General features: G+C 37.2%; 6 protein-coding genes and 2 pseudogenes across 10 annotated transcripts in view; 5 read left to right on the plus strand and 3 right to left on the minus strand.

Annotated features, from left to right (window-relative positions):
• Nucleotides 1-5,295: 5,295 nt before the first annotated feature.
• LOC149001874 (serine carboxypeptidase-like 26) lies at nt 5,296-7,979 on the plus strand. Its single transcript, XM_089138600.1, has 8 exons — nt 5,296-5,677; nt 5,952-6,053; nt 6,168-6,439; nt 6,753-7,016; nt 7,098-7,273; nt 7,357-7,452; nt 7,601-7,703; nt 7,776-7,979. The coding sequence occupies exons 1-8, from the start codon at nt 5,296-5,298 to the stop codon at nt 7,977-7,979; spliced, it is 1,599 nt and encodes a 532-aa protein (XP_088994726.1).
• Nucleotides 7,980-11,915: 3,936 nt separating this feature from the next.
• On the plus strand, nt 11,916-14,896 carry LOC149001875 (serine carboxypeptidase-like 26). Its single transcript, XM_089138602.1, has 8 exons — nt 11,916-12,300; nt 12,861-12,962; nt 13,066-13,340; nt 13,706-13,984; nt 14,069-14,238; nt 14,333-14,428; nt 14,519-14,621; nt 14,699-14,896. The coding sequence occupies exons 1-8, from the start codon at nt 11,916-11,918 to the stop codon at nt 14,894-14,896; spliced, it is 1,608 nt and encodes a 535-aa protein (XP_088994728.1).
• Nucleotides 14,897-16,550: 1,654 nt separating this feature from the next.
• Nucleotides 16,551-17,934, plus strand: LOC149001876 (protein MIZU-KUSSEI 1-like). The gene has a single exon (XM_089137703.1). The coding sequence runs from the start codon at nt 16,761-16,763 to the stop codon at nt 17,574-17,576; it is 816 nt and encodes a 271-aa protein (XP_088993829.1). The 5' UTR covers nt 16,551-16,760; the 3' UTR covers nt 17,577-17,934.
• An 8,266-nt stretch (nt 17,935-26,200) lies between these two features.
• LOC149001877 (uncharacterized) lies at nt 26,201-29,000 on the minus strand. The gene is made up of 5 exons (XM_089138514.1): nt 28,782-29,000; nt 28,363-28,692; nt 27,329-28,261; nt 26,946-27,179; nt 26,201-26,852 (listed from the first exon to the last, which is right to left on the minus strand). Exons 1-5 carry the CDS (start codon nt 28,797-28,799, stop codon nt 26,670-26,672), a joined length of 1,698 nt encoding a protein of 565 aa, XP_088994640.1. The 5' UTR covers nt 28,800-29,000; the 3' UTR covers nt 26,201-26,669.
• Nucleotides 29,001-38,845: 9,845 nt separating this feature from the next.
• On the minus strand, nt 38,846-42,772 carry LOC149001878 (uncharacterized). Its single transcript, XM_089138956.1, has 3 exons — nt 42,633-42,772; nt 42,493-42,545; nt 38,846-39,408 (listed from the first exon to the last, which is right to left on the minus strand). The coding sequence occupies exons 1-3, from the start codon at nt 42,721-42,723 to the stop codon at nt 39,283-39,285; spliced, it is 270 nt and encodes an 89-aa protein (XP_088995082.1). The 5' UTR covers nt 42,724-42,772; the 3' UTR covers nt 38,846-39,282.
• A 2,150-nt stretch (nt 42,773-44,922) lies between these two features.
• On the minus strand, nt 44,923-50,559 carry LOC149001879 (protein KTI12 homolog pseudogene; annotated as a pseudogene). Of its 3 annotated transcripts, XR_016170352.1 has the most exons (4): nt 50,227-50,559; nt 49,721-49,779; nt 49,109-49,331; nt 44,923-46,552 (listed from the first exon to the last, which is right to left on the minus strand). The product of XR_016170352.1 is annotated as a protein KTI12 homolog pseudogene, transcript variant X1 (transcript). The 3 variants fall into 3 exon arrangements; XR_016170353.1 differs by lacking the exons at nt 49,721-49,779; nt 50,227-50,559 and having other exon boundaries at nt 49,109-49,677; XR_016170354.1 differs by lacking the exons at nt 49,109-49,331; nt 49,721-49,779; nt 50,227-50,559 and adding an exon at nt 47,316-48,117.
• Nucleotides 50,560-63,444: 12,885 nt separating this feature from the next.
• On the plus strand, nt 63,445-66,762 carry LOC149001880 (ABC transporter G family member 15-like; annotated as a pseudogene). The gene is made up of 9 exons (XR_016170207.1): nt 63,445-63,817; nt 64,115-64,194; nt 64,302-64,763; nt 64,850-64,981; nt 65,092-65,223; nt 65,326-65,610; nt 65,696-65,968; nt 66,062-66,169; nt 66,246-66,762. The product of XR_016170207.1 is annotated as an ABC transporter G family member 15-like (transcript).
• A 2,389-nt stretch (nt 66,763-69,151) lies between these two features.
• LOC149001881 (ABC transporter G family member 15-like) overlaps nt 69,152-71,025 on the plus strand; it is a 3,449-nt gene continuing 1,575 nt past the window's right edge. The window contains exons 1-5 of the mRNA XM_089138030.1: nt 69,152-69,551; nt 69,926-70,005; nt 70,113-70,574; nt 70,662-70,790; nt 70,892-71,023. Of these exons, the coding sequence (XP_088994156.1) occupies nt 69,290-69,551; nt 69,926-70,005; nt 70,113-70,574; nt 70,662-70,790; nt 70,892-71,023 (1,065 nt within the window). The 5' untranslated portion in view covers nt 69,152-69,289. The remainder of the gene's footprint in view (nt 69,552-69,925; nt 70,006-70,112; nt 70,575-70,661; nt 70,791-70,891; nt 71,024-71,025) is intronic.

The raw sequence follows: 71,025 nt of genomic DNA on the forward strand, positions 1-71,025 counted from the left end.
TGAATTCTTTGATGTTCTCTAACGGCTTGGAGTGAACTAACACATTTTTAGTCGAAGGAATCATTAAATAGGGGAACACCAAAATTCCCAAACTGCCCTTTTTCACTCGCAGGCAGTGTATGGGTCGTCCGGATAGGGTCACCCCGGGAGACCCATACCCCAACTGACCATGACCCCTGGAATTTCTCCAAGAGCAGTTTCGAGGGTGGTTCTTCCCTTGGCTCCACTCCAACACTTTATCCACACATAAGGGAGGTTTTAACCAATCTCTGGACCTTCCAAATGTGTTGCCAATCAAATCTTGATCCACCTTCCATATCCGTCAACGTTCGAGTGAGATCTTCTTTCGTACTTCAACCTAGCTTTATCATCATCATCATCCACATCCATTGGTTCAAGTTTCAATTCAATGTTCTCTATCTAGATGGCCCACAATTGCCTTCTACCCACGCTCTGGGTTCTCGGACCTACAATACGGATTTCCGGGTTAGGATCATAGGGGATTTCACAATTTGGATCCAATTCTAAGAAATTGAAGGTAAGAATTCATTCCTAACCTCCAACCTCTACTTTCTTCTTACTGAGGATGAAAGAGATCATTGTCGAGTGATGAATTCAATCAAGGAAACCCTATTATTGATTGAATCAAGTGACATGAATGATTCTCCAATCATTTTAGTTGTTGAATTTTCATCATAGGAAGGTCTCCAAAGAAAAGCTAGATTCATGGTCCATTAAATATGAGTTGGTACTTTTATCTAGGGTTGTTGGGAATGTTGAGGCATGTTTTTGGAAAGGTTTTGGGACCTTTAAATAACCTAAAACTTGTCGGAAGCAAAAGAGCGAGACGACGCAGTTCATAGCAAGGTGTTGTTCGCACACCCATGGAGGTCACCCTGCGGGAGACCCCTATATTGTCCCCCACCCCCACTGACTCAGTGGTGGTCACCTAAGGAGGTTGCCCAGCACTTGACCCTATTGTCTCTGTTTTTGGTCTATTTTGATTGATCTCCGTTGTTAATTTAACTTAAACCATGTTATATTTGGGGTATTTTGAGGTGTTCTAAACTATTCCTTGCATTCTTTTATAAGGCTAGTGTCAATGATCAGGTGAGGGATTCAACCTCATGTGAACATGTATTTGAATCATAATTTCTTAAGTTATATCCATGATACCTATTTTACTATTATTAACATATTTTTCTTGAGCTTATATGAATGGGTAGATTATGGATTACATGGAGTTTTATTGAATCATAGTGATGCTAAGAATTGGGTATTGGGTTATTTGTTGTTAATATGGATTTTAACCTGGGGTTGTGGTATAGACCATTGCCTTTGGAACCTTAGAATAGACATGTAGAACTTGTTGCATATGTTCGATGTCTAGTTGCATTTGGTTAGGAATACCTCCCCTAACATATCGGCATGGGAATTGAGGCTGAGTGACCTTTGGTAGTGGTATTGGGTAGGTATGTGCCCAAGACTAGTGAGACTCCATGAGGGGACACAGTCATATTGTGGGGGTCATTCATTGGTAGGTTGCATATAATAGGAATAGGGCTCGTGGTCCTCCAATACCAATAAGTCTTTGTGAGGGGACATGAGAGTATATACCCTATAATATGTGGATAACCAATATATTATGGGTGCATATCCGATAATCGGTATCCATCCTATGAGGACATAACATTCCCTAGAGTTGAAAGGACATTGAACCAAGAGTGTGAGATGCATGTGGGAAGGTATCTGGACCTTGAGTAATACGTTGGCGTAGATGACTTTTGCATTGGGCTTGGTATTTCCCTTAACATGCACTAGTACTCATACCAATGGTCATGGTGAGAAAGTGTGTCCCTAAACCCGAGCCATGATCGTTGACTGGACTGTTATCTCTATACCTCGTTCGTGACTCTCAAGATTGGTGAGACTACGTCAAAGATTTGTGTGAGATTACCCAAAGGAGGCAGGTGTGTATTTTAATGCATGTCTACCTAGTTAAATACCAACATGGTTAGAATCCTAGGAACACTCTTGCATTGCATTGCACTTGTTCTAAACTTTAATTAGTTAAGTATGTGAACATATGCTATTAATGATCTCGTTGAGTTCTAGAGAACTCACCCCTTGTGGAAATATTGTTTTAGATTGTGTTGTAGGATACCATGAACCCACGTTATAGGAGTAGGAGACGTCAAAGGATTCTCTCAAGCTACCGAATTACCGGGATATCATGTACACGGTGACTCATGTGCATGTCTAGAGTGTTCATACAGCATTCAACCCTTCACTTAGAAAAATCGTTACCTTTAGAGACACTGAAATATTTAACTTTTTCATTTATCATTTAGTTAAATACTCTAGGAAGACAGTTTTATTCTTGATTACCTATCTAGTTTTGAGATTCTTGGGATTCCTCCCTTGTGGCAATGCTTTTGTCATTAATTGAATTCGATATTTATGCTTTATTCATTGATTATGTTATTATGTGGATTAGTTATGATTGTACGGTACACCTAATCTTGTGACTATGGATCACTCTTACGGGTATTCGAATGGATCCGATACGAACCGGATGGGATGTGACAATAACCCAGTGCTAACCTAGATGGTTTCTCAAGAACCCTAAACAATAGCCCATATCAATAGTGCAATAAATAAAGTGGAAGCCATAATGATAGTGGATTGAGTAGCAAGATTAAGAATAAACGGTGTAGTACTCCACCAAACCTTTGATAACTTCAACCTAGAACAACGCAACACAAGGAAATCTACAAACAAATTGTCCGCTCTATGGAAGTGGAGAAACTAAACCGACTCAAAGCCATTGGCAAGCTGCATCACATGCTCCAAAATTAGAGAAATCACCAATATATTTGCACTTGAAATCCATTCACCCAAGAGACAAGTGATAGGCAATCAAAGTATACTGTAATTCGGTTAAGCTTTAGAGATAACACAAAGTGGAGCACATCACAACAAGCTTCCACTTCCATAGATGAAACTAAAAAAGAAGACCCAAATTTGCACCTGGAAGCCTCAAAGCCTCCGTCAGGCTCCCATATCACCACAGCCCAACCACCCAGCCTTGTGGACTCTTTCCACATCCTGTCTATATAACAACAAAATGGTGTGGCTGTGGTGGATGCATGCATGACATCCAGAAACTCAGGTGGAGGATCAGGATCCCTCACCAAACTTGAGTTAAAGAAAACATTCTTTGCCAGTGTATGATTCGTAGTAGCTATGGTGACTATCAAATTCAGTGTGTCATGCATAAAGATGGAACCATTCCTTGTTTTCCATATTTGTCAGACAACACCAGTCCATAAACAATAAATATTGCACCAGTCCGCCCCTCTAAAGTGATCCTTGATAAAATGAAGCCAATCCTTGAAATAGTTGATATGGAAAAGCATAGTATTTAACCTTAATGGAAGATAACTCAGAAGTAATAGTAGCATGGGAGCACCTGAACAGTACATACACACTACCATTTCTGTGTCTTTATTGCATATGGGACAGCCAACACCAACTGGAATATGCCTCTCAGGTAGATTACTCGTCACAACTATGGCACCACTATAGCATTTCCATACAAAATGCTGGAGTTTGGAGCACTGGGCAAGCTCCACATAAGCCTCCAAATTGGATCAGGAGTTGAAGGAGATGGCAGAGATGCAACTATATCAGAGTGACCAACATGATAGGCAGATTGTACCTCGAAATCGCCGTGCTTCGTGATTCAAGTTAATGCCTTGACGGCTAGTCTACACGCGAGAATTTAAAGTTAATTTTTCTCCTGTTATGTTTTTGGTAGCAAGTATTAAGTTAGATCTGGATTAACGCTTCCCCCATTAGTTCCTCCTCTTTCTTTTTTTTTTTTTTTTTTTTTTTTCAACTAGCACGAATAACACTTGGGTATCATACTAATTTTTTAAGAAAAACAGTGATTAAAACCAATTTTCTAATGTTAATTCTCTTTTCTTTTTTTAATTCCTCTGCTTTATTCACTTGATGAATGGTTAAAAATTACTTATACACGTATGGAATCAAAAAATTAATCATGAAACTGAATTAGATATTCAATTTTCATCTGTCATACTCTTTTTTTGTTTTCTTTTTAAGTTTTTTATTGGTATACACCTTAAGTGGGGTGAAACTCTATTCCCCCCCCTTAAGTGAGAAATATTTGTTAGTAAACAAGTGGGCTCCTACACATTTAGGCACCACCTAACAACTATTCTTCCAAGCCCTTAATAGCATGCATTTGATGCCTACATGCCACACTATCACATCCGCCACTTCACCTATCATGCCTCTTTCTACATGGACAACTATATCATGAGAGCACACGCTGCTAACTAGGACACATTAATGACACTTACCCTTAGTAGGTTTGGTATAAATATATCTATTCAATGTTAAATTACAATACACACTTCTAAATCTTATACCCCTCATTATCCAAGCATTTTCTTGGATTTCTTAAAACCTACTACATGGTAGTGTTGCTTCCCTATCTGGCTTTTGCGTCAGATGCAGACCACCAATCTCAAAGATCAATCTGCTCTAACATTCCTTGTTTTCTAGTAGCCGGTTCGTTCCTAGTCCAACTAATTGGTTGGGATCGGCAACTAATTCTCCCCAACTAAGATGTTGCTAGGCTAGTGCCATTGATGTGGTGGTGCTTGTGGTGCCCAGCATTGCATGGATCATCACCTAGTCTTCATTAAATCTCAATCGCTCAAAACATGGTTTGGTTCATTTCAAAGAAAAACATATTTTTAATTTTTCACTTAAATTGGTTATACGTACACATGGTGCTTTGAGCAGCTAAGATTTAATGAAAACTAGGTGATGATCTTCCAACAGTGGCACCACAGGTACCACCATGTTAGCGGCACTAGCCTAGTAAAATCCCGAACAGTTCATTTCTAACCAAACAGATATATTGGTGATAGGAGGCATTCCCCAGCTTCTCCAAAGCTCCAAAGAAACTGGTATTTTTCCTGTTATCAATTAAAGATCTCATGCCATAGAGGATTCTTCTTTTACTCCTCAACAGATTCAACCCATGGATGCCTGTAGCGGCTGTATAAACCAGAGACTGTTTTGACCAGACGTCAACTTATTCACTAAAAATAGACCTAGTCCACCAGAAGAGAGCGGTTTCATCTCTGAACCGAAGGTTTTGAAAGTCCTGTTGGTCCTTGCCAGTATAAAAAGGGACAGAGGACATCTTGTTCAACTGAGGTCGACGGGTTAAGAAGAAGAAGAAGAAGAAAGATAAAGATGGAAACTGCAAGATCCCTTCTTCTTCTTTTTCTATATGTGTCCCTCTACATTGGCGTTCTTGTTTCAACCATTAATGGCCTTCGACAAAGCGATTCTCTTAGAGCTTTCATAAAGATGAGGGACCCACTGTATGGGGTCACAGGTCCCCTCGATCTCACTAAGGAGCTACCCGATTTCAATCCAATTCTCATATCTCAACTGGGATGCAAAGAGAATGACAAGATACTAAGGCTACCTGGACAACCCAAAGATGTCAATTTCGGCCAATTTGGTGGATACATCACAGTCAACACTACTGTTGGTAGAGCTCTCTACTACTACTTCGTCGAAGCCGAAACAGATCCGGGTTCGAAGCCTCTTATTCTTTGGTTCAATGGAGGTACATTTCTTGAACACCAATGGTGATTTTGAATGAGATATCATGCATTTTACTAGCTTTTGAAAACAAGACAAAGATACTTAGATTTGATTATAACTCTGGATTATATAAAGATAATTAAATATCCTAATTATATGAAACCTTGATATCATGGAAGTAGGTTCTCTATAATGAATGAAGGCCGCCACAAAAAAATATATATATTTCTCCTTCTTGTTTTCTTTGTTCTTCCTTGTGTGAGAGGAGTTTGAATAGAGTTGTAATTCAACTACAGGTCCTGGTTGTTCTTCTCTTGGATATGGAGCTTTTGAGGAAATTGGTCCCTTTTTAGTTCGTAAAGAGAATCTCATTGAGAATCCATATTCATGGAACAAATGTGAGTTTACCATCTCTCTTCATTTTTTTTTAGAGTTCCATCTTCGTTAACATATTAATGAAACAATAAAGATTCTCCTAATCATCCATCTCATGAGGATTATCATCTTTTCAGTGGGGAACCTCTTGTTCATTGAATCACCAGCAGGTGTTGGCTTCTCTTACTCTACCTGGACAGAGGATTATTTTACAACTGGAGATAGCAGAACTACACAAGATGCATATACATTCTTGATTAATTGGTTAGAAAGGTTTCCAGAATACAAGAACAGAGATGTTTATATAACTGGAGAAAGCTATGCTGGTCACTATGTGCCTGAGCTTGCTTATACTATTCTTCGACAAAACAGCAAAGGCAGCAGAATCATTAATCTCAAGGGCATTGCTGTATGTGATTCTCTCTCTTTCTCTTTCAATTTATGTTACTCTAGGAGGAGTCCGAATCACCTCCCCATCAAGCAAGAGGTATGTCATCTCCCTCACCTTTCTCCACCACACAATAGGAGTAGCGCTCACATGAGATCCATTGGGGTCTAATACTTAGAGATGAGCCCAACTTCTATTGTGTGGTATAGAAAAATGAGGGGAGCACCTGCCACCTCTATTCCAACGGATAGAGGATCCAAACTCCTCCAAAAGAGAGGTTTCAAAGTACCTACAAATCTCTACATCAGCTTATTCACTTTTTGGGTGATCACAGATTGGAAACCCTAGTCTCACTGATAGTGAAGATGTAAACTACATTGGTGGTCAAGGATTTTTTGAGTATCTATGGAAGAAGAATCTCATCTCCGACGCGGCCTGGAATACAATCTCGACATCCTGTGATTTTAATGTTCCGCCCGAAAGGAGGAGTCACAGATGTGAAGTAGATGAAGTTGTGAATTACATTAGAACCCGCTCCAACATGGATTTGTATAACATTTATGCTCAGCAGTGCCAAGACCATAAACCCTTGCCCTCAGTAAGTACTTCAGAACCTGAAATTGAGTGACTTGTATTGTTGATTTTGAGTTGATCATGATCTTTCAAATTTTGTTTTCAGGGTCAGATTGAATCATCAAGTGATCCATGTATCCATGACCATGTTGAAAACTATTTAAATCGCCCGGAAGTTATGATGGCTTTACATGCCAAAGTCACCGGATTTGATGATGGTTACATGGAAGACCAGCCACCTTATAGAATAGTTGGTACATGGGATAGATGGCAAGGCTGCAGGTAACCAATATATTTTCATTTTATTTGGTGATCATCTTCAGCTTCAATTTAAACAACTCCACTAAGTATAATCAAAATTGCAGGGATATTTTGATAGATAAATGGCAAGACAGTCTCCCTTCCATATTACCAATCTTAGAGTACTTGAAATCGCATGGAATCCAAATTCTGATTTATAGGTAATCAAGAAGAAGATCTATCTCTACTTCATCTCATTGTTCTAAATTTACAATTCATTAATTGCTGTGTATGGAAGTTCTTAAGATTCATTACAAGATATCCAACCGTGGCTAACTATGGCTAATGTATGTTTGTGATGAAACCCAGTGGTGATTTGGATTCTGCTATTCCACATACTGCCACCAGAAATTCAATAAACAAGATGAAGCTCGCGGTGCAGAAAAAATGGCATCTTTGGGGCACCAATGAGGTAATGATATTCGTATACAAAGGATTTACGACATTATAATATAAAAATTTTAATTTGTTATGTGGATTACAGATTAGTGGATCTGTAATTACATACGAAGGCAATGTGACATTTGCTACTGTGAGAGGAGCTGGTCATGAAGTTACAATGAACCAGCCGAGAAGAGGACTTGATCTCATTCGAGCTTTTGTTGAAGAACGCGTACAACAACTTCCGAGGGCCGTTACCATGATGAACTTAGCACAAGAAGGGATTAACGAAGAAGATATTAATTGATTAACAATTAAGAGGACTGAGGAAGACAGATAATATGAACATATTCAGAAGAAAATAAAAATGCATGTACCAAGTGATCACTGACTCATTGACTCTCTCTTTGGATTTTGAAAGAGGGTAGGACCTATTTAGTCCAGTCAATATAGCTAGGTAGCCATCTTGGCATTCATTTAGATTTTACAACTCTCCTAGGGGAGGCTAATTTATGTATTATCTAGTAATTAAGAGATAAAGATATATCAACTTGTTGATTTATTTTAGAAATGTTGTAAAGTCTAAAGGAAGTCTTCAATATTGTTATGATAATTGTTCAGTACATTTAAATGTAAAACAAATTAACCCAAGATTTATAAATTTATGATTCTTTGTAAATCTTCTATACATAAGACGTATACCATCTCAAACAATAAACAACAAAGAGAGCCCATGCCACTCTAAACCTTTGAGTTGTCTTCTTCTCACTTGTTCTTCATCCTCTCTTCGATCTTCTTCTCAAATCCTAAACTAAACAAATTCCAAGAGTAGCACCATAGAGAGAAAGGTATTTGTGAAAATGCACAATAGAGTGGGAGGCAGCCCAAGGCTTCAACAGTGTGCACGGCTCCTTGGTGTTCGTGTTTATACAATGGAGCCCTTGACTTCTCATTTGGGTCAAGTTCTTAAGTCCTATCAGGCTATCATGTTACAAAACAAGAAGAGGAAAAGTGAAAATTGATTTAAGGGACAACTACCAATCCCCCTTGTATTAGTTTAATTACTACCTTTTCTCGTACATTTTAAAATTACTAATCCTACCTTCAATTTTTCCTGAAATTACTGGTGTCCTATACCATTAAGCTCCGTCAATTAATTAATTGTTGATGTGATGCATTTTAGTTTTTTAAAACCTAAAAGATAACCCTAAGGTTTGGTATTACTTAAACTTAACAATCTCTTTCCTTTTCTTTTTCTTTCCTTTTTTTTTTTTTTTTTTTTTTTTCTATGTAGAATTTAATAATCTTTTAATACCATTAAAATAAGAATGGCAGTAGTAATTTCACAAAGAGTAGATTTTTTTTTTCTTTGTTTTCTTTTTGGGAAAAGTAGAGTTCGATTAGTGATGAATAAGCTCAAGAGGTGGAAGGGGACATTAGTAATTATCCCTTTGTTTAATTATTTAAATATTCCATAAAAAATAATCAATAAATTATCTATTTGCAAATCCCTTATAGTTTTTTCTGTAATTAAATAACAAAACACTCCACTTTCAAATGATTGTTATATGGAACCTTGGACGTGATGGCTGGGGCACTCCATTGGCCAACTACAATTCATGGTACTCCCACAGACCATTAAGATAGGTTACATTAGTAATTATCCCCAATGACTCATATCCCCTACTATTACCTAATTCTGTTTAGGTTTTTTATCAAACATCTTACAACTTACAAGAGAATCACAATGAAATGAAACTTTTTAAGAAACAAGGACCCGCTTCTCAATATGATTCACTACAGAGATGATTTGAAGAAGGCAAAAGAGAGAGGACACCAAAGTGGACTAACTACTTAAAGAATTAACCAATACCAGCAAAATCATCTCCATGGCTGATGAATATCCAAAAACCTTCGACTCCATATTTTCTCTACCCAACCTATGATGCATGTGGGGTACCTCAAGGCCCTGGACTCAAAATGAGCTGAAATTCTTTTTTAATAGTATTTTTACAATTTTACTATTTTCATTTTATCTCTGTTTTCGGATTACTTGGAACCCTATAAAACTGTGTTTTGTGCCTCTTTTGCAAGTAGCTGAATATTATTGTTCTTGTCAAGCATTTTTGAGAGAGTAGTTCTCTTTACCAATTCAATTTTTTATTTAACCTCATTTTGTTGTTGTTGTTTGGCATCAGTCTGCCCCCTCCACCTGTACAACTACAGTCACACAGTCTATCCATGTCAGGCAAGAACAATGTGAGTCCCTACACTCATATGAGTGTGGTTATATGAGTGAAGGGGCCAGAGAAAATCTCCACTAAAAACCTTGAAGTCATCTTAAGTTGAGTTCGAGTCAATCTAAGCATTTTAATAAAAATAAAAATAAAAATAAAAATAAAAATAAAAGAAAAATCAATCCAATTATCAAAGGCATTTGGCATACAAAACCTCCATAAACTGCACTTTTAAGCACGAATGAACTTCTCCAAGCTTCTTGGCATCTCAATGGTTTAGGACCCCCCCCTTGCCGGTTCGGGGGGGGTGATGAGAAAGAACTGCAAGCACCAAGTTTAGCCCTCGTTTAATGAGAATGCAGCAACTATTCTTACCCCAAACGGATTTAAAATTAGAAAGTTACAGCCAAGAAATTAACAAGTCCAGGGAGTAAACTGCAAATTTTTTGATTCATTTTTTAATATAGTGAATATTTGAAGTCCTACTTGCACCTCCCCACGTCGCCCCCACGTATTTAAGTAGTCGGTTAAAATTCTTACCCGAAACGGATTTAAAATTAGACAGTTACAGCCAAGGAAAACAAGTCCAGGGAGTAAATTGCAAATTTTTTGATTCATTTTTTAATAATATAGTGAACATTTGAAGTCCTACTTATTGCATCCTCTTGACCCTTCCACAACTTTTGTTAATTATTACAATGCCCATCCGCATTTTTAAGTTTTCTTGTAAACTCTTTTCTTCATATTTCTCTATAACATAAGCCTCCTGATAAATAAAATACCTCTAAAAGCTAACCTTAAAGAAAAACTTCAGCTTTATGGCAGGCATGGAAACCTTGCCTTGCCTAAGCAACAATCCAGCCAGCTCTTGTGCCCCATCTGCCCTATGTATAGGGCCTCTTGGGGCCTATTGCACCCTATGTGCAACTTCCTATGCTCTTGCTGCCAAATCTGCCCATGGTTGGTGGCATAGCTACTCCTTCAAAAGTTAATGTAGTGTTAGTATTTTGCATATCACTCAATAGATGTCATTTCCATGCCATGTCATGATATTACCTTCATATCACCTCATCAAATCTAGAGAAAATTACAAAAATATCCCTTGATGATGAAAATACAACTATGTAGATGTCATCTGATGCACTTCCCACTCATCTTAAGCACTTTGTCAACAATAACAATCGGTTTCGCCAAAGTTCAGTAGGACATGCAGTTAATAACTGCCCCCTTGGTTCCACATTGGAACCAATTAAGAAAGCCCAAGTGTGTAAACTGAACTGAATACTTGTATAAACATTTCAATCACACAAATAAATTATCATCTTATGAAAAACAATTTATCACAAATCTTTCTATAGAATACTAATCCAAAATTTTTTATTTGAACATACACCAACATTATAACTAATATATCCTGCACTTCATAGTGGATATATAATATCTACAACTGACGTAAATAATTAAATAAATTAGATTATGGGGCAAGACACTTATTTTTTGGTGAAATTCTTTGTCAATACATGAAAATGTATATGTTAACATTTGCATCATGTTCCCACTATGACTAGGACTGTACAATCAAAGTCACAGTCGTGACTATCATTCTAAGTAAATCTTATGAACACACTTCGTTCGAAAGTTTATACCATTTTTGAACAAACAGTTCGAAAGTTTATATCGTATGTAAATAATTAACTTAAAATTTAAATCAAAATTTTTGTAAATGGTTTGGCTCAAACCGAATCTTATGAACAGATCAATCCAACTTTCTCCCAGTTGTAAATTTGAATTCAACTTACAAGAAAAGAAAGAAGAAATCAAAATTTTGATTTCTAAAAATAGGCCTAGCCACCTTCAGTCTTGACCATCTTATGCATAACAGATCCGTCTTATTCTCAACCAAAGATTTTGCCACTGCCGTTCGTCCATGCAATTATAAAAGGCGAGAGAGGTCCTTGATCAACTCAGGTCGTGGGGAAGAGAAAAGGAGAGTTAGAAGGATAAAAATGAAGACTACCGGAATTTCTGTTGTTCCTCTTTTTCTGTCTGTGTCACTGTTCCTTTTTGGCTTTCTTGTATCGACCAGCAATGGCAGTCGACAAGGCAATGCTTTTCAAGTTTTGGCGAAGTACAAGGCCACTGAGGACGTGAACACAACCCACGACCTCACTCAGTTTCTACCCGGTTTCAATCCTGAGCTCATCTCTCAAGAGGGATCCAAAGAGAGCGACAAGATCTTGAAGTTGGCCGGGCAACCTAAAGCTGTGAGCTTTAACCAATATGGTGGATATATCACTGTCAACAAAACAGCCGGAAGAGCCCTTTACTACTACTTTGCCGAAGCCAAAACCATGAACAAGGAAAAGCCTCTCATCATCTGGTTTAATGGAGGTATATTAATTTCTCGTTAGAAAATCCATGGGTTTTCTCAAAACCCTAATCTGAATCGATACAGAATATTAGAATAGAGAACTAAAAGATAGAGTGATTGAAGGACCTCATTATGAGAGTCCAGATCACCTCCCTTCAGGAGGAGAGAGGTATGTCATCTCCTAACGCTTTTTCATCATACATAGGATCCATTGGACACTCGTCTCTAATTCATTTTATTAGTACTCAGAGGTAAGCTCCACCCTTATTATATGGTGGAGAAGCATCAAGAGAGCACATACCTCTCCCCAAACGAGTAGAGGATCCAGACTTACATCATAATTATTTATAAAAGTAGTCCCAAACCCTAATCCACATCTACAATGAAGTGGTCTAGTCAATGAACTGAATGGTCATGCATTGGCTCAATGTATTAAGACCCTGTAAGCTATTAACCCCACTAAATAGTAATCTAACCCACATATTCTCTAAGATAAACCTAACAATTTCTTTCTTATTAATGAAGATTCTGAACACAAAATCCTGCATTTTGCTTTTACAAATTGTTTGTCTCTGTGTAGGTCCTGGTTGTTCTTCAATTGGATATGGAGCATTTGAAGAAATAGGTCCATTTCTTGTAAAGAATGAAAATCTCATTCAGAATCCATACTCATGGAACAAATGTGAGCTTACCATCTCTCTATTATTTTGAATGTAGTTCATCTTCATTATTGTAAAAATCAAACAATTAAGGGTTCCTAATCATTAATTTTGGTTGTGATCCAGTGGCAAACATCTTATTCATTGATTCACCAGCAGGAGTTGGATTCTCTTACTCTAACACAACATCAGATTACACTTCAACTGGAGACAGTAGAACTGCACAAGATGCTTATACATTCTTGATTAATTGGTTAGAAAGATTCCCAGAATACAAGAACTCAAGTGTTTATTTAGCTGGAGAAAGCTATGCTGGCCATTATGTGCCTCAGCTTGCTTATACCATTCTTCAACAAAACAACAACAACAATCATACAATCATCAATCTCCAGGGCATCTCTGTATGTACTCTTGTGTCCAAACCCTTTTAGTTATGTCAAATTCGGATCCTCACCGTCCAAGTCTCTCATCCATTCGGTCCATCGTCAGATGGACTACATGTGGATGAGGAGGATGGTAACCGTCGGATGCAAAGACTGAAATGGAATCAATCCATTTAGAAGAGGAATCCCACCTTTTGAAAATGGACTGATTCCATTCATCATTTGGAATCAATAGTTGCCATTCTCTCCATCCATGCATTGTCCATCTGATGGTCAGACAGACTAGATGGAGGAGAGGCTTGGACGGAGAGGATCTGGATTCTAGTTAAGTCTCCATGTCGAGTTATTTGCTTTCGAACTAACTTTGAAGTTGTTGCTGACAGATCGGAAACCCTGTTATCCATGATCTTGATGATCGCGGCATTGGAAGTCCATTTGGAACAATTGGAATGTATGAATTCTTGTGGAAGAACCTTCTCATCTCTGATGAAGCCTGGAATATAATCCAGAAAACCTGTGATTTCAGTGTTCCACCCCAAAACAGGACTGATGAATGTAACACCTATTTGCTTGTAAGTTACCTAAGAGTCGATGCCAACACAGATTTTTACAATATCTATGCTCCCAAGTGCTATCAAGACAAGAATATAACCGTGACCTCCGTAAGTAATTTAAGGTTCTTCTATGATTTGTTTTCCTAAGTGAATGGCTAATCTGAGTTGATGATCTTTCATTTCTGTTATCAGGGTCCAATTGGAGCAGAAGATCCATGTATCCACGATCGAATTAGAGACTATTTGAATCGCCCAGAAGTTGTAATAGCTTTGAATGCAAAAATAACCAGATTTGAAGGTTTCCAAAGCGCTGAAGATCGTGGTGCAACAGTTGATAGTTGGGATGACTGGGGAGGCTGCAGGTACCTTCATATACTTTCATTTTATTTGGCGATCATCAGCTTCAACTTAAAAAACTCAACCAAGGAAACTGAGAGCTGAAAAAAAAATTTACAGGGAAGTTTTCAGTCGAACTTGGCAAGACAGTACTTCTAGCATCTTACCAATCTTGAAGCACCTGAAATTGTATGGAATCCCAATTCTGATTTATAGGTAAGAAGATCAAGCTTCCTCTACAGCATCTCATTGTTTTAAGTAAAACCCTAATTTCTTACCATGGCTATGGTATATGTTTAAATGCAGTGGAGATTTGGATTCTGTTGTTGCATATACCGCCACCAGAAATTCAATAAGGAGGTTGGGAATACCTGTGCGAAAAAAATGGTATCTCTGGGGAACCAAAGAGGTAAGAAGGAAATTGGAGTTTAAGTTGATGTTCTTCATCTACTCAATCTTTTTTCTAATTTGTAATGTTGATTACAGGCTGATGGATCTGTAGTTATGTATGACGGCATAACATTGGCTACTGTACGAGGAGCTGGTCATGAGGTTCCGATGAACCAACCACGAAGAATGTTTAAACTAATTCAGACTTTTCTTGGAAGGCAAATACTTCCAAGACCCAAAATTAACGAGGATATCTCATATCTTAGAATCAGGAACACAGATGATGTTGATTAATTAATGTTTAGTGGTAATAGAAGAAGAAAAATATGACAAAACAAACGCATGTACCAAATGAAATTGTCTCTCTTTTGATTTTTCTTCTTAAAAGAGGGTATCACTTGTTTAGTCTAACCGAGAAACGTAGCCATCTTGACATTGTTTTAGAATTTACAACTCTTCCTGAGGAGGTTAATCTATGTATTAATTTGAATTTTCATAGGTTAACAAGTCTATTATTCACTGGTATTTGTTGTTTTTCTTTTTCCTTTTGGTAAAAATAACTTTTATTCACAAGCACAAGTGCATGACCGATACAAGATAGGGCCTTCGAGTCAACATGATTCAGAGCCACTGAGATGACAAAGGCCACTCAATCCGAGAGCTTGGAATCCATTGGTGTTGCCTTCTGTGTACACTTCCTTACCTGCCAATAAACTTCGCTAGGTCTTATCAACTCGAATTTGTTATTTCTTCTTTAATATGAGAGTCAAACTCATGATTTTTTCACTAAGAGGTTTTGATCATTACTAACTGACAACCTTGTGACGGTGGTAATCTAAGTCATTTCAAGATTTAATTTTTTCTTATTATCAATGGATGGATAGAAAGAGGAATTACATTTTTTCCATCACCATCATGATGCCACAACCACGTCTCCTGCGTCTGTAAATTAATCCACCACTTATCATTTTTTGAATAGATTTTGATATGACATCTGTATACTTACTACATGAAGTTAATCTGAATTGTGGGTCAGAGAATTTTTTTTTTTTTTTTCCTTTTAGTTTGACATTATCTAGAGTAGCGTACGTCTACTTGACTACATCCTTAAGGTAGCTTTAATATAACCTAAAGAGTTTTTTTATGACACCCCCTTATGTGGGTCCCAAATTTATGACTATCCCCTTAAATGTTCTAAATCCCCCCCCCCCTTACTTAAATTCAAATATTGCAGCTTACCCCTCTTAACGGTCAAGCCTGTTAATTTTGAGTTGTAAATTGTCCAATATACCCTAATTACTTTGTTAAGACAAAATTACCTTTTCACTCACTTAAATTACTCAACCCTAAGTGGGTGAAGTGATTCTCCCTTCACCCATCTTTTTCCCACTTTTTTTTTCCCAACTTTCCTACAAAGTCCCACCAAATATGTAGGGTTTTAAAATGGCATGGGGGTGGGAAAGCTGGGCTGCCACATCAACAGACAAATTTCCCACTTTCCCACCCCAAGCAACCAAACAATCTACCATTTTGGGATTTAAAGGAAAAGTGAAAATTTTACACTTTTTTCAAGAATTTTCCCACACATTTTTTCCCATCCCACCTTTATTCCAACAAACAAACGCAGCCTAAAGGAATCAGATTCTTTTGATTGGAACAAAATCTTAAAAATGCTTGCCAAATAGGTTTCATTCAAGCCAGACTTGTACTAAAGCTGTAAAATGTATGTTATGCATGCAAGTCTTTCCACCCTCCAATTGAACCAGATATATGCCAACTCCTGGTTCAATGCTGGTCCGGTCGAATAGTAGTGGTCCAAATTCCACATCAAAAGGAGCCTAGTGGGAGATGCCTTTGATGATACCAGGCATTTTCGCACAACCCAGTGCATATAAATTGTCGAAAAGGATTCATTAACATATATGATATACTACCACCTTAGCCTCACTTTTCATTGGCAATCTCCCAACACCATCATCACCTCTGTCTCCCGCTTTCTCTCTATCTGTTTCGAAGTGGTTATAGTAAATACCATTACAACTACAACTTCTCTTATTCCAGCTCTCACTGTTCCTTCTTCTCCATCTCCACGAAAAGGAAAACACCTACCTCCAGAACCTAACCCTCTCTCTCTCTCTCTGTTGATCTGTCACAAACGATGAAACCAGAGGAAGTGATACTACAGAGGAACAGCAGCAGCTGTAGAAGCAGCAGAAAGATCCTACCAGCAAACTATGTCAGATCAACACCACTCACACCTAACACCGTCGACGGCGCATCAGAAGGGCCGGTTCTCCAGAAATACGGCGGCGCTGCCGTATCACTTACTCGCCCAAACAAACCCAGAAACGTTGCAGTAGCAATCCGTTCGCTCCTCGGCCTTATCTCACTCCCTTCCATATTCCCAGGCACTGTCACGTGTCGGTGGCTGAACATCCCATCCCGTTTCTCTCCGACACCGTCACTCGGCCGTAAAGTCACCGGAACACTGTTCGGAAACAAGAAAGGCCACGTCAGCTTCGTGGTTCAAGAGGATCCCCGGTCTGAACCGGTTATACTACTCGAACTAGCGATGTCCACGTCAGCCCTAGTGAAGGAAATGTCATCGGGACTTGTCAGGATTGCGCTCGAATGCGAGAAGGCTTCGAACGGTGGAAGGTCGTCGTCGACGACGTCGGTGAAGCTGTTTCAAGAGCCCATGTGGACCATGTACTGCAACGGTAGGAAATGCGGCTACGCTACCTCTCGCACGTGTGGAGAGTCAGATTGGCACGTGCTGAGTACGGTGCAGACTGTGTCGATTGGTGCAGGTGTGATTCCGGTAGAGAAGAGCAGGATTTTGGAAGGCGAGCTTATGTACATGAGAGCCAAGTTCGAACGAGTTGTGGGTAGTCGTGACTCGGAAGCCTTTTATATGATGAACCCGGATGGAACCGGTGGACCTGAACTCAGCATCTTCCTTCTCAGAATCTGATATCGAGGAGTGTAACACCATCATATAATATCGTCTTCTCTGCTGTAGCAGCTCTTCCGATTCCACCACCTCTCTTCAAACCAAAACGAGTCGGAATCCGGCATGAACATAGTGATCAGTACGTGACTCAGTAATTTGTGAGTTGTAAGTTGTATTCCGATCTGCTATGAATAGTGACTGTCACCAATTATCATTATTATTATAAGGCATAGAATCACAAAGATTTTCTCTGTTTTCCCTCTTAATTAACCACCAAGATTTACACCCGTGAGACTAAACACGGGTGACCATTGCACACGAGGCTTGCACTCGTGTATAACATAGAGAATTGAAACGAACGCACACACGAACCAGCAAATTGACGAGGGTGGAAAATGAGTAAGAGGATTCCTGTTGCCAAGCACGCGTGCATGGATCCCACGCTAACCAATATTTTTTTGTAAAATCACCAAACAGTCCAACAATGAAGGTGAAAAAGGCCATTCATGCGGGGGTGTTTTAGGTAATTCATACGAACTGTATCAATCGATTCAATCCAAACACTGGTTATGACCACGCGTGAAATCTAAAACCCGCATGCTTTGGGGTTTGCACCAAGTGTGGGAATGGAGAGTTTCTCCCACGGCGGGAGACAAAAGCATAGGAAAGTCATGAATCATAATCGATAGCTTTGATTTTTCTCTATTATTCTAAAGCTATCTTTGTTGATGTGAACATGAAAAGTTCACGATGGCTTAGCGTGCGGTGCGGTTCATATGATTTCACAGTGACGAATAAGGAGAAGATTTCAATGGTGGTTGGGAATCCAAAGAAGAATTTCGCGATATCCAATGATGGGATCTGTTTCTTTAGATTAATAATGTTTGGATATAGGGATTCTGTATAATTTTCTACTTGTATATTTGTTTTTGGAGTATACGCCCATACGTGCATGGGGGTTGCAAAATCTCCTGCATGTGCCTTCCTTTGCATCATCTACGGTGAAGAAGGAACTTCTTCAACCAAAAAAAAAAAAAAGAGAATCTAAATTCCACTAAAACCATGTTTATATTGCAATGGCAAGGTGAGAAGAAAAAAATTTTGAAGAAATGGCGGGAGCGAAAGAGGATAATTTCATAGGTCATTTTCTACAAGGTCCTTTACATGAGGACCTCATCTAGGGTTTCTTTCTTGTTTCCACCCATATAGGGCCCATGTTTTGGGGGAAAATGGTCACTTTCTTGGGTAGTCCATTCCATCTTCATTTAGATTCTATCTTCACTTTAATCATAGATCATAATAAGTCTTTTCACAAATTGTACACTTGTAGAGAACCCTAATTACTGATTAGACATAGAAACAATTTCAAGGTATTCACGGGTAGAACAGAAGAAATTTCACTATGTAATGGAAGAAGATTATCAAAAATGTCAACATTGTATTTGTCTCACTAGTTGCTAATATCCAATCCGAAATGATACAGCCAGATACTCTCCGTCCTACACTTGACTATCAACCAGACAGGATAATTTCATAGGTCATTTTGTACGAGGTCCTTTACATGTGCACCTCACTCATCTAGGATTCCTTTCTTGTTTCCACCCTTATAGGGCCCATGTTTTGAAAAAAGATGGACACTTTCTTTGGTAGTCCATTCCATCTTCTTCTAGATTCTATCTTCACTTCAATCATAGTTTATTAATAAATTTTTCAAAAATTGTACACTTGTAGAGAACCCTAATTACCGATTAGACATAGAAACAGTTTCAAGGTATTCACAAGTGGAACTGAAGAAATTTCACTATGTAATGAAAGAAGATTATCAAAATATTCAATATCGTATTTGTCTCACTAGTAGCAAATATCACTATGTAATCCGAAATGATACAGCCAGATACTCTCCGTCTTGCACTACCTTTCATCTTGTTTGTTTGACCGTCAAATGGGTGACACACGGACTGGTTAAATTGCAAGCGTTGGATGGAGAGTTATCACATCTTTTGAAAACAGACTAATTCTTTTTCAAACATTTTTAAATGGACTGATTCAGTTTTAGCCTTTTCATCCAATAGTTGAAATCTCACATATCCACGCGTCGCCTATTTGCCGATTAAGAGGAACATAACAAAAGGCAATGTGAAATGGAGCGAAACCAAATTCCACTAAAACCATGTTTATGATGCATTGGAGAGGAGACCCCAAAAAATGGAGAGATGGGGGACCAAAAGAAAATAAATGTCATAGCTCATTTTCTACAAGGTCCTTGCATGCGCCCCCATATAGGGCTCTTTTCTTGTTTCCACCCACATAGGGCCCATGTTGTGGAAAAAATGGACACTTTCTTCAATAGCCCATTTCATCTTTTTTAGATTCTATCTTCACTTTAATCATAGTTCATAATAAATCATTCCACAAATTTGATTGAAAACAAATACATTTGATCCTTTCTCTCCTCTGGTTAACTCCTAGCAGCTTTATTTATTTATTAGTTATTGAGTTTTTTTTTTTTAATTACTTCCAGCATCATCATTTGATGTTTTGAAGATAACCCTAAGCAATATCTTATTCAATATTTGATGAGATTCTAGACAATACTATAGCTGTTCAACACCTTTGAAGTGACTTCCGAGTGAGACCAACAATAGAAGAAGATAGGGTTTTCTTATAATGGCTCCATATTCAACTTTCCACTAACCTTGTAATCGTATGAGTGGACATCTTTGCAAATCATAATAGTTTCCGGGGCCTAGAATATTAACACAAATGGTACTTCGAGGGAATTGATGGGAAGGAAGATCAAAATTATACACAGAAATGGGCTTTTGAAAGTGATTTTGGAAATCATTTTGGACCCGTTTCATATCCCACTCAAAAACAATTTTGGGTATTTCTTGCTTTTAAAAAAATAGAAAAATATTCTATAAAAAATGGCTTCATAAAAGTGTTTTGCTTCAAGTGATTTTTGAAATATAATTGAAACTTATGAAAATCTCTTCTTGAAGAAATAGTTTTGATGCAATAATTATTTGTTGTTAGAAATGTTTTGTTTAGGGACAGGAAATCTGTTGATAGTGTTTTCGATCTTAAAAGCAAGTTTGATCAAATGCCTAAAAAAATGTTCCTGCTTCTAGAAACAACCAAAACCGTTTTGAGTATTTTACAAGACAGAAACATTTGGTGGGTTGTACGGGTCTTTTAATTTCAACTGATCCATCTATGGCTGGGCCTTTTCTCAAATTTACTTGCTTCAAGGCCCAACCAAACCCCACGGGGGGGGGGGGGGGGGGGTTTTTTGGAGAGAATACAAACCCACCCCCCCCACAAAAAAAAAAAAAAAAAAAAAAAAAAATATATTAAAAAAAAAAAAAAGAAAAAAAAAAAAAAAAAAAAACAAAAAAAAAAAAAAAAAAAAAAAAAAAAAAAAAAAAAAAAAAAAAAAAAAAAAAAACCCCCGCGGGGGGCTGCCCCCCCCCCCCAGGGGGGGAAAAGGAGGAGGGTTGGTGCGTCAGTCACGGCACCGGAAAAATCTAGCCAAACCTTTTCATGGATTCGACCTTATATGATAAAAGCTATGCTAGGGCGTCCCGACAAAAGAAGCGACGCGCACACATGGCCCGGGTGTAGTGATAAGTGGGCAAGGGTTAGCAGGGCGCCCCCCGAGCGACGCGCGCATCGGCGCCCGGATGCGGTGATAAGTAGGCAAGAGTTCCCGCGCCGGGACGAGTCGGGTAAAGAAGCTAGTCCATAAGCATAAGCGTAGGATTAGATTGGCATCTTGGAACATAGGATCTCTAACCGGTAAGAGCTTAGAATTGATAGATGTTATGAGGAGAAGAAGGATTAATGTAGCTTGCATTCAAGAGACTAGATGGAGGGGTAAAAAGCCAAAGAGTTGGATGACTTTAAACTTTGGTATACTGGGAGAAAACAAATAAAAATGGAGTGGGTATAATAGTGGATAAAGATTTAAAAATGATGTGGTGGATGTTAAAAGAGTGGGTGATAGGATTATTGCTATCAAGCTTGTAATGGAGAAAGAGTTCAGAATATAATTTGTGCATATGCACCTCAAGTAGGACTAGATGAAAGTCTAAAGCTAGAATTTTGGGAAAATATGGGTGGATTACCGCAAGGAATTCGTCAAGGAGAAAAGATTATCATAGGAGGTGATTTAAATGGACATATTGGAAAAGATCAAAGAGGATATGAGAGTGTTCATGGAGGTTATGGTTTTGGAGAAAGGAATGACGAGGGGATTTCAATTTTGGATTTTGCTACCGCTTTTGATCTATCTATTATAAATACTTACTTCAAAAAGAGAGATGAGCATTTAATTACTTTCAAAAGTGGACAGCATAGAAGCCAAATAGATTTCTTCCTAACTAGAAGGACGATAGATTGTTGTGCAAGGATTGCAAGGTGATACCGGGGAAAGCTTAACGCACAACATAGACTTGTGGTCTTGGATATGTGCTTAGTCCCAAGAACATATAAAAGGTCCAAGGTAAACTATCCCGAATAAGATGGTGGAATTTGAAAGGAGAGTACTCTAAATCCTTCGTTAATGAAGTAGTCAAACAAGGAAAATGGGATTTTAAAGGGGATACCAATGCAATGTGGAATGAGATGGCTATGTGTATTAAGAAAGTGGCTAAAGATGTTCTAGGTGAATCAAAAGGAAAGATCCATTCTTATAGAGAGACGTGGTGGTGGGATAGTGAGGTTCAAGCCGCCATTAGGAATAAAAAGCTAGTTTTAAGACATGGCAAAGAACTAAGGATGTTGAGGATCTTCAAAGGTATAGGTTAGATAGAAATGAAGCTAAGAAAATTGCGGGAAAAGCAAGGGAAAGGAAGTATGAAGAGTTATACAATAAGTTGGGCACAAAGGAAGGGGAAAATCTATGTATAAGATAGCTAAGATGAGGGATAGGAAGAGTAGAGATCTTGACCATGTTAGATGTATTAAAAATGGAGATGGTAAAGTATTAGTTTGTGAGGAGGATATTAAGAAAAGATGGGAAACCTATTTCTCTAGTTTACTAAATGAGCATTCTTCAAGCACTTATGGTTCGGACGATTACACTTTTCACCAAGGCACCGGTGTCCGAACTTATATTCGTAGAATTTCGATGTCCGAAGTAAAAGAAGCTTTAAGGAGGATGAAACTCGGCAAGACACAAGGTCCCGATGAAATCCCAATTGAAGTATGGAAGAGCTTAGGAACCCATGGACTAGTTTGGTTGACTAAGTTGTTTAATAAGATTATGAGCACAGGGAAAATGCCGATGATTGGAGGAGAAGTGTTGTGGTTCCAATTTACAAAAATAAAGGAGATATTCAAAGTTGTAATAACTATAGAGGCATTAAATTGATGAGCCATACGATGAAATTATGGGAGAGAATAATTGAAACCCGGTTGAGACACTTAACTATAGTTACGGAGAACCAATTTGGGTTTATGCCGGGAAGATCTACAACGGAGGCTATTTACTTAATTAGGAGACTTATGGAAAGGTATAGAGAATGTAGGAAAGACCTTCATATGGTATTTATTGATCTAGAAAAAGCTTATGATAGAGTCCCTAGAGCGTTAATTTGGCAAGTACTAGAGAAAAGAAGTGTTGCAAGTAAATATGTAGATATAGTTAAGGATATGTATGATGGTTCGGTGACTAGTGTTAGAACAAGTTGGGGGACAAAGTAATGAATTCCCGATAACAGTTGGGCACATCAAGGGTCAACTTTAAGCCCATATCTATTTGCACCGGTAATGGATGAATTAACCAAAGACATTCAAGATGAGGCCCCCGGTGTATGCTTTTACGGATGATATTGTGTTGATTGATGAGACCCAAGTGGGGATTAATACCAAATTAGAATCATGGAGAGTAGCTTTGGAATCAAAAGGCTTTAAACTTAGTAGATCGAAGACAGAATATCTAGTTTGTAACTTTAGTCATGATCGGCGATGATGAAGTGGTGATACTTGACGATAAAGAGATTCCCGGAGTGATTGTTTTAGGTACCTAGGTTCAATCATAAGTAAAAGAGGTGATTTAGAAGATGAGGTTTCCCAAAGAATTAAAATAGGGTGAATGAAGTGGAGAGGTGCATCCGGGTCTTATGTGATCGGCGTATTCCATTAAAGCTAAAGGAAAATTTTATAGGACCGTTGTCCGACCAGCTATGATGTACGGTGCAGAGTGTTGGGTGTTAAGAAGAATCATATAGATAAACTCAAGAGCAGAAATGAGGATGCTAAGATGGATGAGTGGCAAAACTAGGATGGATAAGATAAGAAACGATCATATTAGAGTTGGCCTGGGAGTTGCTCCTATAAGTGATAAGCTTAGAGAAAGTCGTTGAGGGGCACGGCCACGCCAACGGAGACCATAAATGCCCCTGCTCGGAGAAGTGATATAATCCATATGAAGGAACAGAAGAGCAGGGGAGACCCAAGATAACCTAGGAGAAGTGGTGAGAAAGGATATGATAGCAGGCCTGATCAGCAGGCCGAACGAACCGATTGGAGGGCAAGAATCCATATAGCCGACCCCATTTAGTTGGGAAAAGGCTTATTGTTGTTGTTGTTGTATAGTTAAACAAGGAAAAAGGTTGGGGGGGACAAAAAAAAAAACCCAAAAGAGAGAGGGGGGTGGGGGGGAGGGGAAAAATAAAAAAAAATCCGAAAGCGATAGGAATCACGTAACTACCATAATACCAACAAAAACAAAAATCCACCCTTTACGATCCAACGGCTGAGAATTATCCCAATTCGGCATTGGGCTTTGAGTGAACAACTAAAATGTTAAGTTGCACACTTGTACTTATTTTAACCCTAGCGGTGGTCCATTCATGGGTTGCCATTTTCAATTAAACGTTTTATTATTGCGTGTTTGGGTAGTCCCCAAACAAGCTTTATGTCGTTTTCCATGATGCCACTTTCCATGCTTTTGAACACCCTTTGATTGGTAACCTCTTGATAATTATATAATCACATTTTCTAATGCTTGAGATTTCTTGAGTCCTCTTTCCTTTTACATTATTGGGATAATAGTTAAGAAATTTTTATTATTCAACATCAAAACTCTCATGAGTCTGAGATTTCATATATCTAAGATATTTCAAATCTATAGATTTCAAATTTATGGAGTCATAATTTATAAAATTAACTGTTTGGTTAATCGAATATGTGGAATGAAATCTGTGAATTTATCTGTGATTTTTGTAAATGCACATATGTTTAGCATTTTTATAGTAGAGATTAAATATCTAGATTTCACCTTATACCCATAAATCTACGGATTCACGTTTTTAGTGTAAAAAGATGAATATTTAGATTTTATGAAATTAGAGATTTTCACAACCAAGTGGGTATAATTTTCACATTCATGAATCCATAGATTTGAAATCTCCTGGATTCATGTAACCAAACAGGCCCTTAGTATGTTATTCTTTTTATTTTATACTTAAAGTGATGATCTTATCATCCCTACATTGAATACGAAATACGAAGAGAAATCATACTTTCCAACTAATCTTAGTTCATTCTCAAAAAAAGAGAAGAGACTTTTCATATAGACAAAAGACAAATTTGTTATTGATAATTCTCGTTTAATTCAAAAAAATATATACATAATTAAAGAACTAATGACTCATGTTAAAGGTCAAAAAAAAGTAGGACTTTTATTAGGTCTATTTGTGACAAGAAAAATGACTATCTATTTTCTTTTAGATGAACGACACTTGTTCATAAATCACATCTAAAGGTTGAGGTAAGATTTAAAAGATAAAAATATATATTTTTTAATTTAATATCAATCTTTGGATGTGACTAATGGACAAATATCCTCCATCTAAAGAGAAATGGATCTTATCAGAAATAAACTTAATAAAATTTCAAAGAGAGTAAGGAAGGAATTCCAACTCCAATATGGTAAGGAATTCTGTCTTTTCTTTTCTTCAATCTGAAAAAGATTAGGAGACTTCTTTTTCTTGGAAGAGACTTAGATAGGGATGATTAAGTAAGGGTGTCAATTGCGTTCTAAAACCGTTTAACCGTACGGAACTGCACCGTCTAAAACCGCATAGTACTGTACCGTTCAAAATTCGGTACGGTATGTACCGAAATAGAATTTTTTCTGTAGGGTTCTGGTTTTAGGTATTCATACTGTTGGTATGTATCGAAACTGTACCGAATTGGTACCATACAAAATTAAGGAATATAAATGTGATTTTACGATTAAAACACTTTACCTTTATCCTATCCTTAATTCTCTGTTTCAGTTCTTCATTTCGTCCTTCACCTCTCTTCTTAGAATTACTTGCTTTGTCTCTACTAATATCAAATCCTATCAATTGTTTGATTGCAATTTCATTAGGATCTTAACAAACTAAAAACAAAAGTAGTTCGAGTTCATTTGTACTAAAATTGTACTGCACTAAATATTGTGTTTAAACCGTTTTCCTGCACCGATTTAATACCGAAACCGTATCGAACCATTTTTGCAAATACTGGAACCATATTGTATCGTGTAAAAAAAATACAGTACAGTTCTAATTTTTAGTATTTAAAGTTAGTACCGTACCAAATTATCGAAACTGTACCAATTAACACCTTATGATGATGAGGGGAGAAAAATAGAATCAATGAATTTTTTTTCTAGATACAACATTAGTACAATGGGGCATAGGAGTTAATTACAAAATATTTGATAAAAAATTAATATTACATTTAGACTTATAACAAAACGGAATATACCAATAGGATCCCAAGGCTCGCGGTTCATCACACGTCACTCATGTTGTCATGTGGTCATGTCTCGTGCAATAAATCGACACAAAGCTCTCTCCTCGTTTGGTGTCCATTGTAAATGAGAATCTTTCAGTGGGTCCCACATTTCTGTCCCATCCTTCAAATCCAGTAAAGAATCACTGGTCATGGTCATGGTCATAGTCGACATCATCACCATCATCATCATCCACATTCCACATTTGGAGCAATGCTGGACCATCCGGTTCAGTTGAAGGTTTGGTCCATTTCCAATTTGGTCAGCTCCCTAACTCGGTAACAACTCATCAGAAATTTAGGCCGAGAGCAACACTTGATCTTTCAAACGTTGAAGCGCCTTGGCACAGGAACCCTTGGTGTGGGCACAAGGGAGGCTTTGCCCGAACTTATATAGTCGATCTGCTCAGGAATCGTTCTATCAAAGAGCTTGCTCTCTGGGTGCTCAGCATAACACACATAGTAACAAGCAACACACGCGTGTGGTAATGCCATTCCAATTCGAGTCTGCAACAAATATGGCCGTACCCAAAAACCCTAGAATCAGTCTTTAAATATGAAAACCGGCAACTTTATAGAAATATAATTGCAAGTACTCACCAAAAGATAACCGATGAAGAATGCCAAGAGAGACACGGTAGCCGTGAAACTCCGATGAACCTTCCACGACCAAGTGGCAGTGACAAGGACACAGATGGAGCCGCTGCAAACTCCGGCCAAGAAACAAACCGCACTGGTTATATCCGAGTCAACTATGGCTTCCATCTCTTGCCTCTTAAACAATGCCCATGTATCTTGTGATGCACTCACAAATCCCTTCCCATACGCAGCTATCTGCATAAACACACATTATTTCAGTTTTCCGAACCCGGTCTGGTCGAACCGATCCAAAATGTTGAACCGACGAGTAACCCAAACATTGTCAACGAATTCTCAGAAATGTAAAACAGGGAAGAAAGACTAGAAAACACAGGAACAAATACCTGAACAAAGGCCCAGCCATTGCCGTAACTGAAGATGGTTTCCATGACACTAAGGCAGCAATGAGCGCAGGAGAACATGAATTCATCTTCACCTTCGAGCAAATTGAGACCTCGAGCTATGATTCTCAGAAATTCAATCGTAGGCACAAAAAAAGAACCCAAACAAGCACTTCCAAGGTTCTTTGACAGGGCTCTCTGAAAGCAAAATTGGGTGTTCGATTGCATTCCTCTCAGATAATACAGAGATATGACTCGACTCACAGTCATGTTAGCAACATTTCTCATGACCTCTGCAATCCAGGCTAAGCTCACAATCAGAGCAATTATGATTAATGGAGGTAAGTAGAAATTAAGAGCACCAATTATTGCAAATACCCAAACTGAAATCCACAGAAAACAGCCTCCAAGCATCCAGTAAGTGGGTCGACTCAGATCATGAAATTTTCCTGCTGGTGCGAGAGCTTTGGATAAAACTTTTCCACAGAACTCAGTTCTCTGGGAAACCCAGCAAGCATAGAGTCCACTTCCGATGGAAAAGCCAACAAGGGCCACACCAACTCCATCTGTGGAAGCCTTTTGGAAGACAAGAAGAACAGCTCCTGCAGCAAGAGAAGAACCAAAGGTGCTCCAGATTATGAATTTGACCATGAATTGAGGCCATGATCTGACTGTAATCTGCCATAAGAAGGCAAGAATGATGCTTAAAAGAGTTGCTCCTTCAACTTGAGGAAGCCAATACTTTAACATCCTTTTCTCAGCTCTGAAAGTCTTTCCATTTTCCAATAGCCCCTGAACTCCCTGGAACACAAGAAAACCCACTAACCCAAATACCGCAACTACGTGCAGGAGAAACACAAACAGAGATATCCGATTTGTGTAATGCCTCGAATTCAGATTTGGCAATCTATGCTGCTGCTGCTGCTGCTGCTCTAACTAAAAGAAGCCCCCAAAAAAAAGAAAAACCCAGAAACAATTAGAACCAATAACTTGACATTTCAAAAAAATTAAATCTATCTATATCTAATCTCACTTACTCCACGAGTTGAATGAAAGGGCTGTGAAGGAGGAGGAGGAGCTTCTGAAGCAGGTGGAACTTGCGAAGGATGTGGAACTTGTAAAGGAGTTGGGGCTTGAACACGAACAGGTCGAGCTCCTTGCATAACAATTCTCAAAGGGTTTGATGGGTTCAGATTCCGAAACTGAGAAGCTGTAAATTCCATCGGTGAAGGTTGTCGAACCACTTTTTCCTGAAAACCCAGATTTTCTTTCTCTGGTTCCTCTCCAACGCCATTATCTTTCTCTTCCTCCTCTTTAACACTTTCCAGTTTTCTCTCTGCAACTTCTTCTTTTTCTCCCTCCGTTGCCTAAGAAAACAAGAATATCTGCAACATAAATGAAAAGAAAAAACAACAAAGAACAAAGAAGGTTCAATCAGATTCCTAGATGTTCTTACAAGGTCAGCTGCGCCCATCTCTATTTTTAGAGTCTTCTCCGGCGGCGGTAGTCTCTGGTTAATTAGTTCCGTTTAGTCTATTTTCATACACAACTCATTTGTGTTAACAGCAAAATGCTCCGGAGCCTTTAAACCCCCAAGTCTTCTCTGTTCCTGTTTTGTTTTTTTTTCTTCCTTCTCTCTCTCTTGCAGAGATCTCTCTTACGTCGCCACACGTGAACCAATCCAGAGCGTTTTCTAAGCTGGCAAGGGTCCATTTTAATTGGACGGATTCGAATCAGATCAGGCTGAGGATGGGTCATCTTCAATCATCGGTTTGGTTCAATTCCGGGTTCAGATTGAACCCGTTTTCATGTTGGGATGATGATTCAGGAAACTTGGACCCATTTGATAAACAACTTCTGGTGATTTTTGTTTTGAGAAAAAATAAAAGTTGCCTAAAAACTGTTTGATAAAATTGTTTTGTTTCACACGTGGTGCGAAAGTTCATGATATATGAGCGAAGAGAGAAGGGATGAGAGGAAGTAAAATCGGCTTCAGCTTTAAGGGAGAGGCGATTTCGGCTCTGACCTTCAACATAGAGCTAATGACGGCAAATGAGAGAGCAGTGCTTCCGGTCAAGAGATCCAAAGTACTGGAAGATGTAAGCCAAGCACTCGTCGGGGAGATCGGAGTCGTAGCTAGACATCCAAGAGAGAACGGAATCGGATATGCTCTGAATGAGATTCTGCAGTAGAGTTTGTGGATTTGCTGTCGGCAAGGTTCAACGGCGATGAAGTTAAAGCAGTCGACAGAGAATTGCCCCATCCACAAAGAAGGAAGGAGCGACAGAGATCGGAAATTGAAGCAACGACGATGATGAGAAGAGCAATCAGTGGTTGTGCTTCTGTGTTCTTCCTTAATTTTATCTCAAATCTTTGATAATATAGCCGATATCTCTCTAGTTCACGATTCGCTTTTGGTTTCGATTCGCCATGAACCAAAACTAAAGAAATTTGGCGATATTGTGTACCATGGTTTCACGTGACTTGTGAAGCATAAATTGTAATTTATTAAAAATTCTAATTCAAGAAACAGTTTGATGCAGTGTTTCTCAAAGCAAAAGTTATGCACGTAGCTCGGGTTTTTGTGAAAGTGTTTAAAGAAAGTATTTATGGAATTTGACATTCTAAACATGACAACTCTAGTAAAACTTTGCTGATAATGTTTTCACTTCCAAAAGCAAGTTTTATTCAATGCTTAAAAAAGTGTGTATGCCTTTAGAAACAACCAAAATTGTTTCCAATGTTTTTCGAAATAGAAACACTTGATGGATTATCAAACCAAGTACTAACTTTGGGTTCAGGTTATTACCGATCTATAAACATAGTAGATCAATTTAGAACTTGTTTGATTACTCACCAACTATTTCTACTCTGAGCAACACTAGTGTTCTACATATTTCTGAAAGGAAAAATACATTTTCAAGAAATTTAATAAAACTTACTTCTGAAAGTAAAAACAATAAATTTGTTTTCTTAATTAAATTTCACGATTGTGATAAAAGTTACGAAATTTATCATTGCTATATCTAGAGTGCCAAATTTGATAAATATCCCTCCTAAAACTATTTCACTTAAATCTAACCCACATCATAAAAGTGTTTTTTGAAGAAAAAATTTTCATAAATTTAAATTTATGTTATAAAATTCATTTGAAACAAATCGATTTGATAGCAGTGATTTTTCTGCTTTTTGAAGTAAGAAAGATCAGAAATTGTTTTTAGTGGATTACCTGCGAATTTGGGTGTTGGGTTGTTTTCAATTTTGGATTTTGTTTTATTTAACTTATCCAATAAGACATTGGGATTTGGACCGATTAGACGGTTTGGTCCAATTTTGACCACCAATTGTCATACCGTTGCGTATACGAATAAGGATTGGGTTTTGATGATAAGGTAGGGATGAAAACGACATTTACCACAAGCTTTGTTGGCTTTAAAAACGCTGGCCGTGCAAGGAACTGCTTATTAATTGAAAAGTCACTATTAATTAGAGGCCAAATTCAAATTAAAGTAAGTGATTATTAACAAATGACGATTAATGCGAGTGGAGTTAGTTAAAGTTTTTTTTTTTTTTTTTTTTTGGTAAAGGAGTTATTTAAAGCTTGAACCTCGAAAACATTCTATATTTGAAATAATTTAAATTAAGTCAATTTTCATATTGACGTAATCCATAGTTGACCGTTGGGTTAGGTGGAAAGGGACTCCGGATTTGACCCGGCTGTCCTCCGAGTTGGGTTGCTGACTCGAAAACTCCTTTTGGTCAAAATAGGTTGTCTACTTTAACAATCCTAGAAGTATTTTTGGTGAAAAAAAATTCACGCCAAAAACAATTCTAGAATTGTTAGCTTCAAAATTTCTAGAATCAAGAATGATGCCAAACATATTAAGGACACATATCAATGCAGAATTGCTCTAGTGATAAGACCCACAATTCCTTGAAGATGTAGTTGAGGTGTACATAGGCTGGCCTAGATGAGCCGAGAAATATTTAAAATTAAGAATGATCACAAACATGCCGATGTAGAGTTGTTCTAGTGATAAGACTCATAACTCTTAGTGAAGAGGTTATGAGTTCAACTCTCGTCAAAGCGTCTCCCCTGAAGATGTAGTTGAGGTGTGCCTTGCACGCATGTTGGCTTGGATAAACATCAACGATATTGAGATTTTGGTTTCCGATCAATGATTCCATGACTTCGAGATTCTTTCTTATGTTATTTCAATCTTCTAGAAAAACAAATTGTAGAACCATAGAAACTTAGTGAGAGCAGAAGTGTAAGAAGAGGAGAATATGAACAAGAAAACGAAGACGTATTGCTGTCTTGGTGTCGATATAATTAAGGATAAAAAGAGATTAGAAAACTTCATTAAAAAAAAAAAAAAAAAAAATTGGAAAGATTGAAAAACATATGACCTATGATTAGTATATAGTCAAGCAGAACTGTTCTATTGGTTGAAACCAACACCTCTTAATGAAGAAGTCGTGGGTTTGATTCTCGCTGAGGCATATTAATATCCCATCAACGGACTTAATGAAGTCCATTTGAACAAAAAATAATAATAATAATAAATAAAAAATAATAATAATAATAATATAAAGGTTCCACATTGTTCATTATTTTCCTTGTGGAGCCTATACACTAATGTAGATAATACATTTCCCCAGCCGCCATGTTGATTATTTTCTCCTTCTCTCTCACTTGAAAACTGGGATCGGTTTGGCCTAATTTTTATTTCTCAAAAAAAATTGATTTTAATAACAAATTAGGGTTTGTTGGTTTATAATCATTGTATTACTATTATCTGCCTATCAGGGGAAAAACCTTCAAAAAGTCTTAACTTCCCTAATCATGCATGGTTTGAAGTTGAACTTATGGAAAATTAAAAAATTAGTATTTTTTTTAATAATTTAAACATGAATAATGCACATTTGCAATATTTTATAGAACTAAGTGACGGAAAAATTAATTATATATATAAACATCAATGATTCAATCTATTCTATGAACAAGTTTAATTAAACCTTATCATCTATATTATATGGTGGTAGTTCTTTCAGATGTTAGCATGTAATAATCTCCAATTACACTCCATTCTTAGCCATGACAGCTTTGAGGGAAAGAAATATTTTTTTTCCACAAGCTCATTAAATAAAATAAAAAATCACCTTACTTTAATATTGATTTGGATATGTCTTAATAAAGAGTTTTACTTTTGATTCTCGAGAAATATTTTTTAACTAGTTTAACCTTATTTATACTGTATATTAATATGATGTTCCACACGCTGTTGGACTCAATCCAAGATAAAAAAAAAATGTAATTAGAAAAGTACAACACAAATACCTAAAACAATGAACATAGTTTAGAGGTTTTTACATACATCCCCTCGAAAAAAAAAAAAAAAAAAAACCCTGAAGCACGAGGCCCTTCTTAAAAAGAAAAAAAATTTGGTGGCCCCTCTTAAAAAATCATACCTTTACATTTAAATCCTCTAAAACTCATAATTTGAAGGTCAAAGAACCCTAGATCTTTGGGCAATTTTCATTTCCATGGCTATTCAAGTTTTAGTTAAAAGTTTCAAGAAGTAGGTCACTCTGTTCTAATCGAGATAGACCTTTATACCATATTTAACACATGTTTTGCAAGTTTTAAAAGTTTTTTTTTTTTTTGGTAAACAAGTTTTAAAAGTGAGTCACTAGGTGAAAGTCTCTGATCCAATCAAGTTTCATTGGTTGTTTATGAACTTTTGCAAGTTTTTAAGGGCCTGTTTGGTTACATGAGTATGGAGATTTCAAATCAATGGAGTTATAATTTATAAAATTAGATGTTTGGTTGTGGAATGAAATCTGTGGATGCAACCTAAAAAACTATTTGATCGACGTGATTTTTGTGAATGTGCAAATGTATAGCTTTTTTGAAATCTCTGGATTTCCCCCTTATCCATAAATGTATAGATTCACGTTTTAGTGTAAAAAAGGTGAATCTCTAGATTTCATGAATCTAGAGATTTTTACAACCAAACGGGTATAATTCTCAGATTCATGAATCCAGTCTGGATTCATGTAACCAAACAGGCCCTAACTGAAGCTGTAAGAATTGGGTGAATTGATCCGAAGTAATCAAGTCAAATCCTAGGAAAAAGAAAAACCATTGATGGAGTGTGGTTTGAGTAAACCCCTGAAGGTTGATATTCTTACTATTACATGTTATTTCTATCAAAATTGGGACATAAGTTATAGATCACTTGTTGTGGTTCAAATGTGGGAGTAAATCAAACATTTCTCTTTCATTGCAACGGATCTCTTCTACTATGATGTTGTGAAATTTTGTTTGGTCTATCCCTTCTTTCATTCCACGTAAGAGAACTTCCATGATCGTTCCCTTGTGAAGTCCTCCTGTACTGATATAGTTCAGCTGCTCTTTCTAAAATAGTCTCACACTCCATCCAACACTGTTTAGTACTGTGTTATGTACCCTGCACATATTATCATTTAATTTAGTTTAAATACACAAGCTTTGTCATTTCTTCTTCCTTAAAAGTGGATAAATTACAATTTTATAAAAAGTAGAAAATAAATACCTTATAATTTAGGTATGAATTACAGGCCCACTTTTAAGTGTGGGCCTTGAGAAAAATAACCCAATAAAACATTTACTTCTAAGCGTACATTTTAATGCAATATTCAGTTTTTTTCTGATTTCTGACGCACCCTACCAAAAGATGTCTGCCCACCTAACTTATTATTATTTTATTTTATATATATTTTTCTTCACGTGGAATCTCCACCAAACACAGCACGTGATAAATTAAGGAAAAAGTAAAACATTTAAAAGGGACAGCGGGTCCCACTTGTGGTTTTTGCTTTTCATCTGTTTAAATGAGAGAGGTACCAGAGCAGAGCAGAGCACGCCCCTATTCCAAACCCACATTCAATATTCAACGCAAGAAAGAAAACAAAAAATAATAATAAATAAATAAATAAAAGATATTCCTTCCATGACTATTTACTAATAATTTAATGAATCAAAACAATACTAAAGACAAGACAGAAAAGCATGACTCAGATCACAGTCAACATCTTACCAGAGAGAGATAAAACCGAAAAAAAAAAAAAAAAAAAAGGAAAAACCACACTCAACCAAAATGTAGGTGGGACCCACAAGAGATAAATACATCATTTGAAAAGCGTTCACATTAATATGGTATCATGTCCGGTCTGGTCCGGTTCAGATTGATTTTGATCGGACCACTTTGGTTCAATCAATTATGCATTTTCAAATACCCAAGTTTTTTCCCTACAAAATATACTTAGCCCTTCAATCTGATCTGGAAGGTCACCTTCAAGCCCTACCGGAGAGTTTTGTCCATCTTTTCAGTTCATTCTTCCCATTCAATCTCCTCTGCTCAATCATTGACCAAGCCTGGCTGTCTTTTTATACTTTAATAGATAAACCATTTTTTTATTTATTTTTTAGGTGGTAAAATATTTTAATATAAAATCAGTTTTGACTTTTGATAAGATTCTGGGAATAAGATCTTCTATGGTATATATGCTAAGGCTTCAACACAAAGCAGGTGATAACCCAACAGTGTCCAAGCCAATTGAAGTAGTTCTTTTGAGGGGAAAAAAAATAAAAGAAGGGACGAAAATTTCTTTCTTTGATCCTCTTCATTTTTCTTGGATAAAAGATGTATTTATTGAAGACAACGGATTACAGATCTATCCTCTGCATCAGGAGAAATAGAGAAATTAGAACCGAGTCAGAATTAGGCCAAACTGTCTTAATATGTAACGAACAAGATCCTCCTTATAAAGGTATCAAAGGGTATTGTAGAATGCTCAATCTAGGTCAGTTTAATGCAGTGATGCCACCATTTGGGACCATCAGGAATCAGTATCAGATACCCGACTGATCTCATACAATACCAAATTACCAATCCAGATCAGATCAATCACATCAATATCATGTGGTTAGTTAACTACTGAAATTTTAATTCCCAAAGTAATAGTCAGCTGGAGTTACACTATCGAATTCAAACATGGATATGGAATTAGCTGATGCAAGTCTTATCATCAAATTCCCAAAGGCCGTTTCGATTTGAGAAGATGTGGCTTCGTTATCCGGCTTGTAAGGATGTTGTTACAAAGGCATGGAATGACCAAGGAGGAGGGTCGGCGGCAGATGTGATCAACAGGAAATTAGAAAGATGTAAATTTGAGCTGAAAAGGTGGAATAAGAAAGAGTTTGGGCATGTGCAAGAAAAAATTAGAACTCTTAAGATGAACTTGGAGATGATTCAAAGTCAACCCTCTTCGGACGTGAACCATCAGCTAGAAGAAGAAATCATTCAATGTTTAGAAGAGGAAATGGAGAGAGAGGAAGAGATGTGTCACCAAAAGTCTTGGTTGAATTGGATCCAAAGTGGTGATCGAAATTCAAGTTTCTTTCACACCACAACAACCAACGTAGACACTATAACAGGATTACTCAGGTGAAAAATGAGGAAGGCAAGTGGGTGAAGGAGGAGGAAGTGGGAAAAAAATTTGTTGAATCATTTCAGTCAAGTGGTGCACACTCAAGGGGTTGATGACAATGCCCTCATGCAGGCCATGCAGTGTGTAAAAAATAGCATAACTGATGATATCAACAAAGATCATTGTGAAATACCATCTATGGAAGAAGTGCGAAAGGCTGTAAATAGTTTGGGCCCACTTAAGGCCCCCGGGCCTGAAGGTTTTCCTTCTATTTTCTTTCAGAAGTGTTGGGAGACTACTAAAGTGGAAGTGTTTGCAGCTGTTAGGGAGTTTTTTTGTGAATGGGAAGATGGATACCAACCTCAACCGAACCTACATCTGTTTGATCCCCAAGGGTGCAGCTCCGGACTTGGTAGAACAATACAGGCCTATTAGCTTATGCGGCATGATGGCGAAAGTCATTAGCAAAATCTTAGCAAAGAGGATGAAAGCTCTTCTTGGAGGTATCATTTCACAATCCCAATCTGCTTTTGTTCCAGATAGAATTATTTCGAATAATGTTTTTATAGCACATGAAATGTTTCATTATATCAAAGGCCAGGAAAAAGGAACAAAAAAAAAAAAACTTGTGGCGATCAAACTAGACATGAAAAAGCATGATCGAATGGGTGGCAATTCATTAAGGCCACCTTGGAAAAATGGGGTTCGAACAAATGGGTGAAAATGATAATGGAATGGTTCCGATGTACATTATGCTCCTTAATGACGTGGAGAAGGGGTCTTTCTCCCCTTCAAGGGGCATCTGCCAGGGTGACCCTCTTTTCCCTTTTCTATTCATAATGTGCTCACAAGTGCTAAGTGCAGCTATTGAAGAAGCAGAGAACAATAGCCTTATTAGAGGCATTAGTGTCAGAAGTAGAGCTCCGAGGATATCTCACCTTCTCTTTGCAGATGATTGCCTTTTGTTCTTTGAGTTAAAGCTAGAGGAGGTGACTAGTTTAAAGCATTGTCTTGAAATTAATTGTAAGGCAAGTGGACAGGAAATAAATCTGAAGAAATCCACCCTCAGCTTTAGCCCTAACACACATCAGAGATTTAAATGGTGGTTCTCGAAGCTCTTAAAAATCCCTTGTAGCTCCTGCCCTTCCAAGTATCTTGGTCTTCCTCTCGAGATTGGTGTTTCCAAGACTGAAGTCTTCAGAGAAGTAGGGGAAAGAGTTGGGAAGAAGCTTAGTGGCTGGAAGAGTAAAATGCTCTCTCATGCAGGCAAGGAGGTGCTAATTAAGTCTGTTGCTTTTTAATGACAAATTATACGGTTTCACATTTTATCCTTCCAAAGGCAACACATGATGATATCAGGAAAGGAATCACTAAATTTTATTGGGGGCAATTAGAGAATGAGAGCAAACTGCACTGGGTTTCATGGTCAAGACTATGTAGATCCAAAGAGAATGGAGGACTCGGTTTTCGTGATCCAATCCTTCAAAATAGGGCATTGCTTGCTAAGGTGGCGTGGAGGAAGTTTGAGAACTCAAATTCACTGTGGGCTAGGTTCATTAAGGCTATTTATTTTCCAAAAACTGACTTTCTTCATGCTCTAGTGGGAAATAGGCCATCATGGGCTTGGAGGAGTGCTATTGTTGGCTGAGATGTTCTTAAAGAGGGGTTGATATGGGATATTGGCTCTAGTGAGAATGTGGAGGTGTGGAATAGCAGGTGGGTGAATTCAAAGGAGAGCTTCAAAGTGACAACAAAGAAACCTAGCAACTGCCCAATACAAAAGGTGGCTGGTCTCATTGACCCCATCACTAGAACTTGGAGAGGTGAGTTGTTAGAGTAGTGGTTCAATATGGAGGACAGGAAAGCTATCAAGGCTGTGAAAATCAGTGCTTTCTCTCGACCTGATAAATTGGTATGTGGTGCAAATAGAATCGGAAGGTTTTCAACTAAGTCTGCTTATCATCTTCTCATCAACCACAGGGATAGAGAGTACAGGTCAGTTGCTTCTTCCTCTAGAATCCATAAGTGGGACAACGTTCAGCCGAAGGTGTGGAAACTTATTTGGAACTGCAAGACAATGCCTAAAATCAAAACATTTATGTGGAGGTGTTGTGCACAAGCTCTGGCCACTGGAGGAAATTTGAAGTCTAGGCAGATCAAAACAGACTATAGTTGTGGAAGGTGTGGTTGTATGACGGAGTCCATTGACCATATTTTGTTGGGATGTGGGTTTGCAAAGTTGGTGTGGTTTGGTAGTCAACTTAACAACTTAACTTCATTGCACCAATTGAAGAAACCCCTGGCTTTCATGTGTGGTTGGAGAAGTGAGATGCAATTGGCTTTATGAATAAGCTGCAAAGCAAAGGGGTCCTGAGTAGATGTGCATTTATATGTTGGTATCTTTGGATTGCTAGAAACGAGTTAGCTTTCAAAAAAACTGTCTGGAGCCCGGAAGAAGTGATAAGAAGAGCCCATGCTTCTTTTGAGGAGTTCTAGTTGATACAAGGAGCTAAAGGTGGTGATGGAGGTACAACGAGACCTTCTAACTTAGATCTTTTGCACGTGCAAGAACCTTGGTGTAGATGCATAATCCAGTGTGATGCAGCTTTTCAGGAGGATACTCTTGCAGGAGGGTTGGGAATTGCCTGTAGGAACGAACATAATGAGGTTACTAATCTGTTCTCTATCCCATCCTTCTTATCCTCTGCGCTTCAAGGGGAAACCGAAGCTGTGAGAGAAGCATTGTTAGTAGCAAAGGACCTAGGATGGTTAGAGATATGGATTGAGTCGGACTGTGAAGCCCTGATTTTGTTGCTCAATAGTCAGGAGCCAGGAGGAGGTCCTCAGATTGCAGCCATGGTGGAGGATATCTTGTGGCTTAAGATCGACTTTTTTTCTTGTCAGTTTATCTATATTTCTAGGGAGTTTAATGGGCTCGCCCACTCCTTAGCTCGAAGGGCCCTCATTGTGTCGAGTAAAGTGGAGTGGCCCATTTCCAGTCCACGGGTCCAAGAGGTGGTCTTCTGGGCCCGTGTGTTCTTCTCGTCCTTCCTTTTAGTGTTGTTTCCTACCAAAAAATAAAATAAAATTCATATACTAATGTATACAGTTCATCTATATAATGCATGCAGTTCATCTATATTTTTAGCAACCTCAATAGATTTTTCTTTTAATTGTTACAATAACCAATTTCCATTTTTATAATTTCACAAAGACAAACCCTAACTACTCAATTAGCCACATTGAACTGAAAAAATAAGACCCCTTACTAGTTTCATAAAAATGGTGCCTAAATATTTTTTGATACATACCTATGTAGAAATTCCATCCTGCTTTTTAAATTACAGGGGTTTAAGAACACAAGAATCCTAAAACACAAGAATCCTAAAACACAAAAATCCTATCTCAGCCCTCGGTGGATAATATACAATCCTTGATGGAGGCTCTCCATCTATAACATTCTTCTTATGTATTCCCAGAATTTACTCATTCTTTGCATCATTAGTGGACTCCGGAGCTGGTTTTACAATGCTAAGTTGCCCACCTTCTTTATTAGCAGCAGTGGCAGCCTTCATCTCATTACAGTAGTTTATGAACTTTGTCAGCTCCTGAAATCAGATAAAACTATTAATTGAGAAAAAGATGACAGGCACTAAAAGGATTATGGTGAATGCAACAATTCTCAGACTCATTACTAGCCATCCTAATCAATCAATGACATGAACTTTTTATCAATAAGCTTTCTTAGTGCCGTGAACAGCTTCCCCATTTCACAGGTCTATTTGCAGTCATGGTAAACTGAGTATGAAGTGATAAATTGTGGAACTAATGGGGCTCAGTTAAATCCTCTAGGCACTTTAATCCAGTTTTATAATTTTTTTGGCATCAGGGAATACAGAGTTTAATGTTTCTGCTCATGCCAGTGTGCACCCAGAAAGGCTGTCTTCATTTCTTTAGTATTGAGTATTAATCTAGGCTCCTCTTAAAACAATTACAAGAAAATAGTTCACTGCAAGCAAATTGTACATACTTTTGGACGGTTATATACCAAAGAACACCACCACCTCAAAAACCAACTGAAACATGCTACACCCAGGAATCATTTTGTAGAACAACAGCACAGAGAGGGGAAGTGAACGTTTCTGTTAAAAGATTACAAATAAATTTTGCTGGTCAAACTACTGTTGGATATATAATGCAATGTTAGCTTGTCGTGAGATTTTCAAAATACTGGGAAATCTAAGCAAACATCATAGTGAACATTTACAGGGTTTCTTCACACATTTTCCAAATTGACCTCCTCTGAGTATCAAAAGCTCACCCCGGGGGGTGTGGGGGGGGGGGGGGGATCCCCAACTTTGGTAGAGATCCAGCCACATAGAATGCATCAGAGGGAAAGGGGCATGATGGTAAAACATGCACAAATCTTAAGACCAAAAAGAAGAGGGGAGGCAAAATCAAATTTGAGGCATCTAAGGAAATAAATGGAAATAAATTCTTCATCCCCTTTTCTCTGATTATGGGGAGTGAAAACGCTTATGAATTTACAAACCCACATCATAAAGGTAAGCATTCATGTCTTACCCTGACCCTTATCACAATCAAATGGAGTTGATCACAGGAATTCGGCTTTACAACTCACCTTCATTCAGAATCATACTATTTATATTCCAAACTGCAAATTTTAAGTCAAGTATAAATATCCACAGGGACAATAGAAAGTGGCAAGGGAAAAAAGGTCCATTATTTGGGATAACAATATTAGAATCTTGCCAAGGTCCACTGGAATTCCAACTCCTCCATTTCAAACCAAAAGCCCAAGCTACAAGAGTTATCTTAAATAAAAATAAACAATGCATATAAGTATGACAATACTAGGAATCTTAAAATTGCTCACTGGGATCCCCTCCTTCCTTCACAACCAAAAACCGAGGCAAAAATTCATATGCATATGGATTTTTTTTTATTTTTTATTTTTAAAAAGGGGGGGGGGGGGGAATGGTTGGACCCAAAGATAGTTGAATTTATGACCTTTTCTTCGCGAGGCGCTGGTCTTTATCAACTGAGCAAATCCCCCTTCGGGTGTTACAAATTCATGCTCTAACACAATAAGAATGGCAATGCATACAGAAAGCATTGTCAGGCAGTAACTACACAAAATTTCAAGGCCATGGCCAAAACATGTAATCCTCAGAAGCAAACCTAGGCTGCCACTTAGGACCTCAGATGGGGCATTATCTGTTGGACGGTAGACCACAAGTTTCCCTACTCCAATAACAAGTTTCAGTTCCTTGGTGCAGACAGAGAATTTAAGGATCTGAACAAAAATCTCCCTCCCAACACCGCTCTCCACAAAAAAAGAAATTGATTTCCATCATCGTTAGTTATGTGATGTAGGATGGGCCCCAGAAACTCCTCTCCAACAAGCAGGATAAACAGATAAGACAAAAAAAATATATGAAGTAATAAGCATAACAATGGGAAGAAACATAAACCTAGGGGAAAAAATTGTGAAGGAGCTGCACAGACACTACCATGCAGAAAGAAACCCCAAGGGGCTGAAAGTACAAATGAATATCACCTGAAGAATCTTACTTCAAATACTTTAGGGTCCCAAAAGGAATGGGAGGAAGAAAATCAATAAACTATACATAAGAGCATGGTTAATCTGTTCCATTGGACTCTATTGTCATAAAAGAGTACCATGTTCCTGACAGCCATCTCTTTAATCAGTGGATAGGCAGACATTCTGGACAAGGATCATAGGAGAGTACTTCCTGATATACCTACCAACTTAATTGGAATTCCTTTTATGCCCAACTTGCATTATCTCTATGACCAATAAATCATTTTAATTTTGCAATCCTTTACCAATGCTAACTGGGATGATTCTCTTGATGTTTGATATTCTACTTGGAGATATTGCACATCCCTTGGATAAGAATGCTGTTACCTGATGAAGCAAGAAACTAATACTGCACTCTGACAGAAGCTGGTGTTGTACTGTGGGAAAAAGCTGACCTGTACCTAGTGCCTAGACCTACAACAACTGTGCTTTGGCATAAAGCTCATGTGAGCTTATATGGTTCAAAGTGCTGCTTGTTAATCTAGCAGTAACACTTGAAGAACATAGGAGGCACTACTATGATAATAAGGTAGCAATCAATATAGTCCATGACCCATTCCAGCATGTTGAACCAACCATTGAAGAGGAACTTGGACAAGGCGAAATGACTGATTAATACTTGATAGGTTTGATTTCTAAGTCATTTACTCTCACTGTATTGAAGTTGGGCATGAAAAAGGATATATATATGCACAAAATCAAGGAGAGTGTTAACGCTGTCTAGGTTCGATATATCTGTATGTTGGGATAAAGGCCATACCCAATAAACAATTGCCCGTCATTCTAGACAGGTCAAATCATTCTGTGAATCTTCACTTCACAACTCTCACTAATAAATTAAGCTCAATAACTAAATAGCAATCAGACCCATTGCCTCTTGGTGCTGCTGAGAAGGCCAAGACGCTATACGAACAACAGAGGAAGCGAGATCTAGACAGCTAGTTGTACTAAACAAACATTCTTAAAACAATCATATCAAATTCTGATTCAGGAAGTTCTAATCAAACAAGGGAGAACTTGTCAAAATATAAGTGAACGAAGACAGAAAGACGGTCAGCATACTTACACGATCAGCATTCATGTCCTTCGTAACCTTCGATGGCTTCATACACCTCTTGCCTGAAAATCAAAATTCAAAAGACGTCAGAGAGGGGAGAGAGAGAAGAAGAAAGGTAAAAGAGAGAATTCACAACTGAATGAACAAACCTTTGCGAGCTTGAGGGGGTTTGCCATGTCGATTGGGAGGGATGGATTTCTGCTTCTTCTGCCCTTTGAAGAGATTGGCCTTCTGTGTCATTTCCTCAGACGCGTAGGGTTTGATGTTACTGCTAGAACCCTAACGTCAAAACTTTCCTTTCTCTTTGGCGATGGAAGCTAGGGTTTTATACAATTTGAGAAGTTTCGGAACCGGTTCAACAGGGTAGAAATGAGATCGGTGGTCCGATCCGCCCGGTAGGAACCAGGTTTTCCAACACGAAAAAAATTCTGCTACAAAATTAGTGCAATTAAAATTATTTTATATTTAAGTATTTAACTGTAAAATCTTTAATTCATTTCCAATTTATTTTTAATTTCTTATGAACTTGAAGAAAAAACATACAAGGAATATTATTGGTACCACCACAAGATTACCGATTGTTTAAAAAAAGTCTGGATCACTTCCTCATGAGGGAGAACAATGTGTTTTTTGAGGTTTTGAACCACATAGTAAAGGAATCCGGATCATCTCCTCGTTGGTGGAGCACAAAGTGCTTCCCGATGGCTTCCTAACTATAAAAACCAGTGGGTCCCACTGGTGGAAAAAAATTTTATTTTTATTTTTTTCAAAAAGTATTTTTCACTGTGGGCCCCACTGATCTTTGTGGTCAGGAAGTGTCGGGGTCGCTGATCCGGACTCATAGTAAAGAAGAGACCTACTTATAAATACTAAAAGAAATCAAAAATAAAAATCTTAGTGGGCCCCATGTTTTTCTCACTCAATATGTGGTTCAAAATCGTTAGAAAAACACATTATTTTCCCTCCTGATGAGAAGCTGATTTGGCCTCACTTTGAAATGTTATCCGTTTACATTTTTTTTAGTTTTTTACGTGTAAGTGTCCCCTTAGTGGATCATAAATTAATGTTGAGTCTCCTTAATGCAATATATTATGTGTGAGTCCTAAACAGACTAACACCGTTAATTGCCGTTAAATATATTCAAATTTCAAACTTGGAGGGACCAAAATACCCCTCAGGTTATTTAATACATTGTGTTATTATATATATTTTTTCCTTCTTTTTGGATATATATATTTTTTAACCATATAATTAAAAACTATATATTAACACTTTATTAAATAACCTGAGGGACAATTTGGTCCCTTCACGTTTGAAATTTGAATATAATTAATGACCACGAACGGTGTTTGTCTACATGAAACCACCTTGCGACATGTCGGACCAAGTCGCCGTGGCGGTGGCTGGCGACACAACCGACAAGGCCACATATCGTTGTTGGCGATTTTTTGAGTGTTGCAGCTTCAGAGGCCGCTGCATCAGTGGTCTTCGCATCTGGTGTGTTCCACGGACACAGTTAACTATACTATGGTGATGGGTGCATGCAATCAGACCTGAAGGGAAAAGGAAAGAAACTGAAATCATGAATGCAGACATGACTCCGTCACGGTTGCAGGTAAGAAAATATTAAAAAAAAAAACTAAAATTTCTCATTCTTGCTTACTGAAAATAAATCTCGCCGGTAAGTGGGATTGTGGGAGCGACTGAAAGAGAGATCAGAGAAAAGAGAGCGGGAGAGAGTCATGAGGGTGTCGAGAGAGAGATCTTCAGTGGGAGAGACCGAGAGATTAGAGATCACAGGAATGAGCACGAGATTTCACAGCTTCTTCAGGTCACCATCCGCCATGGTTTCCTCGTCGCCTGTTTTTGCCAGAGAAAGAGAAAGGAAAGAAATAGAAAAGACCGCAGTAATCGGTCATCGCAGAGATATTTTAGGTTTTTTAACATTTTTAGATGAGAGAGAGTAGTTAATGTGATTTTTTTTTTTAATTTTGAATTTTAAAATTTTTCGATATTTTGAGAATTTATCGTGATATATAGCCTTTCGGCAATTTATCATTGATTTTTAGAAAAAATTGGTTTGTTGGGGGGTTTCGTGTCGCCCCCAGCGATACCTTGATTTATATCGCCACACACAGTATCGTGTATGAAACCCACACATAATATAGTGCATTAAGAGAACCCAACATTAATTTATGGTCCACTTAAAAAATCCACACATAAATTTTTTTTCTTTCTTTTAGAATTGAAATGTTACCCCTTTTACTCCCTTTGCAAACCAAAGAAGCCTATGGAAAAACTGTCTTCAGAAGAGTTTCTCTTGGATTACTGAACTTTTCTGAAAAAGCCACGCGAACCGTAAAAACAGGTTTCTTCTAACATTCATTAGACGTATTGACATGTTCTAATCATCTCTGTCCTCTTGGATTTCTTTGAAAAAAATTCATCTATAACAACATAACAAGTAAAAAGACCCCAACATTGCTTCCTGGTTTGATTTTTCCTTCTGCTGAAACTCTCTTTCAACATGCCCAATTTTTAACTGAAACACGTCAGTACAGTGGGACTCAGAGAGAGAGAGAGAGAGAGAGAGAGAGAGAGAGATAGAGAGAGAGAGAGAGAGAGAGAGAGAGCTAATAAACTTCGAGACAACCTTTCGATTAGATGCAGTTCATCCGTGCATCAGATTTGGATAGGGTCTTCAACCCCGATAAAAAGACAGCAAATATCATAAATTTCCCAAAACTGGTAATGTATGTCAGACATAAGCAAAATAAACCCACTACCAAACACATTTTAATGCACCACAACAAAATGCCCCATTTAGATATGAGCAAAGCAAAGGTAATCTTGAACAGAAGACTTCTTGCTTCAATGGGTATCTGCAGAAGGCATGCTACAAGCTGAGCAATCCATTCTGGCTTGCGAGTATTCCAAAAAGTGATGAGCATCCTCTTCCTCTTCCTCCCAAGTAGGTATGTGATCTGTATGAGCAATAAGGCTCTTCTCAAGCAGTTCCTAGTTCCCTGTTCAAGTAATCAACAAACATCCTTTTGGCACTGTTCACATCTGATGGCGGCGGTGGCCCACTCAAGCTTGTTTGCCCTGTTAATTTGACGAATGTTCGTCGCAGGCTTCGGAGCTCTGGCAGTCCAACAGATCTTTGAATGTTGATGGTTGGAAATTCTTTTCCAAGAGAGATCCCATTTACAGGCCCTCCAAGTGCCTGTGATTGTGCTTCCATAATTGCATTTATCACTTCCTGCGTTGCACGGTCAGTCTCGTAGAGTGAATTTGTCTGAGACACCCGTGCACTTTGAGTAGCAATTGTAGGTTGGAGAACCTTAACATCTCTTGTTCTAGAGTCCACCCTTTTTGTCACATATGCCACAGTATCCAGAATGGCAGCAGAAGACTGCTCTATTCCGTCTTTGGATGGCCATAATTCAAAAAGTGGAGAATCCCATCGATTGCGCCGATCTGGATTCTCGAATCTCCTTACTAAATCTTCAAATATTGTGTCTTCATAAGAGCCCTCCCCATTTTTTTGACGCTCCTTGTTCCATTCCCGACACTGATTGTCTTCTACATCACAATATAAGACGCAATATCTGATTCCTGCAGCCCGAGCCAGACACCATAACTCATATCTGTAACCCTTGATGCTGTTTAAAGAGTCAACAACAACAATATTGTCTTTCAACAAGGATCTGTCAACTTCAGACCTAAGAACTCCCCGTAAGTTTTTCTCCGCTGTCATGTTAGCATAACTTTCATTTCTATTGAGATGAAAGGAAGACTCATCTATAATCTTGACTGAAGGTTTTGATTCCAGGGCATTAATAGCATCTACTAGGCACCGTGCAGCTGTTGACTTTCCACTGCATGGTTGACCACAGATTACAACTAGTGCCATTCAACGAAAATTTTTACAGCTAGTCTATGGGTGAAACTCTTCCAATAACAGTGTTAACAGGGTACCCAAGTATCACCAAAAACACAAATTCCAAACTCTTTAACCAACCATGCACTTCCAACTTCTTGTGTGAAGTCTTGTCTAAAACTCCACCTGCACAACATCAACAAGATAGGTGATTTCCCATTATTCAGCCCTGCTATGCTTATGCTTTATATATTTTTAACCACAAGAAATGGCAAAAAAGGGTTACATTTTTTTCTTTTTGTGTGTGCTTGCTTCTTCTTTTCTTTCTTTCTTTTTTTTTTTTTTTTTTTTTTTTGGGGGGGGGGGGGGGGGGGGGGTTTGTGTGTGCTTTAGTACCTTTGCAACATGCAACATATTGAAGTAGCGAACCAAAATTCCTACCTAAGGTGCCCATGAAAAATGAGTAACAGATAAGCAACATTCCACACACTCAGCTGTCGCTCAATTTTCAGAGTAGACCCATCACAATCAAAGCAACAGCAATTCATACATTCCACACATTAAACATTAGATCAACCAAATGCTTGCTGCCAACACCATTACTCGATAGAATATACTTCAGTCAATTTCATTACCAGCGTCTATAATGTAACTAATGTGATCAACAAAAAATTAGTAATAGTTAAGCAACATTGCAATAGTTAAAGATGGAATACAAGACTGGAAGTTTTTAATTTGAGTTGTTAACACTGCAGTTCAAGTTCAGACAGACCCATCATGATCAAAGTAACAAAGAAAAATAGGATTAATAGAATGCTTTCTGTCAACACCATTACTCAAATAAAATATAATTCAGTCAACTTGAGTGCCAACCATTATATTGTCACTAAAATGATCAATCAAAATAAGAAGAAAAGTGGGCTGGAGTTAATGATAAGAAAAAGCATACCCAGAAAATATTGACTCTGCTCCCCGTACTTGAGAATAACTTAAGTTTCGAGATCAGAATATTGGATTCAGTCTGTAACGATCTTAAATAATTTTGTGGCGTATAGCAGAGTTCCTGTCAGGTGAGTTTTTTCTAATCTTTCCATTGTATTCAAAATCAGTGGATCATCTTCTGTTCTCCCAAGTCTGAATTTATATTTATAGTAAAACTCTGTTTCTTACTAATCAGTTGGGCTATGGCAGAGGCTGTAGGATTAAAAAGATCAGGACATTGGGCCTGAATTTATATTTATAGTAAAACTCTGTCTCATGGAGTTATTCTTTGGGTGGGTATTGGGCCTGTTGTAGTGATACAAAATGAATGTTGTCATTCCAATGTTCCAAACACAAAAACATACTAATTAATTTTCAGAATATACTCTACAGAAAACAAAGTTAGAACAAAGCAACAAAAAATACCTAGGGACCTTCAAGATTTAGTAGAATTTAAGATCAGGACATCTCACAATGCAATATTTGTTTGTTTAAAAGTATGCATCCACTTGTCATTAAAATTAGAACAACAAAAGTTGAACAGAAACTAATGGAATGAATCAAGGTTCCTACTTGTGCAGCAATTCCTAGCACTAAAGTTGGTGGTTATGCATGGCCCAAGAAACAATGTGTGGCATCTGGGCCAAAATTGGAGAGGTCAAATGATCCAAACCAGAAACAAGTAACAAGCAGGCCAGTATGTTAAACTCTAGAAGCTACTAATCCGCCTTGTTCTCCTTCTCTTTCCACCATCTTTGTTTGCTAAAACCTAAGCATTCAGGCTGCAAACAGAAAAAATGAGAGAGGAATGGAAGAGCCCTAGCCATGTGATTGGGTTTTAATATATGCAAATTTGGAAAACCTAATCTGCATTTGGGTAGGGAAAAACCAGACTGTTGAAGTTGGTTCAGGGAATCAACTGGCTTGGGAAATCATGGCCTCCCGGTTCAATAATTTTTGGTGAGAACCGTTTGATTTGAGCATCTCAGTTAAACCCTAATCAGACAACTCAGTGTATATGTGCTCGGCTATTACCAACGCCCACCCACCGGCTTGGTCGAAAACTTCTTTTTTTTCTTTTTGTGTGCGTGTGGGTTTTTCTTTTCTTTTTTTTTTTTTTTGGGGGGGGGGGGGGGGGGGGTTTGGTACGTTGCTGCACGCAACATATTGAAGTAGTGAACCAAAATTCCTACCTAAGGTGCCCATGAAAAATGAGTAATAGATAAGCAACATCAAAATCATTAAAGATAATACAAGACTGGAAGTTTTTAATAAAGCTCCAAACACTCAGCTGTTGCTCAATTTCAGAGTAGACCCATCACAATCAAAGCAACAGCAATTCATACATTCCACAAATTAAACATTAGATCAACCAAATGCTTGCTGCCAACACCATTACTCGATAGAGTATACTTCAGTCAATTTCATTACCAACTTTATAATGTAACTAACGTGATCAACAAAAAATAAGTAATAGCTAAGCAACATCACAATTGTTAAAGATGGAATACAAGACTGGAAGTTTTTAATTTGAGTTGTGAACACTGCAGTTAAAGTTCAGACAGACCCATCATGATCAAAGCAACAACTTTTCATGCATAACATGTATAAAATTGGATTAATAGAATGCTTGCTGTCAACACCATCACTCAAATAGAATATAATTCAGTCAACTTGAGTACCAACTATTACATTGTAACTAAATGATCAATCAAAATAAGAAGAAAAATGGGTAGGAGTCAATGATAAGAAAAAGCATACCCAGAAAATATTGACTCTGCTCCTCTGTACTTGAGAATAACTTAAGTTTCAAGATCAGAATATTGGATCCAGTCTGTAACGATCTTAAATAACTTTGTGGAGTATAGCAGAGATTATCTCAGGTGAGTTTTTCAATATTCACCAAAGAGAAACCCATATTTTTGTTTAAGAATACCACAAATATATGAAGAATGCCAATTTGGCCTCACTCTACATTGGAACCCTGCAATAAAGCCAGGAACTGTAAGAAAGTATTAACATTATCGTAAATTTTAATTTCCCTTTACCATGATATAAGAACACCTCCAACCCTCTAATAAAGATTGTCAGCACTGCAAATAAAATTCTACAATTTCCAAGAAGCAACTTTAAAATCAAGGGATGTTGCTCATCAAGAGTCCAATTAAACGAGTACAGTCAAAGAGCAAACCAATATTGGCACCAAAACTGAGTTGCTCAATCCCAGGTCTGTTTTTCACCACAGTTTAAAACATTCATAAGCAGGATATGCATAGCTGCAAGCCAACTTGCCACCCGATAACTAGACAAGTAAGTTATCCATTTTAGCCAAAGAAAAACCCCAACAGAAACAAGCATTCAGGAACAACTTACATCAAAGGATTCCATCTTTGTTGATCTTTATTAGATACAAGTAAGCCGGACAAGTTTAACTGCAGTCGTAGAAGAAAGTAAAGAATTAGAAAATTGTTAGAAAGGACAGAGAGACAATGAAATCCTCGAATAAGAATTGCGACAATCACTATAAAAATGAAGACCAGCCAAGAAAAATCAAAACAATAGCAGGAAAGTCCAGTTTAAGAGGGAATGGACATTATCTTTGGTTGGTTATACTATCTAGAGAGTCATTAAAATTAGGGTAAACTACTGGGAAGCAAAATCGTTAAGAAAAATCGCCGAAAACTGCTATCAAGAATCTCTCGAGGAAACAGACACATTATCATGAAAAAAAACCAAAGCCTACAGGTGTCAACACTGCTAGTCGAAATCAGGACCAGAATTCGCTAATCACCAAGAAATTCCAAATTCAGGAGAGAAATCACACGTCCATACAAAAAGTTAAACGAGAAAATTCACAAAAGAGACTGAACGATCTATACCTTTGGAGTAATTTATACTGCAAGAGCAGAAAAAGATGGGGAAAACTGCAAAATGAAATGGATATCTGTTCGCGCCGTAGAGAACTCTATTTCGCCACTATGCACAAAAGGGCGGTGACCACAAAACTCTAATTTAATCCACACTAGAAGAGAAGGGAATCGCAAGAGATTAGTCGAAGAACAAGAAGAAATACTCCAACATAGGGTTTTTCCTCTTCCTCACGCGAGGGATGATTGATGAAGGGTCGATTTTGATAACTGGGTTTTTAACGTAAATTTAGAAAACTTGTAGATGAAAAATAAATAACTCATATTTACCCTCATACCCCAATATAAGGTTTTAGCCGTTAGATTTTAAAGGGACACGTGCCGGCCTCTCAGCACTGCACAGAAATATCCGCGCATTAGTCAATCAAAATCCAATAAACATAAACATTTTGAAATTTTTATTTGCTGTAGCACTGCTGCCTGCTGCTGACGGTAAGGATTTTCCACAGCAATCGGACGGTGTGGGATCCATACGCAGCTTAAATTGTAAATATGATTTTTTGTTATTTACATTGAAAGGGTTTTAAAACTTGCAAATTTACAAAATGATCCCTCACTCTACCCAACTCGAGCAGTGCTAATGGCAATCTGTAGATTTGACACTCACCCTCTCAATGATTCAGGGCTCTGTCTAGATCTCTTTTACATTTTCTCCAAAGAAAAATTCGTAATAAATAATTCAACCCTTATTTTCATTCGATCACCGATGAAGATGGATTTGAGAGCCAGAGCGAGGATGGATCATTCTCACCTTGGTCTGTCTGAGTAGTTGTCGGCCAATAACCCACATCAAGATTGTTGAAATTAAACAAAACCCTAACCTAGATGCAAGGTTTCGAATATTACCTCCTTCTACCACGCCATTTGCAGAGGGAATACAGACGATGTTTGTAATCCAAAGACCTGGCCTTGCCAAACTCGCTCGCAAGTCGCAACAAAGAGATTGAAATCATCGATCCGAAGAAATTAATTGAAGGAAGAAACAAAATACACCGGTGATCTAGGTTGGATTTGTCATGGGATTTGAGATTGTCCACCCATCTGTCTATTTCCTTATTATTCTCCAAGTTGCTTCATTTGGAGAATCAGTGATTCTGAACCCGAGACATGCTGGCGAAACGAGAAAAGGGATCAGTCGGGTAGGATGAGGAGCTCATTTTGTAAATTTGAGAACTTTTAAAACCCTTGAATATAAAAATAAAAAAATTATATTTACAATTAAACCTCTGTTTGTTGATCACACACCGTTCGATTGACTATTGTACATGTGGCAAAATCCCTACCGTCGACAGCAGGTAACAATTGCTGCCGCAAGTAAAATCCAACATTTTGAGGCGTTTTTGAAAAAGCTGCTACCCTTTCTGCCTATTTAACGGTGGTTGTTTACTAGAAACCACGGTCAATGATGAAAGAGATAGATCCCGTGGCCAATGGTGGGTTAGTTGAACGGTTAAAAGCTCAAAATACCATGGGGAGGTCTTGGGTTTGCACCCGTCCGGGGCATTTACTTTTCAATATTAAAAAAAGCACCAGTACTCAAAAAAAAAAAAAGAGATAGACTCTGTGTCAATGAAGGGTTGGTTGAGTAGTAAAAATTCATACTTCTAAGTGGATATATTGAAAAGAGATAGACCCTGTGTCAATGCAGGGTTGATTGAGTGGTAAAGATTCATACTTCTTAGTGGAGATATTGAATGTATTGTGTTTATTATATATGGTTTAGTAGTGGCGGTTTTTTGAATACCACCACTATTTAAAAATTAAAACGTCACCAATTGTGCCTTTTTCTTTTTTTTGGGTGTAAATTGGCCAAAAAACACATGATAAAACTATTAATTTTGCATCATAAATTGAAATTCATGAAAATTTCTTCTTCACGAAACACTTCCAACGCATCAACTATTTGTTGTTGCTTCGTTTCTTGAAACAAAAATGGGTGTGAGTTAGGTTTAAGTGAAATAAACATAAAAGAGGTATTTAAGAAATTGGGCACTAAAGTCTAAATCACTTTTTACTTTCAAAAAATCACAGAATTGTTTTGTTGTTTTTCAAAATAGAAAGATTTGGTGAGTTATCAAACGTGTCCTAACACTATCTCCCACCATTAAGTTTTTTTTTTTTCGAATTTCAAACTTGGAAGGACCAAAATACCCCTTAGGTTGTGTAATGCTTCCTAAACCCAATTTTCTTTTCATATTGGAATTTTTTTTTTTAATTTATAATTTTTCGTAATCCCAATGCTCTCATGCACCTATAATAAGACAACCTCAGCTTTTTCTCAACTTGAATGTGATTCATGATAGAATGTTATCCGAATTAAAAGAATCTCTTGTAAATCCACTATATGAATCTTACCATGTTTGATGTTTAAGAGAGGATTTTCTAGCCATGAGAGTTAGAATTTGAAACTAGGGAAAATGAAAAGAAGAGAAAGAAAAGAGAAAATTATACGACACTCACTATTTTTGGGGTGAAACTAGTAACCATCCATTATTATCTCTAAAATTACATAGCACCTATATGTATAATTACAAGTTATTCATTATTAAGTTTTGCTCTATTATCGTATGTAACCGTGTTTTCTGTTTTTAATACAAAGCTACCTTTTTCCCAAAAAATTATAAAAAAATTAAAAAATTTTGATTTTGAATTTGAATTCACTAATTGACCATCGTTTGACCACGTGAATCTACCACGAGCTCCAAAACAAATATTATGGCAATGGCTTATAGAGCAAAATAGCACCCACCATTGTGGGGACTTCCAATAATCTTAAAATCCAAAAATTGATGCAAGCAATCAAGGTTTAAAGTATCCCACGATACCATACGATACTAGTTGATACGTATCCATATTTGACCCAACCGATATGATACATCTCGATATGTCTCTCTATTGAATTACACTAAAATACGTTAGTTAAAGCGATACAATACTCGATACAATACGATACGTCTCTTAAAATCACCTTACCAATACGATACTCGATACCGATACTTTAAACCTTGCAAGCAATACTAGTTAGCAAATCCATATTTCTTCATTCACCAAGAGAAAAGAACTGCCTTTTATTGATAAATGCTTTATTTAGGATTATATTTGAAAGTCGTCTCTTAGTCCCTTGAGAACAAAAAGAAGATCTCTCTCTCACTGCTCATACTTGTTACAAACAAAAGATTGATAAACTAGAGAGAAATGCTTATGCCTTGGTGAAGGAGGTAAGCTTTCTAATGCTATTCAAATCTTCATATACCACAGCTTTGTAATTACCTTCAATATTATGATCTTTTGCAGTGATGTAGAGTCTGTAATTTATTCCTGCAACAACCTGAGATTCACCTTTCTTCACTGCACCGAATTGGAGATCTGTCTTTGCTTCTTTATTATGTTCAGTCACTGCAAATTTTCCAATCTCTTGAATTTTTGGATCGTCGACATTTTTTATTGGCTGCCATCCACCAGGAAGAGAAGAAGTCTTCTGCAAAACAAGCAAATAAGAAACAAGAACAACTACAAAGAAATATTGGGATTTCATACTTCTTTTTCTTAATATTTCTCCCTTGCTTTGGAAAAACTGAGGGCCTTTGATGAATTTATATCACATGAGTCCATTGCAATAAATGTTTTCTATTTCAAAAATAAGTTGTAATAAATGTTTTCTACCCAAAAATTATTTATAATAAATGTCCCCCATAAATGGAAAGATTTTTTTCAATAAGTACCCAAAGAATCTCTAGATACATATCATATCATAAATGGTATTCTTCCATAAGCAGAAAATCTTTTTACCAGATTACGTAAGTTGAAGGATCTTTAGATTTACAAAACTTGATATGTTAAATGCTAAGATCTCTTTTCTCTTCTTTTTGGCCGGGGGGGGGGGGGTAACTTTTTATTTTTCTGCTTTTAATAACAAAAGATCTAAACAGCCAACATAATCTCTTTTAGATAGATCTATTTGATTTCATGAGTTATATCCTTAATTGATCTCGGGATATTTGGAAATCTATATCGCTTCTTCAAGATTTCATTATTTGGGTATCACAAAAAATCTCTTAAGATTACTTTACCTAGAAACAATGGTCATATGTTAGGTTTAGGCTCATGGATACCCAATAAATGACTTGGAGTTTTAAGGGGACATGAGAGCATCCACCCCAAGAATATGTGGAGGATGACCATAGGGTAAGGGAATGGAGTTCAACAGAATCAATCCGTGAGGACTCTCATTCAAATGTGGAGAAGGATACTTAACTAAGTTAGCTGGTGCCATAGGGGAGGTATCTGGACCATATGTAGTATGTTATCATAGGACCTTGCATTGCATTAGAATCTTTGACATGCGTCAGTACTCATGCCAATGTTTGTGGTGAGAGAGTGTTGACCTAAACCCCAACTATGCTGTCTAATGAAGACTGTACCCCTTGCCCCGAATCCCAACACAGATAGCCAGTCCATAAGGGATTAGAGTGACAAGGCCTACCCAGAGGAGGGCTGGTGTTATATCTTAAAGCATGCTTGCCTTATTAGAGACTTGCATGGTTAGCTACTAGATGCATCCATACTTATGCATATCATATTTTCTTTATTATATTTGTCATGTTTATGATTTTGACATGTATATGAGATTGTTGCCTTACTGAGTTCGTCTGAACTCATCCTTTTGTGGATTATTTCTATTTTAATTAGATGACTATACTAATGCATGTGAAGTTCCGTATGTCTGAGAGAACCCTTATAAAGAGATTCTTGAGACATCAATGGGAAGGGGTGTTGCACAACACGAAGTCTCCTGTGGGTACATGGAGTGTGCTTATAATACCTATTGATGGCAAGAGGATCCAGGTGGTTCACCATTTAGATAGATCGATGAGAGAGTGTTTCATGACTCCTTTTATCAAGAGATTAGAAAAGAAAAGTGACAGCCTCAAGAAAGACCAAAATAATAATTAGACTTCAATATTCTCTCTATTTTCGGTGAAATACCCTTTTTGACACATTTATTTCATTCATTCTCTGGATTATATTCATTTCCTTTTATTGGATTTTGGACACTTGTATTCATTTATATTTAATTATTAAATTGTTGTTTGCTCTTGATTTGGTATTATGTGCATTTATTATTACTGATGGCTAAACCGTAGATCTCACCCACAAGTTGTTGAGTGGGACCGATACCGGCGGGTGGGGTGTGATAAGGTGAGGAGACACAAATAAACCATGTGTCATTCATGGTACAGTTGTTTATAATAAGGAGATCATAGGCACCCAATAGCCTATTGTGGTAGGTGAGGGGACATGAAGTAGTCTACCTATTATATATGGATGATTATAGGGTTAAGGAAGACATAGTCGAAGTTAGTTGGTGCCATAGGAAAGATATCCGAGCCTAAGATGACATGATGACATAGATGACCTCTTGCATTGGGCTAGGAAGTTCCTTGGCACGCACTAGATCTCATGACAATAGTCGTGGTGAGAGAGTGTGGCCCTAATCCCTAGCCATGGTTGATGATTGGATTTGTTATCCCTATACCTCAATCGTGATGCCTAGTTCAATTGGAGCCTTTGAGGTCTGTGTGAAACTTCTTAGAGGAGGTTGGTGCTATGTCTTAATAAGTATCTATCTAGATAGAGATTAGTATGGTTAGACTCATAAAAACTTAATTGTACTTATATTACATCTCTACATTCTATTTGTAGTTTATAATATATACATGTGTTAAATGTGTGGTATATGATAATGTTGACTTCACTGAGTTTGTTGGATCTCACCCCATGTGGAAAATTTTCTTTTAAACTCTTAAATAGGCTGTGAGGATACCATATTCCCGAAGAGTTTGCCGTCAATGGAGTCCTATGAGATACCAGTATAAGAAGACATTGAGGCACACAGAGAGTCGTACCCTGCTTGGACTACTGCTTGGACTACTCCTATGGAGTCCAGCCATTCTGAAAGCCTAGGGAATATACTTGGGAACATGGTTTTCTTAATCATAATCATTTATATTCTTTACCTATTTATTAGGCAAGGATGTTAAATACACTTCAAATATTTCTATAATTACACTCTGAGACTTCTGCCATTTTGACTTTGACTTTTAACCTTAAGCTCTAATTAACATTGGGATAACTATAATAATAATTATACTTTGATACCCTTTATTATTCCATTTCTCTATTGGTTTTGTTGTTGCATATATGTGGTTATGAATTGACCGTAAACCTATATCTTGTGGTTATGGGTAACCTCTACGAGTATTCGGGTAAAGCTGATACTGGTTGGGTGGCATGTGACACACAGTGCCTTGAGAATTTCTTTAAACGAATAATAAAGAGTCTAAATCACACATTTTAAATTTGAAAATCATAAGTGTTGAACTCAACTTACCATATCATGTGCACAGAGACTGCTTGAACCCGTATATGGCTTTATTTAGTTTGCATGTTAGTCCAGCCTTATTTACTAATTTATGACCAGGAGGAATATCCATGTAGACTTCCTCTTCCAAATCTCCATGTAAAAAGACATTTTTCACATCCACTTAAAATAAGGGTCATCCACAATTAACAATTACTAACAACAAACTCTGAGAGTGTTCATTTTAACCACTAGAGCAAATGTTTCTTTGTAATCTTTCCCATAAGTTTGTGTGTACCTTTTTGCAACCAATCTTGCCATATGCCACTCAATGGATGAGTCACTTTTGTATTTGATTTTATAAACTTTGCTACATCCAATAGATTTCTTCCCTTCAAGTAAATGAACTATATCCCAAGTTTGATTTTTGAGTGCCTCAAGTTCTTCGTTCATAGCTTTTATCAGGAGAATTTGCAGCTTCAAGAAAGTTTGAAGGCTCTTTGTGAACATCGATAGCTGAAAGGAAAATGTGATAACTTGAAAATATATTGTCATAAAATACATGTGCTTGGATAGGGTATCTAGTAAAGTCGTATGTGGTGAAATCTTTGAATTTGGACAATGGTTGTGAGACCCCAGTAGACCTGTGGATGGGAACAAAAGCAGTCGTATCTAGAACTACACCTGATTGATTTTCAACTTGATGGTCATGGACATTGACATTGTTACTATCATCCACAACTATGTCACTGTCATCCTTGAAATGGTCCAACACGACTGTCATGGGAGCAACTGAACAATAAGATCATCATAATCAAATTCAAAAACATTGATACGAGTCTTTCCCTGAAGTTGATCCTGCTAGGAAAAAACATCTAAGATTCATCAAACACCACATCACGAGATATATAAACCTTGTTGGTGGAAGGATCAAAACACTTATAACCGAAAAAAAAAAAAAAAAAAAAAAAAAAAAAAAGAAAAAAAAAGAAAAGAAAAGAAAAGAGGAAGGAAAGATGAGTATCCTAAGAAAAGACATTTTCGAGCTCAAGGATATAATTTCCACCATATAAATAGACTACACACCCAAAAACCCGAAGATGGTCACTAATAATAGAACATCCAAGAAGAATTTCCATGGGAGGCTTATACTTCAAAATTTTGCTAGGAAGATGATTAATTAAGAAACAACATAAGACCAGTAAGACATCGGGTTTGCATGTAACCAAAGAGAATGAGTCACCTTAAAGATGGGTCAATTTTTCTATTCAGCAACTCTATTCTGTTATGGGGTGTCGATACACGAAGTTTGATGCAATATGCCTCAAACTCGAATGAAGGCCTGAAACATATTATTAGTAATACTCTATTCCATTGTTAGTATGTAGTGCATTGATACAAGTTCCACATAAAGTCTGAACCATATTGAAAAACTCCTAAAACATTGACAATACTTCGTCTTTGGAATATAACAGATACAACCAAGTAGCACGAGACTTATCATCAATAAACTAATGTAATAAAATACTTGAAATCATCACAAGAAACAACAAGTGATTTCCAAACATCAAAATGCACCAAGTCAAATAATTTAGCCAATAAACTTGAACTAGAAGGAAATGGCAGCCTATATTGTTTCGATAACCGACAAATCTCACAATGACTAGAGTCAATAGAAAAATCAGGATTTAAATGCTGCAAAAGCTGTGATATGATATTTTTAATTCTTTTTACAATAGTAATTGGAGTAGGAAAATTAGCAATGCGAAAATCCGACAATCCATGAGAGGTGCAACACATATGATCGGTAGCTCCAGAATCAATAATAAAATACTTTCTGAAAAAAGTATTGAATGCAAAAACCATAGCATAATCAGTTATATATAACACAAAACATTTTTTTTCCAATGGAACAAGATGGACTCTGTCTTTCTTTTTTTTTGTCTTTTTGATGCCAGTGACATTCGCTCAATTTGTAATTACTCAAGCTGTGAGCACACCTTACTAATGTCTCATATTTTTCAAGGACCCATGGTTCAAACGACCGAACCGTATTTTTGTCTTAATAACCAAGCAGCAATAACCGACCAAAACCAAGCACAATTTTCCAAAAAAAATGAAGCATCCAACGGTTAAGGTGCTTTGTATTAAATTAGGAATAGAAAATAAAAATTATATGCGTTGGTAACGCTTCCCATTTCTAGTTAATATGGGCCTGTTTGGTTACTTGAGTCTATAGATTTCAAAAATTTTAAAATTATATGCGTTGGTAACGCTTCCCATAAATCTACAAATTCACTTTTCTATTTGAATACTTTCGAGTATGAAGATTTCAAAAATCTATAGTTTTCATATTTATGGAGTCATGGTTCATAAAATTAACTGTTTAGTTAGCCTGAATCTTTAGAATAAAATCTATAGATTCATCCTAAAAATACATTTATGAAGTCATGGTTTCCCTTTTTTTTTTTGGTCAACAATTCATGGTTCAAATGCTTAACACTTTTATGATAGAGATGAAATCTCTGGATTTTACCTTATATCCATAAATCTACATATTCACGTTTTTAGTGTAAACAAGTAAATCTCTAGATTTAATGAATCCATAAATTCACACAATCAAAGAGATATAACTCTTCAATTTGTAAATCCAGATATTTGAAATATCTGAATTCATGTAACCAAACAGGCCCTAAAGAATTGTGAAAGATCTCTAGATTGAACAACTTTTAGATGCGGATCTGCCAACGGGAAAACAAACAAGACTGGTAACGTAAAAATTGCTGAAACGATCTGTGATTTCCCTTGCTAAGGATCTACGATATCCCTTGCTCTTTCTTTCTTTCCTTCTTTTTTTTTTCAAAAGACGATGATCTACAAAATCTCTTCATTTCCACAAAATCTTTTCTCTTCCTTTCTTTCCTAACCCAATTATCCTTTCAAAGTGAATCAAACAAAAAAAGGAGAAAGACAAGCAAGATTTTTATGTGATTCAGTCTCGTATGAACCATCATATCATCTTATTACCAATGAGGGATATATACTATTATCTTTAAATAGAGGATATAAGATAGTCATTTACAATAAAAAAAAACCCAGTTTTTATTCTCCAGTAAAGATAAATTTATTACAAAGCCCTCTAAAACTCAACTTCCTTATCGATGACAAATCATTATTTGATGAATTTCTCAACCATCGCCAAAGCTGACAAGCTTTTTACTCGAGGATTCAACATATACCTCAGCATAGTACTTACTGTCGACACCTTGATTTTTTGCACTGATATGGAGTATATAATCTTTCACACCAACATCTTGGAATATAGCATCTGTCACTGAGCTAAATTGTAGATCCATTTTTGCTTCTCTGTTATGCTCAGTGACTGCAAATTTTCCAAGATCTTGAACTTTTGAATTATTCACATCGATACTATGAAAATGAGAGAGAAGATGACGACTTGGCTTACCATTAGCGAAGTTCTTCTGCGAAAGAAACAAACAGGAAACCAGAAAAACAAGAAAGAAACACTGAGATGAAGCCATACTTCCTATTATTCTTATCACTCTCGGTGCACAAACAGAAGTCCTTTGGCAGGTTTATATAGTATCTGTGTTTAATGTTAGTTCTTAAAATGGAAAGAAAAATCAGATTGTATATAAGTATAAATATTTGGGTTAAAGATTTCAAATCTTTGGATTCATAAATGAGAGATTTATACATTTTTGACTGTGAAAATCCCTGTGTTTAATATTAATTCTTAAAATGGAAAGAAAATCAGATTGTATATAAGTAGAAATATTTGGATTAAAGATTTCAAATCTTTGGATTCATAAATGAGAGATTTATACCTGTTTGACTGTGAAATCCCTGTGTTTAATGTTAGTTCTTAAAATGGAAAGAAAAAATCAGATTGTATATAAGTAGAAATATTTGGCTCAGAGATTTCAAATCTTTGTATTCATAAATGAGAGATTTATATATACCTATTTGATTGTGAAAATCCTTATAGATTTCACCCATATAAAAGCGCTAAATATTTGTGTATTCACAAAAATCACGTTGACCAATCCACAAATAGTTAATTTTATGAATTATGACTCTACCAACCCTGCATGGATTCAATATTGATACTTAGAACCGTGGATAAAGAGTAGAGGCGGAGCTACATAGGGGTTGGGGGCATTTAAAAAAAAAAATTAATTATCTTTTCTTATTTTTTTCACTTCATATGTGAAATACTACTAAATTTTTGAGGTAAACATGAGAAGTATAGATGTCATTCTTAATCAATATTCAATGGTTATCATTAAACACCTATGGTTAAAGAACAAAAAGTTACTTAGAACCATGGATAAAAAGCAAAGGCGGAGCCACATAGGGGCCAGGGGCTTTTTTTTTTCCTTTTTTAAATTAATTACCTCTTTTAATTTTTTTTTTCTTATTTTTCTTGCTTCACATTTGAAATACCACTATTTGCCCCCCACCCCCCATATTTAAAAATAAAATTTTTAGATAAACATGATGGGTATAGATGTCAGATGTCATTCTTAATCAATATTCAAGGTTACCATTAAATACCTTTTTTTTTTTTATCTGAGGTTCATCTGGGCCAGCTTACGCGTACCTCGACTACATCCTTAGGGTAGCTTTATATTTAATATAGGTGGGGCTTCACCCCTGGCCCCAAAGGGATTCGAACTCTGACCTCCTATGTGGAAGCGTTGGTCTTTTGTCAACTAAGCCACCCCTCGGGGTTAAACACTTACTTTTAAGATGTTGGTCTCTATCTCAAAATTAAATTCACACTTCTAAGCCACCCCTCGTTGGTCTCTATCTCAAGATGTTGGTGTACAAGATTACCTACTCTTTCTTAAATCACCTTCGAAAATCACCTTCCGAAGATATATCCTCCTGAAACACATACAACATTGCAGATCACATACTAAAAGCATCTTCTTCTAGAATAGAACCGGTTAATGTCTATCCTAACCGGTTTGACCCTTTGGTTTATACGGTCCAACCATTAGTTTTATAGAACTGGTCCAACCATCCGATCCATGGTTGGTCCGACCATCCTGACAAGGAAACTCAATCAAAGTGGTCTTCTACTATTTATCAACCGTCTAAAGAAAGAGACAGGTAAAACAACTCTTCCGAGGGTTGGAATCCAAATCTAACTCTACCATCTTACACTATATAAACACCATAAACATGCATAAGGAGGTAAGTATTCATACTCTATGAGATCAATTACTTGAATTGATGATTGAGTGATTGAGATCATATCTCATTGGTACTGACTTACTTGTCGGAGACGTACCTCGACCCCCCAAAGTCGAGCACGTGTTTTGCAGGAACTTGACAGGGAAGGACAAGCAGAATTTCGTATCAATAGAAACATCAGCAGCTGAGAGACTGCAAAGCATATATTCCTCGAATGTTCCCATGCAATAAAACCCAGTCTGCCTAACTAATCTTCCTTCAGGAATGATGTATTTGTGTTAGTCTTCCAAGTTCCTGCGATTCTGAACCTGGAGGAGATAAGCCTTCAGCTGTGCTAGAACGTCAACAGGGTCCAAGCGTTCCTTTTGAACTAGAAAATCCTTGAAAGGAGGACCGACAAATCTCACTGGTATAATTCTAGATTTCATTATTTTAATAATCAATCATAATAAACTAGATATATTTTACATGGGAGATTTTCAGTCCCGTCACCTAAGTTTCCTCCTAAAATTAATGTCATTCCTTGAGTTGTTCAATTTATTAGTCAGACTTATTTGTAGGGAAAAAAATATATCAATAACACCCCTTGTTGTTAGAAAAGTCACAGTTAAATATTGATATAAGCAGGTTAAAATTTTCAAAAGACAAGAATACCCTTGAACAAAAAACCCTATAAGACTCGTTTTTATTTTCCTCTGTCGTTTGCAACCACTCTTCTTCTTCTTCCAATATTGCATATACATTAGTTATGTTTTCTCACGAACGTTTTTTCAAAGATTTGATCAATGCTTTAAAGAGTTTGCTATGAGAATGTATGTCCTAGTTTAAATAAACAAGTTTTTTTCCAAATTTATTGGCTAAGGATTGAGTCTTTAATATTTGATGCAATTAATAGGCATAACTCAAAGGACAGATCCAAATGTTATATTTATTGATTAAGAAATAACTCAAAGGACGTAAGGAAAGATTGGTTGTTAGAGGATTGATCCTCAATGACCATAATTCATATAATTGAAATTAAAGTTTTTTGTTTTTGAGTCAATGATCAATTGAGATAATCAATACTGAAATTAAATCTTGATTGAAAGTTTTTGTTATTCTTTCTTGTTAATTACTACATTTGTTGTTTGTTTTATTTATTCTTTAGTTTCTCTATTCAAAACCCCCCAATTTTATCAAGGAATAAATCTTCATCAATCTCTGTGGATTTGACATTACTCACTGCTATTACAAATTCAGTTGAAAGAATGATTAACTTTGGTAGATTGGACACCCATAAATGTGTGAGATAGCTCTGAGCTACAAAGTACATCACATCAGTGGGAATTAGGAATGGTTTTGAAAAGAAATTTTGGAAGAATTTTCAATTCATCCCCCCCCCCCTTTCCCCTCTCAGTGTCATCATGGGAACATCACAAATGTTCACCACCAACCTCTCAACATCCTACATAAAGTTTCATCAATGGCTGCCATTAATGAGTTGGTTTTGATAGGTAGTAATATATCCATCTATGGACCTCATCCAAACCTGTCTGAATTTGAAGATTTTTCTTTGCCTTCTTTATCTTCATGTGTTTTTTCTTTTTCCTTCTTCTTAGTTTCAATGGATATTTGTCCTTCTAAAACCCAGAGAATTAGCTAGTTTTCTCCTGAAGTGTTGGTGATTGGGGTTATTCTTGCTGTTATTATTATAGAATATGAAAACTGAGGATAGTGGTTCAGGGTTTGACTGGCCTGAAATAGAGATGGGGTTTCCTGTCGCCGACGGCGGCGGAGGAGGAAATGAGTCGGCAGTTTACTTGGTGTGGGAAGATGTCACTGTGATGCTGCCCAATTTTGGGAAGGGCCCAACAAAGAGAATGCTACAAGGGCTTAGTGGATATGCTGAACCAGGCAGAATCCTGGCCATCATGGGTCCTTCTGGATCTGGCAAGTCCACCCTTCTGGATTCATTGGCAGGTATCAAGTTCTGTGTGTGTTATTTGGCGTGAGGGGTGGGGTTGTTGAAGTTCTAATTCAAATCCAGCTTATTACAGGAATTTCTAGTATGAAAAGAGGTCTTTATTGGTCTAAGCCAAATTTTGCATATGATTTCTTTATCATTTTGGGAATGCCTAGAATTTAAAATCTTGCACACCTTTAAATATTTTGATGGCTTCCTTGCTGACCTTCAGCACAAACAAACAAACAAACAAACAAACAAAAACACTTTCATACCACATATTGCAACTAATCTGGCAGTCTTTGTGGTAACAGGGAGACTAGCTTCAAATACTGTTATGGCTGGAAATGTTCTCATCAATGGGAGAAAGCAAAGATTAAACTGTGGAGGAGTTGTGAGTATAATTAGCAATCTATACATTCTTAAAATTTACAGACACTTCTTTCAATTCCTTCAAACTTACTACTGTCCCCTTGTCTGTGTGAACTCAAATTTCTCAAGGCTTATGCGACCCAAGAGGATATACTATTAGGGACACTCACAGTTAGAGAAACAGTAACTTACTCAGCTCATTTGAGGTTTCCACCTACCATGAGCAAAGAAGAGATAGATGAAGTGGTGGAGGGAACAATTATGGAGATGGGTCTTCAAGAATGTGCAGATAGAATGATAGGGAACTGGCACCTAAGGGGCATCAGTGGAGGTGAAAAGAAGAGAGTAAGCATTGCACTTGAGATCCTTACTCACCCCAACCTTTTATTCCTTGACGAACCCACCAGTGGACTTGATGGTGCTTCAGCTTTCTTTGTGATCCAAACCCTTAGAAATGTCGCTCGTGATGGAAGGACTGTTGTCTCTTCTATCCACCAACCAAGCAGTGAGGTGTTTGCTCTGTTGGATGATTTGTTCCTACTTTCAGGAGGTGAAACTGTTTATTTTGGAGAAGCCAAGATGGCTATAGAGGTGAGGAACTCTTAACTTGGTCAGTCACATAGGAGACTAATTTATAAATTGATAGCATGCGTTTGAACATTATTTTTCTGTTGCAGTTCTTTGCTGAATCTGGCTTCCCTTGTCCTAGTAGAAAAAATCCTTCTGATCACTTCCTTCGTTGCATTAATAAGGATTTCGACATTGTAAATGCCACTCTAGTTGGATCTCAGAGGATCCGTTTCGTGTGAGTAGTTTATTACCTCCCCTCCTCTAATAATCCTTTGGATCACTAGACTGTTCTTGTAAACCAATCTGACCACTTTCTTGTAACTTGCTATTCATTATTTGCTTTCTACAGGAAATTGAGTCGACATCAGATCCTGTAAATGAAATGCCAAGTGCAAGGATCAAAGAAATTCTTGTCCAGAAATACAGATCTTCAGAGTATGCAGCAAGAACACGAATAAGGATCCAGGAAATCTCACAAATTGTAAGCATCTTGAACTAAACAAGAGACAACCCATTTCACCTTAGAGGTTCTTGGATATGTGAATGCAGTCTAAGTGGGCTTTCTCATTGGATTGAAATGCAGGAAGGACTTGTTGTGATGTCAGACAGTGCCAGTGATGCTAGCTGGTGGAAACAGCTAACCACATTGACGAAGAGGTCTTTCATAAACATGTCTAGAGATATTGGGTATTATTGGCTTAGGGTTGGCATCTATATAGTTCTTGCCATCTGTGTTGGTTCAATCTACTTAAATATTGGAACTAGCTACTCTGCAATCTTAGCCAGAAGTGCATGTGGTGGTTTTGTGGCAGGCTTCATGACATTCATGTCTATAGGAGGCTTCCCATCTTTTGTTGAAGAATTGAAGGTAATCAATCTCAAAATTCTTTGCAAAGGAACAGCTACATAGTCGACTAAGCTTTCAAAATCTCATATGTACACTTCCAAACCAGGTCTTCTATCGTGAAAGGCTCAATGGCCATTATGGCAATGCAGTTTTCATCCTATCAAATTTTCTCTCGTCATTCCCTTACTTGGTTGTGATTAGTGTTGCTGCTGGGACAATTGTGTTTTACATGACAAAATTTAGTACAGACTTCAGTCACTATGCATACTCTTGCATTGAACTTTTCAGTTGCATTGCTGTAATAGAGAGCTTAATGATGGTTGTTGCTTCACTGGTACCTAACTTTCTGATGGGCATTGTAATTGGAGCTGGAATTATTGTAAGAAAGCTATCTTCCTTGTAATCATCATCAGCATTACCTGTGCTACCTGTGAGTTTCTCCACCTAAAAGTTTAACTTTTGCTTCATTCAGGGAATTTTAATGATGACCTCTGGGTTCTTCCGTTTACTGCCTGATCTTCCCAAGCCCCTTTGGCGCATTCCGATCTCTTATCTGAGTTATGGATCCTGGGCCTTACAGGTAATTCATATGAGAAGTAGACTTTTTCAAGCAAGAGATAACCATGGAATTTTAATAGCACTTTTTTGTAATGCAGGGTTCATACAAGAATGAGATAGCAGGATTTGAGTTTGATCCCTTGAATCCAGGTGACCCAAAACTGAAGGGTGATGTGATCATCCATACCATGTTTGGTATCAAAATGGATCACTCAAAGTGGTTGGATTTGCTTGCTGTTTTCATCATTTTAATAGCTTACAGATTGCTGTTCTATATCATTCTTGAGCTCAAGGAAAGGACATTACCAGTAGTCAGAGCATTCTACATGAAGAGAACCATCAAACGCCTTAGCAGGAGGTCTTCATTCAGGAAGAAGCAATCCACTTCAAAGCAATTTCCTACTTTACATCCATTATCTTCTCAGCAGGGTTTCAACTCCCCAATCCCTTGAGAGATCTTAAAAAGAAAATTTTTAATTCACACCAAACGAACTACAACAGTGTTAAGTGTTATTCTATTGTTTTGGATTCTTAAATGTAGTAACACTTGTTCTATTGTCTTGGATTCTTATAAGTAAACTACATTCGCAGTTACAGGAAAGAATATAATAGAAAGTGGGAAGCATTACTTGAAGTTTACTTTATCCATTTATTTCCTTAGATTCTAGAATTAACAGAACAAATAATTTTGGATGATTCTACCTCCAAATTTATCAAATTTCTCAGTGGTAGAGAATGATTTAGCAAACCATAGCCTATAAGCAAGTCAAGAACAAAATGAAATAGACTAACCAGAAGGAAGATAGACTAACTTGGGAAGGTGTTTTTTCTGCCATTTGACATAAGAAAAATCCTTAAATTTCAGCTAAGCATCCATAATAGAGATGATAGAATGGTTTCAGGGAAGAATTGGCCTGTGTTATCCAATGATGTTCAAAGATCAGTGTGAAAATGGCAGAGCGGGTATGGCCTTTTTTTTGGGGACTCTCAAGGCTTATCTGTTGCTGCTGGTTCGATGGGGATTTCCTGCAACTCTGCTACAGTTACAGAGGTTGTTGCGGTTAATTAACAAGTGTCAGTAGTGAGATATTGAGGTTTTAAATATTTTAGAAGATATCTCTCTGACAGCAGAAATTTGTTTATTGCTCCTTTGATTATGTTCCAAGGTCTTGCCAATTCAGTGGCTGGCGTTTTGTCTCGACTGGCCCAACCAGTGGAGTTTTACCGTTTTATTGGCTTCAATTAGGGGTGTCAACGGTACGGTTTTGGGCAGTTTCGGGCTGGGTCTAATGATTTTTGAATGAAAAACGCCTAGTCCAAACACGGTTCATTAGCAAAATAACAGTTTTAGGCCAGTTTTGGTTTGGTGCGATTTGGGTTCGGGCTTACTAACGGTTTGAATTAACGGCTTAAACTCGGGTTGGACTAACGGTTTATGGTGTGCAAGAAAAAACAATTGAGCATCCTATAACAAAAGCCAAAATTTTATGCAAAGTAAAATTGTTATTTGGTCAATTTTCATTAAAAAAAAATTAAAAATCATTCCACGTTGTAGAAAACCCTCATACCTTATAAAAATCAAGAACCCTAGATAGTAAATAGTAATATAGAGACTGCAAGCTCCATTAAATGGTCCTCCACAAACAAATCCTTAAACCAATAACCCTTTGAAATTCTATTTTGTGCTATGATTGATTGTCTTGAAATTCGGGTATTGTTATGTGAGAATGTAGATTTTTTTTCCCTTCTATGAAATTTGTTTCTCTTTTGAGTTGGTATTTAGTTTAATATGCAAAATTAATACTTCTAAATTGGATAAGTATTTACTCAATTTAAACAAACTTAATACATTCAGTTGAGCATACTTAATCCTTCTGATTGTCCCTTATAAGTAGTAGAATGACTATTTGATCTTTGAATTCAACCTTAATTTTTCTAATTGTCTATACCAACTACTTAATGGTAATATAGTGATTCAAATAGTATTTAATGTAAAACTACAAAATGGGTTGCAGCTCGGTTTCAGGCTTGTACAAGCTCTACCACCCCCTAAGTCCAAACACAACTCATTAAGGTTCGATTTGGGTAAAGTTCGGACTATAACGTGCCGGTGCGGTTCAGTTTTAACGATTCGGATTACAAATTGAAACCCTTAGCTTCAATACTTGTGTAAAATGGATGCCAATCTGTGTATTAGCTCTTTTAATCAATGAATTTCCTTCTTATCAAAAAATGAACCCCACCAACACCTTTAATAGCTCACATGTTCCCTTCCCTTTCATCTTTTAGAATAACAATGACATCTATCTATTGGGGACAGATGTACAATCACGGAGAAAACAAAGAAGACATACTCATGATAGTTTGACAAAATTACTTATGTTCACCCAAAATGATAAGAGATTCCACTATTTCTGAAAACATCTCTCCACTGTTTTCCTGACAAAATGCCATCTTTGCTTCTTTTGATTATCTCAAAAGACAATATTTTCTATATAATTAGAAACCAACTCTACAGTTAAACTCTAATTATATGAATATGCAGAATACAAAACATACCCAAACGAAACACAAGCAGTATAAATAATGGGCTTGCATTTATTTCAGAAGAACAGAGAGATTTGAGGCTTCACCTGCAAATCTCTGATGTTTAACAAAACACCATCTTAGCAAGTATATTTGAATTAGAAAATCCACATTCAATGCAACTGTACCCAAATTAACCGAAAATTCTCTGCAGCCACTGTTTGAGTTATAAAGCAGTTAATTCACCGACCTTCCAATCCATTCAATGATTCTTCTGGTCAAACATCCATTGGCTGATTACTTTGTGGCGTTAAAATCAAAATTCAAGAATTAAACTACCAACCTCCCAACTTCCTGCATGAGGTTTCATTAATGGCAGCCATTAGTGAGTTAGTTCAGAGGTAGTGATACATCACCATCTATTGACCTCTTCGAAATCTGTACTTAAAAGATTTCTTCTTTTCCTTCTTTATCGTCTAGTGTTTCTTTTTGTTCTGTGTTTCAAACTTTCAGTGGATGTTTGTTCTTCAACCCTTGTAAAAACCCAGAGCACTAGCTAGTTCTCTTCTGAAAAGTGTGACATTTAAGGTTGTCCTTGCCGTTATTATTACAGAATATGGAGATTGAAGATAGTGGTTCAGGGTCAGACACGCCTGAAATAGAGATGGGTTTTCCTGTTGCTGGCGGTGGCAAGAGAGGAGATGAGTCGGCGGTTTACTTGGTGTGGGAAGATGTCACCGTGGTGCTGCCCAATTTTGGGAAGGGACCAACAAAGAGATTGCTTCAAGGGCTTAGTGGGTATGCTGAACCAGGCAGAATCATGGCTATCATGGGTCCTTCTGGGTCTGGCAAATCCACCCTTCTTGACTCATTAGCAGGTACCCAGTTTTCTGTGTATAGGGTGCAAGTTAAAGTTCATGTTTAGCTTATTGCAGGAATTTCTTTAATTTGTCTAAGATCTCTGCATCATATACTTCAAATTCGTTCTTAAATCAACCAAAAATAAAAAAGATTCAGTTGCAATAAGTAGCCCCTAAATTCAAGAAATGGCACTTCCTTTCTTAGATTCAATGTTTTTGGTTGATTTGTATACTAAAGGCAACCTATATTAGCCAAAAATGGAGACTTCCCAAGTTTCAGAGCTTCAAGTACCCATGCCAACTTCTTTGCTGATCTTCAGCGCACTGAGAAAGGCTACCTTTTAGATTACATGAGATTGGTACTTACCTGGTAATCTTTGTGGTTCGAACAGGGAGACTGGCTTCAAATACTGTTATGACTGGGAATGTTCTCATCAATGGGAAAAAGAGAAGTTCAAACTATGGAGTTGTTGTGAGTATTATTAGCAATGTAAACACTCTTAAAATTTAAGGACAGTTCTTTCAATTCCTTCCAACTTACTAGTGTTCCCTTGTCTGTGTGAACTCAAATTTCTCAAGGCTTATGTGACCCAAGAGGATGTACTGTTAGGGACACTCACAGTTAGAGAAACAATAACTTACTCAGCTCATTTGAGATTCCCATCTTCCATGAGCAAAGAAGAGATAGATGAAGTGGTAGAGGGAACAATTACAGAGATGGGTCTTCAAGACTGTGCAGATAGAATGATAGGGAACTGGCACCTAAGGGGCGTCAGTGGAGGTGAAAAGAAGAGAGTAAGCATTGCACTTGAGATCCTTACTCGCCCCCGCCTTTTATTCCTTGACGAACCCACCAGTGGACTTGACAGTGCTTCAGCTTTCTTTGTGATCCAAACCCTTAGAAATGTTGCTCGTGATGGGAGGACTGTTATCTCTTCTGTCCACCAACCAAGCAGTGAGGTGTTTGCTCTGTTTGATGATCTGTTCCTACTTTCAGGAGGTGAAACTGTTTATTTCGGAGAAGCTAAGATGGCTATAGAGGTGAGGAACTTTTAACTTTGGTATATCTCAGAAGAGACTAATTTATAAATTGATAGCATGCGTTTGAACATTATTTTTCTGTTGCAGTTCTTTGCTGAATCTGGCTTCCCTTGTCCTAGTAGAAAAAATCCTTCTGATCACTTCCTTCGTTGCATTAATAAGGATTTCGACACTGTAAATGCCACTCTAGTTGGATCTCAGAGGATCCGTTTTCGTGTAAGTAGTTTCATTATCCTTGGATCACTAGACTCTTGATTTAATACAATCTCACCACTTTCTAATAACTTGCTCTTCATTATTTGTTTTTTTTTTTATAGGAAATTGAGTCAACATCTGATCCTATAAATGAAATGCCAAGTGCAAGGATCAAGGAAATTCTTGTCCAGAAATACAGATCTTCGGAGTATGGAGCACGGACACGAAAAAAGATGCAGGAAATCTCACAAATTGT

This window comes from Hakea prostrata, chromosome 10 (genome assembly GCF_041222555.1).
Source record: "Hakea prostrata isolate BN-2017 chromosome 10, UWA_Hpros_2, whole genome shotgun sequence".
Taxonomy (NCBI): domain Eukaryota; kingdom Viridiplantae; phylum Streptophyta; class Magnoliopsida; order Proteales; family Proteaceae; genus Hakea; species Hakea prostrata.

Coding starts and splice junctions, on each gene's coding strand:
- LOC149001874 (XM_089138600.1), top strand. CDS start 5,296: ATGGAAACTGCAAGATCCCTTCTTCTTCTTTTTCTATATGTGTCCCTC. Junction 5,678..5,951: donor TATTCTTTGGTTCAATGGAG/GTACATTTCTTG, acceptor ATTCAACTACAG/GTCCTGGTTGTTCTTCTCTT. Junction 6,440..6,752: donor TTAATCTCAAGGGCATTGCT/GTATGTGATTCT, acceptor GGGTGATCACAG/ATTGGAAACCCTAGTCTCAC.
- LOC149001875 (XM_089138602.1), top strand. CDS start 11,916: ATGAAGACTACCGGAATTTCTGTTGTTCCTCTTTTTCTGTCTGTGTCA. Junction 14,429..14,518: donor ATCCCAATTCTGATTTATAG/GTAAGAAGATCA, acceptor GTTTAAATGCAG/TGGAGATTTGGATTCTGTTG. Junction 14,622..14,698: donor ATCTCTGGGGAACCAAAGAG/GTAAGAAGGAAA, acceptor TGTTGATTACAG/GCTGATGGATCTGTAGTTAT.
- LOC149001876 (XM_089137703.1), top strand. CDS start 16,761: ATGAAACCAGAGGAAGTGATACTACAGAGGAACAGCAGCAGCTGTAGA.
- LOC149001877 (XM_089138514.1), bottom strand. Junction 28,262..28,362: donor CCTTTCATTCAACTCGTGGA/GTAAGTGAGATT, acceptor GGCTTCTTTTAG/TTAGAGCAGCAGCAGCAGCA. Junction 27,180..27,328: donor ATGGCTGGGCCTTTGTTCAG/GTATTTGTTCCT, acceptor GTGTTTATGCAG/ATAGCTGCGTATGGGAAGGG.
- LOC149001878 (XM_089138956.1), bottom strand. CDS start 42,723: ATGACACAGAAGGCCAATCTCTTCAAAGGGCAGAAGAAGCAGAAATCC. Junction 42,546..42,632: donor ACCCCCTCAAGCTCGCAAAG/GTTTGTTCATTC, acceptor TTTGATTTTCAG/GCAAGAGGTGTATGAAGCCA. Junction 39,409..42,492: donor AGGACATGAATGCTGATCGT/GTAAGTATGCTG, acceptor ATCTGATTTCAG/GAGCTGACAAAGTTCATAAA.